General features: G+C 39.6%; 3 protein-coding genes and 1 non-coding gene across 12 annotated transcripts in view; 1 reads left to right on the forward strand and 3 right to left on the reverse strand.

The window, feature by feature from the left end:
- Positions 1–2,391, reverse strand: part of LOC107762976 (protein SCAR3) — a 10,037-nt gene extending 7,646 nt beyond the window's left edge. For 3 of the 9 annotated variants that reach the window (XM_075234966.1, XM_075234964.1, XM_016581386.2), the window contains exons 1-2: positions 2,251–2,391; positions 1,767–1,977 (exon numbers count right to left, since the gene is read on the reverse strand). In XM_075234966.1, coding sequence (XP_075091067.1) covers positions 1,767–1,893 — 127 coding nt within the window. In that variant the 5' untranslated portion in view covers positions 1,894–1,977; positions 2,251–2,391. Of the gene's footprint in view, positions 1–1,766; positions 2,114–2,250 lie in introns of those variants that run through there. The other 6 variants (XM_075234965.1, XM_075234963.1, XM_016581409.2 and 3 more) reach the window with 5 other exon arrangements.
- A 4,776-nt stretch (positions 2,392–7,167) lies between these two features.
- Positions 7,168–7,638, reverse strand: LOC142172081 (uncharacterized). Its single transcript, XM_075235849.1, has one exon. The coding sequence runs from the start codon at positions 7,636–7,638 to the stop codon at positions 7,168–7,170; it is 471 nt and encodes a 156-aa protein (XP_075091950.1).
- Positions 7,639–13,560: 5,922 nt separating this feature from the next.
- On the forward strand, positions 13,561–20,635 carry LOC142172082 (tubby-like protein 8). Its single transcript, XM_075235850.1, has 3 exons — positions 13,561–13,566; positions 14,225–14,619; positions 20,524–20,635. The coding sequence occupies exons 1-3, from the start codon at positions 13,561–13,563 to the stop codon at positions 20,633–20,635; spliced, it is 513 nt and encodes a 170-aa protein (XP_075091951.1).
- A 400-nt stretch (positions 20,636–21,035) lies between these two features.
- Positions 21,036–21,142, reverse strand: LOC142172223 (small nucleolar RNA R71). Its single transcript, XR_012701598.1, has one exon. It is a non-coding gene; the product is annotated as a small nucleolar RNA R71 (small nucleolar RNA).
- Between the last annotated feature and the right edge of the window lie 50,947 nt (positions 21,143–72,089).

The following is a 72,089-nucleotide window of genomic DNA, read 5'->3' on the forward strand; positions in this document are numbered from 1 at the left end:
GCTAAAGGTATTTGCAGTAAAAGATACTAGAACAGTAGAACCAAAACTCAGAAAACAACCCAAAGCAACAATAGGAATTCTGTCCAACAGAATTCAAATGCATAATTAAGCACAGGACTCATTCTTCTTCCTCAAAATGGAAATGAGTCATTAACCTCTGATAAGAAGGTAAGACCATCACATTGAACTCCTCTTCCTTAGTTTAATAAATGGAATAAATGTAGTATCCGGACAAGCTTGCGCACACCTCAACTATTTCCAAGTACTTGTATCCTCCCACCATTACATGTATCAGGTAATTTTACCCAACAAAGCTTAGGCCGATGGGAGTAAATCACCTTAGGTTTATTGCCTCTGCTAGGATTCGAACCTTGGCCTCTCAAGTCTCATGATCTTCATTCCAACTTCATCGACCACTAAGTCACATCCTTGGGTGCTCACATTAAACTACTTTTTTGCAATGCGAGCCCAGTGTTTACCGTTTCCTAGGTGAATTATAACTACTCTGTTAATCTGTATGAGCTGTCATGGTTCAAGACTTCCCGCTAAGTTTTTATTGGCCATACAGGGTATTCCCCAGCCTATGCAATACACAATGGTCGATAAACGTCATCACCATGTTGAAACCAACCATGTCTTCCAATTAGCTGAAGAAAAGCTTGTTTCTAGCACTTACCAGAACAAAACAAAAAAAGAAGGTTCTTCAATAAATGGAGTAAGTTTAAAGATGACATATCCCGCAAAAGGCAATACATTAATGTTGAATGCTAGAAGCTACAGTATTCTCCGCCAAACTCCACCGTAATTATACAAAATGGCTGCTGAAAGCCTTAGTCAAGTTGATAGCCGAATGTACGTGTGAAGAACCATCACTCAAGTGAAGACTACAGTTGTAGTGCTGTCACATTACATTTTCCAAATACAACTTTTTCCCCTTACGGCATTATTGGCTATAGATTAAGCTTCTTTTGCATGCACTTAACGGACGTCCCTTTCGTCCAAGACGTTTTCAATTCACAACTCTCTAGAGTCAACACAAGTAAACTTTGACCACAATTTTCCTTTGTAAATCTCTAATTACTATCTTCAAATGAAAAGTTTATCCTTTTCTCCTTTTACCCTAAAAATCAGTTGACTTGACCCAGGTAAATTTGAAGTAACCAAAATATTGAAAAGCAAGAAGTTACCTATTTTTTTCTAACTTATATCTTTTTTCTCCTAATTTGAATGACATTGTTCCCATTTTGAAATATCCAAAATTGTTTAACGTCACTTGTGTAACAATATAGTTTCAAAATCCAAATCCATTCAGCTAATGAATCTAAACTACACTAGCATTTTCTTCCACTACTTATACAAATCTACAAGTCAAATAAACATATTTGTGTCATCAGCAGTGGACAGAGGGACAACCTAATTTGCATGTAATAAGACTAAGAAAATGATTATGAAAAAAAAACAAAGAAAGATGAAGTCATAAAACTCTGCTAAACAAGAAAATTAATACGAGATTTAGCAAATTTCAGTACGCCTAATTTGAATCTCAGCAATACTTCCGTTTCACCAAAAAAAAAAAAAAAGGTCCGATTTTTTTCTCAGAAATTACTTCAATGTCACCACAGCATAACAAAATAGAACACAACAGAAAACCAAAGTGCAACCTTTTCCGGAAACTTCCACTAAAAATTAAACAATAAGAAAAAAAAATGAGCATTCTTCAGAGTTCGAGAGGGCATAAATGAGAAAAGGAAAGTAAAAAAACGTACTCAGCGAGATCGCCGAGCTGACGCAAGATCCCGACGAGTCCAGCGACAGCAACACCGTCAAGAACGACCTTGGGATCCTCTTTATCGGCGTCCCGGTACAATTCCGGCGTTCCCAATCCGTACACATTCCTTGCCGCAGTTCTCACTAACGGCATCGTTCCGTTTCACACTTCTCTCTACTTTCTCTCTCCACAGTCCACTCTGTCTCACACTAAAATAAAAGTATTCTGAAATTGAATGCGAGAGAGAAGTAAAACAATAAATATAGTAATAAATGAAGGAATGATGAGAGAGAAAGTAAGAGAGGAGTAGTTGAAGGAGTGGAGCAGCTTAACTACTTACTGCTCAGATAGAGATAGTGATGTGTGTGTATATATATATATATATATATATATATATATATATATATATAGAGAGAGAGAGAGAGAGAGAGAGAGAGAGAGAGAGAGAGAGAGAGAGAGAGAGAGAGAGAGAGAGTTTGTACTTGATATATGTAGAGAGAGAAAGCGATGGGTCTGAAGGTCTGTAGTTTTCAGCGGAGAAAGAGAGAGTGAAAATGGTGAATTCGTCCAAAGAGAAACGACATTGCCAACTCTGCAAGCCATGCTTCCCCTGGTGGGTGTATCATTACAGGTTAAGGGAATCTGAAATGACTGTTTTACCCTTTATCTGTACTGAAATTTCAGTTTTCCCTCTTAAGTTCAAGTACCACTATTTTGACCTTTCCCCTTGTAGTTTGAGTTCCAACTGACAGGTTGGAGGGGTAATGAGACAAAATTATAATGAGCAATTTAAATTAGTCAATTAGAAAGAAAAAGGGAAATAAAAGCGTAATTTGTAGATTTACATAAAAATTAGGACTCAAGGAGAATAAATCAACATAACTTGAGCTTTCCTCGTTTTATCTTTCATGAGCGGTTACAAACTTACCATGTCTTTTTTATAAGGATTTATTTTACAAATTTTCACCTTATTAAAAGTGTTACTCATAAGGGTAAAAATTATTGATATCGAAATGCACTTTAAAAAAATCTACAAAAAGTTCTAAAAAGTTTCAAACAAAAAAGAGTGCCAACCACATAAGATACTATTGTTTGGTCGAGTAATATATATACCTACCTCAAAGTATCAAATGTTGTCAAAACTATAGGGATCGAAACAATTGTGAGAAGATATTAGTTTTGGATTAGAACCCGTTGAGAGAAAAGAAAGAGGACATCTTTCTGTGAAGGAATAATGAATCTCAATAGAACTATCCAGAAGTCCACTATGTTTATATACAAACGGGTTGTACCCGACTATGAAGTGACCCAACTAACTAAATTAAAACTATCAGCTATATTGTTACACACATGGACCATTTAATCCGAAAACTAAGATACAAATAAATACATCACAATGTCTTCTAAGTTGGGCCATCAGTGTGAAGCTTAAGAGTTAACTGGGCTGGGTCATTCTGAAGTCCAACACACCCTTGCAAGTTGGAGTGGGACACCACACCCAACTTGAGCAAGAGGGAATGATGAGCAATGCTGGTGAGAGGTTTAGTGAACACATCTGCAAATTGTGAGGAAGTAGGCACATGGTGTAAGGAAATCAACCCATCTGCAAGCTTGGTTCTGATAAAATGAAAATCCACCTCGATGTGTTTGGTTCGTTCATGGAAGACATGGTTCTTGGCGATATGTATAGCAGCTTAGTTGTCACAAAACACATGAACAACAGTAGGAACAACCAATCCAAAGTCTGAAAGAAGCCTGATCACCCAAGTTAACTCAGCTACAACTTTGTTGAGTGCTCTATACTCGGCTTCTGCTGAAGAAAGTGGTACAACAGTCTGCTTCTTAGCCTTCCAGCCAACTAAGCAACCACCCATCAGAATACAAAAGCCAGAAACAGATCTCTTTGTGTCGAGGCATGCAGCCCAATCACTATCACAGTATATAGATAAGGAGAGAGCATGATAGTTACTAAAGAAGACCCCAACTTCAGAAGTACCCTTCAGATATCTAAGAAGATGCAAACCAGCCTTCATATGAGATTCACAAGGCCTCTGAAGAAACTGACTGAGGTGTTGATCAGCAAAACTCAAATCAGGCCTTGTGTAGGTAAAAAAATCCAGCTTACCCACTAAGCTTTTGTAGGATTCAGGAGAAGGAAAAGAAACATCTATGTCAGCTTTAACCTTCATACTGAGGTCCAAAGGGCAGAAAATAGAAGATGTATCCTCACATCCATATTCTCTAAGAAGGTTCCGGATAAACTTCCTTTGGTGTATGAGCAGCCCCGAAGGGAAACAACTCACCTCAATGCCCAAAAAGTAATTGAGGGACCCAAAACTCTTAATTTTAAATTGATTTTCCAGAAATGTCTTTAAGACAGAAATTTCATCCAAATCATCCCCAATAAGGATAATATCATCCACATAAACAATAAGAAGAATAATAGAATTAGGAGATTTTCTAATGAACAAGGAGTAGTCATTCATAGAGTGGGAGTAACCTCTAGAGCACAAGGCCATGGACAACTTAGCATACCACTGTCTTGATGTTTGTCTTAACCCATACAAAGATTTCTAAAGATGACACACCAAGTTGGAAGATTGACCAAAAGAAGATATAGCAGATAACCTCGGAGGAAGTTTCATATAAACCTCCCCATCCAAGTTCCCATGCAAGAATGCATTATTGACATCAAGTTGGAAAAAAGGCTAGTTTTTCTTTACATCTACAACAACAAGGAATTTAAAATTTGAAAATTTAGTAACAGAAGAAAAGGTTTTATTAAAATCAACACCTTCATCCCTAACTACCAACCTAGCTTTATATCTCACAATAGTTCCATCAGCCTTATACTTGATCTTATATACCCAATTGCAACCTATAGGTTTCTTCCCAGCAGGGAGTTCAACAATAGTCCAAGTGTGATTGGCCTCGAGCACCTCAAATTCCTTTCTCAGGGCTTCTTGCCATGCTGGAATAGAAGCTACCCGATGGTAAGTATATGGTTCAAGTTCAGCAGCAACAAGTAAAGGTGGAGAACAAGAGGAACAAGAATTAGAGCCACATAAAGATGAAGAAAGGTCACAAACATAGTTCTGAAGGTGGGCTAGAGGATTATGAGGTCTAGTGGATCTTCTAATGGAAGGGGAAGAAAGACTAGGAACAGGCAAGGATGAACGAGGAGATAGAGAAGAAATGGAAGAAGGAGAAGGAGAAAATGTAGGTGCAACTTCATATGTAGGGGTAGGAGGTAGCGAGGAACTGTCAGGAAAAAGGCTGGAATAGAAGGAAGGGAAGAATGAACAAAGGTAGTAGAGGCAAAAGGAAATACAGATTCATGAAAAACAACATCCCTGAAGACTAAAGTAGTCTTAGTAATCAAATTGTAAATCTTATAACTTTTCTTAGCCAAAGGATAACCCAAAAATACACAAGGTTCAGCCCTAGGCTGGAACTTGTCCCTATGACATTTAGGAACTGTAGAAAAATATAGGCACCCAAAAGTTTTAATGTATAGATAGGAAGGAGATTTTCCAACTAACAGTTCAAATGGTGTTTTGTTTTGAAGCAACACAGAGGGGAACCTGTTTATAAGATATATGGCTGCAAGGACACAATCCCCTCAAAACTTGACATTTAATTTAGACTGAAAAAGTAAAGCGCTTGAAGTTTCTAACAAGTGTATGTATTTTTTTTCTACCACACCATTTTATTGTGGTGTGTGAGGACAAGAGGTTTGACGAATAATACCATTGTCAACAAAGAATTGACTGGCAGAAGTGCTAGAACCAAGTTTAAGTGCATTGTCACTTCTGACAGTTTGGATAGAGGTTTGGAATTGCATTTTAACCATGGCAACAAAAGCTTTCATCAGAGAAAAGGCATTGCTCTTGGATACCATAAGATGAGTCCAAGTAGCTCTCGAGAAATTATCAACAATGGTAAAAAAAAAAATATACAGCCATTATATGTAGGACTATTGTAAGGATCCCAAGTATCCACATGAATTAACTGAAAAGGATGTGAAGCTTTAATAGAACTATCAGGAAAAAATAACTTGGGTTGTCTAGCCAATGGACAAATAGTGTAAGTAAAAGGTTGTTTAGAAGAAAATTGACATGGAATGTGAGGAATATCCCTCATTCTAATGAAAAGCATATGCCCCAATCTAGTACGCCATAAAATCTCTATTTTATTCATATCGGAATGGTATGTACAATGTGAAGAATCATCAACATTGGAAGTTAATGGAGAATGGTATTTACAATAAGACAGGTGGAAAAAACTTTCAGAATTAGAATGTGAAACAGAGGCAAAAACAGGAGATGTGTAGACTGCACAAGCTTGTATAGCCCATGTATCCGCTTACCAATTTTCAGTGGCCTCTTCAGTGAAGGGCCCTATAGAAGACATGAAACTTTGGTAAACAAGACATCACAATCCAACTGCGGGATAAGTTTGTAAACATATATTATGTTATAATGAAAACTAGGAATATAGAGTACATGATGGAGTGTGTATGAAAGAAAATAAAGAGAACCAGTACAAGTTACTTTGACCTTGTATCCATTTGGTAGAGTGACAAGGTAAGGTATTACTAAAGGTTTTATGTCAAAAAGAAGATCTTTATTAGAGGTCATATGGTATGTGGCTCCATAATCTATTATCCAAATGCAATCATTTACCTTAGTTAGCATGCATGCACCATATGACACTTTATCTACACAATTAGAGGGAGAGGTCATACCAGCAAAGTTGGCATAGGCCATTAGATTTGACTGAGGAGATTCTGAAATATGGCTCTATTGCAGGAATAGCAAAAGCTGAGTGCATTGATCCTTTGTTAGGCCGGGAATTAAGGATCCAAAATCACTGGAACTACTGCAACCTTCAGCAACAAAATTAGAACCTTCATAATGAACATCAGGATTCTGCACCTCAACACTTGCAGCGGTCCTCCTTGGTAGCCCCTTAGTAAATTTGAAATTGGATAGGAACCCATGAAGCTTATAATACTTTTCAATCAGATGTCCTTGTTTCTTGCCGTATTTGCAGTACATTGTGGACTTGTTCTGATCAAAGTTTACTTTTTGAAAATAGTGTCTAGCAGGATTGGGCGACTTATTAGAAAAATTAACATTGAAAGAAACTGTGTCAACAACAAGATTAGAAGGAGAGGCTTGTCTTTGCCTCTCATCCTGAAAAAGAATGCTATAAGCAGTGTCGAGGGAAGGAGAAAGTTGCATCATCAACAAGTTACTTCTGAAACCAATATAGGCCTCATTCAAGCCCATAAAGAACCGATGCAGCTTGCTCTCCTCATCTTCCTTCAGAAGATTAGACTCGGCAGCATATGTGTATGGTATCCCTTGAGAATTACGCATGAACCTAAGCTCATCCTAAAGTTTCTTAAGTTTGTTAAAGTAGAAGGCTATGTCTAGGGACCCTTGGTTAGTGGAAGCCAATTCCTTTTTTATTTCGAAAACTTTAGTACCATTAACAGTTTCATATCTTCTGTTTAGTTGAGTCCAAATGCACCCTGCAGTATCTGAGTATTGAACACTTCCGGCTATATCAAGGGACAAGGAATTAGTCAACAAGGATATCACCATATTGTTGCACATATCCCATTGCTTAAATTGGAGAGAATCTATAGTATGTTCAGTACAGGTCCCATCAATAAACCCTATTTTGTTTCTCGCACAAAAGGAAACAATCATACTGCGTCGCGAACCCCAAAAACCAATTCCTGAAAAGGGCACTGTGACAAGAGATACTCCAGGAACATCGGAGGAGAGGAGGAATAAAGGACTAGATGGGTCAGGAATGAATGCAACAGCAGAAGATGTACTAGTACCAATACTTCCCATGGCAAAAATAAAACTGTTCAAAGGAAAACCAACAATTTACACCAATAACCAGAATTAAGAGAAACAACTAAAAGCAACAAAGGAAACCACACGTGCAATACTAACAAAAGGACCGAGATTACCCAAACTTCTTCGCGATCGGAGAAAAGTAACGGCCTTGAGATGTAAACGCAACCCTAGCTGCAGTAGATAACCTCGAAACCGCCAAAAATTGAGAACTTGTAAACGTTAATTCTTCAACAAAAAAAAAATACTAGAAGCCACCAGCAATGAGTCGAACAGTAATTCTATGAGGAGATAATCTTCTGAAAGTGAGAAAATCGCACCAAAAATTCGAAATACCCACAAAGGCCAAAAATTGATTAACAACCGAAATAAGGTCAAAATCTGGATGAAATCGCCCAAGGGTAATACCGCTCGATAGAGGAAATCGAGATCCACCTAGTTCCTACCTCTGATACCATGTCAATACTATATGGATCGAAGCAATTGTGAGAAGATATCAGATTAGGGCTAGAACCCGTTGAGAGAAAAGAAAGAGGACATTTTTCAGTGAATGAATAATGAATCTCAACAGAACTATCGAGAAGCCACTATATTTATATACAAACAGGTTGTACCCGACTATGAACTGACCCAACTAACTAAACTAAAACTATCAGCTATATTATTACACGCATGGGCCATTTAATCCGGAAATTAAGATACAAATAAATACATCATAAGGTCTTCTAAGTTGGGCCATCAGTATGAAACTTAAGAGTGGATTAGGCTGGACCATTCTGAAGTCCAACAAATGCACTCTATGAAAAATTACTGTAACTTAACAAGCTCATATAAAAGTGTCAACTAAATAAGGGGCTAAAATTTGTTTGGAAAAAATAAGTATGTACATAAAAGTATCAAACTACATTTTTGTCCATTAAGTTCTTATTTTATTCTTATAAATTGCCAAATTTATATTGAACGGAGATAGTAAGATACTTCCTCAAAAGAATTTTGAAGGTGAAAAATACTCTTAGGGATAGGGGTATTCACATAAATAAAAAAATTAAATCAAATTGAAAATGAATCAAATCAGTAGTAAAGATCGATTACTTTTTGGTTTGATTTCGTTTTGGTGTTAAATTTTAGAGATCAACAAAATATGATTTGGTTTGGTTTTGGTTTTAAGCAAAAAAAAATATTCGAAAAGTTGAACCAAATCGATGTATGTATCAAAAAGTCAAACCAAATCGAAAATGAATCAAATCAATAGTATAAATCGATTACTTTTTGGTTTGATTTCGTTTTGGTGTTAAATTTTAGAGATCAACTAAATCTAGTTTGGTTTTGGTTTTAAGCAAAAAATATTCAAAAAATTGAACCAAATCGATAAAAATACCTATTTAAAAATTATTATAACACACACACGTGTGTGTAGTTTTATATAATTTTTTTAAAAAATTGCAGTAATATTAGTCGTTTACACTCTTGGCTTGCCGTCTTTATTTTGCTAAGTCCAAGAATTTATAAAATCCGAACCAATAAAAAAAACCATAAAACCGAAAAAATTGATAAACCCGAACCAATAAAAAACTAACTTACTTGGTTTAATTTGATTTTGATATTAATATTTTTTTTAGGGAAAAACAGATTTAAACCAAACCACCCCTATTTAGGGGGGGTAATAGCGGCCCCAATTTTAACTTACTGGGGTAAATTGGAATTTTAATGTTTGGCGCTATGGTTATGAATTCAGATGTTCAGTCCCCGGAATAGGTGGAGATTAGCAGATAGTAAATGACAATATTGCCCTTCATTTTTATGTTTATTTGAACAGTGGGAAACATTTGGGGTTCCCATGAGCGTTTATTTATTCCGCCGTGTATGGTAAGGCCACGGCGCCATTCTAAATAATATATAGTCTAAAAGTGCTACTAATAAAAAAAAAAGGTTTTTTCTCATCCTCTATTTTTTATGCAACATAGGATTTTCGTTTTAAGCCTTTTTCTCTTCACTTCATTCTTTTGTTGTTAATTATTCGTGCACATTCAGTTATTATTGCTCTTTTTTCTAATTTGATTCGGTTTTATATTATGCTCATATCGTTTATTTACTTAATTTTTTTCTATCACATGGGGAAGGAAAAAAGAACAAGAATAACACATATTGCATGGAAGACGCATATTAATATCACTAAATTAATAGTTTTTGTGATTATTTTACGTCGATAACTACGTTCTCAAATTTATTATTCGTACTTGTCGATTCATAAAAGTACTACTAAAGTGCTACTAAATAATTGGTGTAAGTTTTTCTTACTTGACATATTGTATGCAGTAACTTTTTTTATCCAAGACCCTTTTTTAATCTATCAATTGACTTCAATTGATATAGAACCGAAAACTATAACCTGTTATCTAGCATATTATAGCTAAGGTATTAAGAGAACAAACGAAAAATTAAATTTATGACACAGAAAAATAATTAAGCAGAGGAGAAACCCAGATGCTCCGGTACGGAGGTGTGAGCAGCAGGTTACGGAGGGCACGAGGAGAGGTAGAGGGCGGCCTAAGAAGTATTGGGGAGAGGTGATCAGGCAGGATATGGCGAGGCTCCAGATTTCCGAGGACATGACACTTGATAGGAAGATGTGGAGGTCGAGTATTAGGGTTGTAGGTTAGGAAGTAGTTGAGTCGTGCCTTACTTCGTACCATTGTGGGACTAGTCATGTAGGACTTTTTTTCTAAGATAACTAGTGGGAATGTTGTGGCTTACTATTTCTCTTTTCAGTGCAGGTCCTATTTACTAGCTATCGCTTTTGCTTTACATCTTTCTTCTAGATTTCATGAGGTTCCTATTTTTCTTACGACTGTTGTGGTGATACTAATATTTACTAATATTGTCTCCTTTTACTTTGCATCTTTCTTCTGGATTTCATGGTGTTCCTATTTATCCTATGATTGTTGTTGTGATACTAATATTGTCTCCCTTTTTGCCCCTTTTGTCTTTTTATTTTTTTGAGTCGAGGCTCTTTCGGAAACAACCTCTCTACTCCTTCGGGGTAAGGGTAAGGTCTGCGTACACACTCCCCTCCCCAGATCCCATTAGTGGAATTTTACTAGGTTGTTGTTGTTGTTGTTGGAGTAATAAATGCGACAACTTTCAAATTAAAGGTTTAGCTATATCAATTCTCTTCTTTTCCAGTAGATTATGAGTGATGCTTCTCTTGTTCAGTAAGAAGTAAATAGATTATTGACATGCCCTAATAAATGTTCCCTTTTGAAAGAAGCAAAAAAGAAAATAATAATAATAATCAATGATATGTTAAATATCAACAAATGACGGTCAAATAAGTAGAAACTAGAAAGAATGAGGTGATGAGAATGGAATTTTGGAAAGAAGAAAAAGGATGACGAGAAAAAATATTCTCTTATACTAGCTCAAGAATAGGAATACTATTAGCAGCACACCATTAGAAACGTCTTTCTTAAGATTAAGACATCTAGACGACAAAAGTATTTGAAGCATGCTTTTCCTATGTATGCTTACAATTTTTTTTAAAAAAAACAACAGGAGAGGCGTATAATTGATAGACAAGTTTTTATATTCTTTTTCTGAAATATCAATAGGTAGCAGAAATGAGAATGTTGAGATGAATGTGCGGGCACATCAGGTTAGATAGGATTAAGAATGAGGTTACATCAGGTTAGATAGGATTAAGAATGAGGTTATTCGCGACAAGGTGGGTGTGACCCCTATTGAGGATAAGATGCGAGAATCGAGGTTTAAGTGGTTTAATTTGGACATATGAGGAGCAGGAACACAGATGCCCCGGTGAGTAGGTGTGAGAGATTGACATTGGAGGGCCTACAGAGAGGTAGATGTAGGCTGAAGAAGAAGTGGGGAGAGGTGATTAGGCAAGACATGACGCAACTTCAGCTGACCGAGGACATGACCCTTGATAGGAAGGTGTGGAGGTCGAAGATTAGGGTAGTAGGGTAGGTGGTCTAGATTGTTCATACCGGTAGTATTAGTACGCACTCTCGCATTCTGTTGGTAGTAGGTTTCTTTGACTACCCGTCATTTTCTTTCATTTTGATCATCTTATTATCGTGTTATTTTTATGCTACTTTTACATGACTTTTTGGTGTTGTCCCTCTTTGTCTATCTCTTAATTAATGTGGTGCTTATGTTTTTCTGAGCCGATGATCTATTGGAAACAACCTCTCTACCTTCACAAAGATAGGGGTAAGGTCTGCGTGCACACTACCCTCCCCAGACCCCACGGTGTGGGATAATACAGGGTATATTATTGTTCTTATTGTTTTCGAAATATTATCATTTATTTCTTTTTTTAACAATAGGTCTATTAAATTTAACAAAACTTTTTTAATAGAATGCTTTAAGGTTCAAAAATGAAACTTAATTCTCAGAACAAATAACTTAACAATTATCAAAATACCTTCTTAGAAAACATTTTGTCAAAAACTTTTGCAAAAAGTTATCCAGACAGACAATTAACTCATAATCTTCAACTTTCTCATCAAAGAAAGAAACAAGAATTGCAGTCAATCATGTGGATTCCGGTTTCTAGATCTTGTGCTCTTTCTTTTGTCCAAACTCCAAAAGAATAAAATATGTGTAAATCCCCATCTAAACCTTTCCAAAATCCAAGATTTAGTAAAATTACTATTTAGTAAATCTAACAACACAATTTCCTTGACTTAAAAAGAGAAAGAAAAAAAATAGAAACAGCATCTTCATGTCAGTAGACATAGTTGACTTCAACTAATCTATAGACTTCATTTAGCCGTTCGGAATCTTAGCGCTAACTTCAACTAATTAACGCAATTAAATAATTCTTTTATCTTACCCAAAAAGTTAAATAATTTTTTAATAATTATTGAACTTTTATCGTCAGGTCATTTGTATAAGGGTCAATGCCCCCAAAATATTCCAAATCCTACTTGAGACACTTACACGATATCTATCTAAAAGTGAGACAACAGACAAGCCTACAACTAATCAGTTCAAACGAAAAGATCGATCACCAAACTCTTATTTTTCGACATTTATATGTTTTGCAATGTAGACGTTAGTAGTATGTTTGACGTTAAAAAGAAGAAGTGTAACACCTTCATCACATACTTTGACCGTTTGACATTTTTCAGACCCTTGTATGACAATATATTTAAATTTATATTTTCAAAATTGTACTTACTCCATGAAATCTTGAACATGTTACAGTAAGGGATCGTTTATCTACATTTATTTAATGCTACTATTATTTGTTTGTATAATTACTGAGAGTTCAAATTTGGTCCCTACTACCATAAAAAAATCAAAAGAAAGATATGGATGAGTAACTCTAAAATTAAATATAAAAAGAGTGATAACACATGGTATTCAATTTCTTTACAGTTATTTGTAGGTTAAAAGATTAGGATTCATAGGCTAACATTCTTTTATTAATTTACTAAACATTTAAAGTAAACCAAACAATAGTGTACATAATTTCATAAAGATACTATATGATAGCTGTCTGCATGATGAGATCCGAGAAAAAATATAATAAAATGACACTACATTTATTTATCATTACTGTCTTTTCCAATGTTATAAGTACAACTACAATTTCATACTATTACCTCATTTTACTTTATATATCCAATCAAAATGAATTGGTTAAATCTAGATGGCCTATTTCTAGCACCCTTACCCTATGAAGCTAAGTTTATCATTGTACAAAAACAGTTCTTATCTTCTTTAGTCTTAAATTCTATGATTAATATTTCGACCATGAAAACCTTATATATAGTTGCACATTTACTTCTTGTTTGGATGAGAATTCACATTATATAGCTTGATTGTTCGTTGATTTTCAAAATGATCTATCTCAAATAATGTCTAACCCTCTTTTAATGAGTTTACTGTTAGATGAAGGTAATAGTTGTACTTTGTTTCAGATATATATATATATATATATATATATATATATATATATATCTACTCATAGATTTTCTTCTATATTAGCTAGAAATATCACAAAATCCTTAATATAACTTTTCTTTATCGTGATTTTTCTTTTAGAAATTAAACTCTTGATTTCGATTTTTTTTAAAAGTTGGACATTGCACTGCCACAACTCAGAGAGGGATGGTCGTCCTTACCATGGATGTAGAGGTTTCACTATTTTATTTTAATTTTTAATCATAAATATTTACCATAACTTTTTTTTTCTTATCCATAAATTGTTTTAACATTTCCCTTCAGGGACATCGGATAAATAAGTGTATTGGCGACGAATTCGAGACAAATATAACAACACAATTCAAGTAAAGTAAATTTGGAGGGTTTGCAAAAATGCTTCTCAAAATAAATAATTTTTAGAAGTTTAGCCAAACAGGTACTCTCTCCGTATAGGCATATAATTTTGTTACCAATAGGTAAATAAAGGCAGAGTAGTTTGGGACCCTCCTGAACTTAGGGGTAAGCATAATACCGACCGAAAAAATCGATCGAACCGTAAACTTCGGTTTTTTCGGTTTCGATTTTTCGGCTTATTCGGTCAGTTTGCAGTTTATGTTTTCTATAATTTCAGTGTTCAGTTCGGTGCTCGATTTTACAACTTCGGTTTTCGATTAAACCGAAAAACCGAAGTTTTCATAGAGGATATAGTTTTCTCGGCGGGCTACCCACATATTGGGAGGAGCATATAGACAAAGTGAATCAACTGTTTTCAAAGATTCCTCATTATAATAAGGTGTCAAGACAATATAAGTTAGATTTTAGAGATAGAGGAAGAGCAGGACTTAGAATCCAGAGTTCAGTTAAGAACTTTCAGCTGACTATGGAGAAGAATGGAAGGCACACGATTCTACAACTTGGTAGAGTGGGGAAATCTAAGTATGTGATGGATTACAGGTATCCATTGACAGGTTATCAAGCATTTTGCATATGTTTGGCTACTATTGATTCAAAGCTGTGCTGCACATTGTAAATGAAATTTCTGGAGCCTTTTGTTGTTCAACCTCTGAACAACAAGTCATTGAATTGACTAAGTGTGTTCAACAATTTTTTCTTTAAGGCATCACGTGGAGTGGAATAGGAATCATTATTCATTGTTCAAAATCGATCGAACTGAATCGAAAACCGACCGAACCGAAGAAATCGAACTAATTTTGGTTCGGTTATTGGTGCACCAAATAGAAAATCGAAAACCGAACAAACCGAACCGAACTTTATAAAAATCGAACCGAACCGGCCGGCGCCCACCCTTGGCTGAATTTGGCAACTTTTATTTAGTTCCCCCTTAAATTTCATGTGATTTTTAATACCCCTGTACTTGGCAATTTCATAGCTTCGACCAACACATATGCCACATGATTTTTTTTTGTCTATGTGACATTTCTTTTTATAATAAAACATACATTTTTATCTTTTTAAGTACACCAACTATTTAAATTATTTTTTCGTGCCAAAATTTATAAAAATAAACTTGAAACAACGTTATTTTAATTATAATTATTTATTTGGCTAAAGATAATGATAGTTTAATCAAGTTACTTTTACATATTTTGTCAAAAAAGAAGGAATACACAGTTAGAACATATATATTATCTTTGCATCTCAAAAAATAATAAAAAAAAATATGTTGTTGGAACTCCATATATTGGCTAAATAAATATTTTAGCTAAACATAGTAAAATTTCGATCAAATATTTGCGAATTTGACTCGAAAAAGAAAAATGCATAGTTTAAACAAATAGTCATTGCATGAAAATAAAAATAACAATATATAGTATTTTTTTCCTTTTTGTAGAAAATATACCTTTTGAACTTCATTACTTTGGCTAAATCTTCTTTCTATTTGGCTAAAATAAATGGAGTTTCAACTAACTTTTGTAGATTTGGACTGAAAAAAAAAGATAAGAAATATATAATTGAAACATATATTCATTGTATCTAAAAAAATACAATTGAAAAAAAATATACAATGTATATTAAGAAGAAATAACGATAAATATAATTCTAACAAATAAATCATTATATTTGATTATGCGGTAATTAATATTCAAAAAATACCCCACTTGAAAGTTAATTTTTTGATTTTTCTTCCCTCCCGCGCGCCTAAAAAAGATTGTATTCACGCCCTTTGCCACATCAACATCAAGGGGGTCAAGACTATCAAATTTTGAAGTTTAGACCACGTGAAGTTTAAGGGGAATTAAACAAAAGTTATCAAGTTTAGATGGGTCCCGAATATTTCTGCCGGTAAATAAATGTTAATGTTTAATAGGCTTCTCATTTCTAACATGATGATGGACCAATATTCGTTTCGGGTATAGACAGCAACCTAACAAATCCGAGGGGTTGACCCTTCGTAAACGTCACAACCGATGACCTATAGCCTTTATTATAATTATAGATATGACTTCTACCGGTCTAGCCATGAATTCGATATTAATAATTGATAGAATTTGGACCTAGTTGTTTTTTCTTTCACAATAAATGGTTGGTATTTTTTTGTAAGAAACTGAGCTGCACGGGATCATTTATTTCTTGATCTTTGTTTGTGTAAGAGCTTTTGATCTTGTCTTTAGCTCCTCTGTGAGTGGTCGCTTTCGTTTACAACCTTGCAATGACGATTATGTTTGTTAATAATGACAAAGTGATCAGAGTAGTGAAATTCATTTAGTACGTAAGCTAATTCACACTAAGTTCTTACTATACAAAGAACCTGATGCCAAAGACAAGGTTGCTGCCAACAGACCGTCTTCTACTTTGTAGGAATATAAGTCCTTTTCATTGTAAATATAGCGTAGTTTTATTTCATGTATTTCCATTATGTCTCCCTAGTTTAGTTAGGTCAAGTCCTATAACTTTGGTTTATTTTTTTTAAGCACTATTAGGGAGGATCAAGCAATCAAACATTCTAGCAAGCAAACAATTCTCTGTACTGGTGTCTCTGTCCCTCGATACCGTATTGCTTTTCTGTAATAGCTTTCATTAATGCAATCAAACTTTCATTCATTCTCAACATTTCTGTTCTCTCAATTGCTCTTGACATTGATTTTCCCGTACGACGTTGACAATCTCGTCTAGCGTACGGAGGGGACTTCAGTTGGCAGATAGTAACTGCACTGACATCTGTTGCTTAGCCTTACGTCGCCCTTCCAAGGAATCTCAGGAAGGCGCCGCGTAACAGGGTGGAGGTAGAAGCCGAGATACGGGTTCGACCGAATTCAATAACTTTTGCTCGAACAAAGTATTTCATTGAATATGTACAAAAATTAATTTAGAACTCATTCACTAACATTTGAAGTCGTTGTTGTAAAATTCCATAATACAAAAGGTTAAAATCCTGACTCCGCTTCTGGAGTGGCAACACCAGGTGTACATAGCATCATAGGTAAATAAAAGTGGCCAGATTTATCACACTACGTTCATGTAATACGATAGTGATAAAGATTATCACCATAGTACTATATATGGAGCCATTATATATTGCTCTAATTCGCTTCAAGAGTAGAACACTAATGCTTAAAAATGATTCTCATGGAATCTTTACGTAGACAATTGAGAAAAGCATAAATGATGGTTCCTTTTAACACAAAAGTGGAGTAACCTCATTTCTCCAAAACATGTATATATGGTATATACATCATGACTCTCATTTGTAGTGGTCCTTACTATATTACGTTGCAGGTTGAAATAATAATTAGTAAGCATTTACACCTACATGTTCAATGTCTATATGTGTGTATAAATATGTGCAGACAGACTAGCAACTAATTAATATAGTGAAAATGAAACTGTTTGCCTTTGGTCGTCCTTTTCCCCTCCTCTCAAACGGAGTGTTGGAGGGGCAAAACCCAAAAATTCGGCAAAAGAAAAAAAAGAGGTTATATATATTCATATAGTATGACAGTAGAGAGAAATAACTTAAAAATTCCTTTTGATGATTATATAATTTTATCCTTCTTCCTTTTTCCTTTTTTGGGTTTTCAAATCTTATTTTTCAGTTCACAGATAACTTACAAAAATATGTGAGGAGGAGCAGGGGCGTACGTACGATTTTTCATAAGCGGTGTTGACATTTAATCGCTTAAAAACTTTTTCATTATTTGATTTACAAATTGGTTTGGACCAACTTCATCATTGCCAATATAAAGATAGAAAGAAAAAGGCCAAATACATATTAAGCCCATTCAACTTGGTCTTATTTTTTATTTTGGCACTCTATCTCAACCTTGTTCCATTTTGGCCCTCAAACTCTACTTCTTATGTTTCATTTAAACACAAAAGCTGAAACCAGTGCAAAAAAATATAGCGCGTGTATATACACAAATCAGATGTGTAATAAATATCCAATTAAAAGTTGTTCATCCTTGTCAAACGAGTCAATAATAAAATACCCGACCCAGATTTCTTGGTGTCCATGATACTTTCAGTTCAACTTGAAATCCACAAGAACAAATATCCATTCCATTATGAAAAAATAATTTTCTTTGAGACATGGATTCACTTCAAACTTCAAGCTTATATGAAATAAAGGATGAAAAAACCTGGTGGCAACATTTAATTGGATATTTATTACACTTCAGATTTGTGTATAAACATGTGCTATATTTTTTTGCACTGGTTTTAGCTTTTGTGTTAAAATGAAACATAAGAAATAGAGTTGGAGGGCCAAAATGGAATAAGGTTAAGATAGAGTGCCAAAATAAAAAATAAAGTCAAAGTTGAATGAACTGTATATTGGTTTGGCCGAAAGAAAAAAAATAGTGAGATAGCTTACCATAGAACCTACGAAAAATTATTGTTAATGCACCCCAAACCTAGTGTGGTCCACTAGTTTAGTTTGTCCTTTACCAGCTAAGGGGTGAAGGGTTCCACCTTCAATGACACATTCTTAAGCAGAAAACGCACATAAAACATTACTCAATTTTAGCACGGCATGAAGCTATTGAGTTTCAAACCCAAGATCTCTCCAAGAAACGTGAAGCGCTTGACCAGGAGAGCTAGCGAGATATATGTGTAAAGCTGTGTCTATTCTTTTTTATTTAATAACTATTTTTGTACATATTTATAATTTACACATATTTAGTGAACTTTTCCGATGAAGCGGTGTCGGATGATACCACTTATATCAAGGTACATCCACCCTTGAGGAGGAGAAGCACATACGTCCCGGTAAGGAAGTGTGAGAGGTTATATTGGAGGGCCTTAGGAGAGGTAGAGGTAGGCCGAAAAAGAGTTGGGGGTGAGATGATTAGGCATGACATGGCGCAACTACAACTAACCGATGACATGACACTTGATAGGAAGGTGTGGAGGTCGAGAATTAGGGTAGTAAGTTAGGTAGTCTAGATTATTTATACCGGTAGTATTAGTACGTACTCTCGCATTTGGTTGGTATTATGTTTCTTTGACTACCTGTTATTTTTTGCATTTCGATCATCTTAGTATCTTGTTATTTATGTTGCTTTTACATGACTTCTTGGTGTTGTCCTGATGTTAGGATAAAAATCCATATTTTCGCATGTAATTTGCCTTGCATTATACCTCAATCTTGTTAACTTTGGCGTAAATATTTGTGACTCGAGCTTAATAATGGTGTTTATATGTGTAGGAGTCAATTTGAAGTGATTTGAAAAGCTTGCATGCGAAGTGAAGTAAAAACAAAAGAATTTGAAGGGAGTGTGAGTTTGGTGCCCAGGTTGGTGCACCAACCAAAACGCCAAAGGTTGGATAGTGAAAAATTTCGGCGTCTTGATTGGCGCCAGGCGCCAAGCGAGACGGCTAAGGGAGGATTTTGTCCTATTTCGGTTAGGATTTAGTAGTTTCGACCCTACACGCCCCCAACATGTATAAAAGGGGTTCTAAACCTATTTCTTAGGGGGAGACATTATTGGAGAGAAAAAAGGCTATGGAAACACTTAGAAGCAACGAATCACAAGAGTTTTTCTCTTCCATTCTTCCTTAATCTGTATTTTAATGCTTTCAATTATTATCAAGATTGTTAGTATAATTATGAGTAGCTAAACCTTCCCATCTAGGGTTTGATGGAACCTATTGGAGGCTAATTTGGTCACTACATTTAATATAAATTTACCGTTGATCTTTCTCTACTTGTTCAACTATACTTTTGTTGTTGTTAATTGAAGAGGTCTCAATTAATTGTGCCTATTTAGTGTGTATTACTCGAGAGAGAGTACTAATTTAGGTAGTCGTTGAACGACACCATTCCTAACGTATTTGAGAGATCAATACGGAGGGTTTAAATGTGGGATTAGCGATAACGAAACCTTGGTGCGATCGTAGTGAGCGGTAAATTAGTGCCAGCTAGAGTAGTTCGAGAGAATATGTCTAGTAACATATGGTAGTTGCTCGAGAGAGAGAGATACGACACCCAAAGTACTCGCGATCGGTAGAGAATACTTAGGCAAATTTATAGAAAACGTAGCGGGGGAGATTCCGATAATAGGGAAAATCATAACCCTAGACTTTTCCAAATCTTGTCTACAACGTTTGCTCTGCTAGTATAAATTACTGTATTTTAATTACTCTTATCTTAGTTAATAAACACTCAACTCGATATTTAATATTTTTGAAGGTTGATTACTTGAATTCTTGCGAAACTAGTGGTTGTAATTAATAGGTTAATTCCCTATGGGATTCGACTCCGGACTTGTAAACCATATTATATTTGTAACGACCGCTAGACCTCTTAAGAGGCATAGTTGAGCGTGATCAAATTTTGGCACCGTTACCGAGAAATTAACGGTGTTATTAATTACAGCTAGAAGAATTACTAGGATTTTAAGTTTAGTTAATTTTCTTCATTTTAAATTCATTATATTGAAATTCTTACATTTGTAGTCTTGTGTGTTACAGGTGCATGCCTAGAAACTCCTCAAGAACTGGTGAATTATTTGAAGCATTTTCAGATCCTGAGAAAGCTTTCAAGGCACTAAATCGAGCACACAAGAAAGACAAACGACAATAGAACTCAACGGAATGAATCGAACTAGACATGGGTGACATAATAAATAACCAAAACAATGTGAATGACCCGAACAATCAGGGTGTGGAACCTCCTCTTGTACCAGAAGTGGCCTTGTATGATTGGGCACAACCCATCACTGAAAACCTGGCAACCGCAATTGCAGTCCCTCTGATACAAGAGGAATCATTTCAAATTATAAACAACATGTTACATTTGTTGCTTAACAAGGGACTGTTCTCAGGGCCTTATATTGAAGATCTACAATAGCATCTGAAAAATTTCATGTCAATTTGTGTCATGCAAAGGCAACTGAATGTGACACCGGAAGAAATAAGACTGTTGTTTTTTCCATTCTCAGTGATGGGAGAGGCTCAAACTTGGCTCAATTCGCTCCCCATCCAAGCAAGTTGATGAGATATTGAGCTTCAGGTAGAAACCAGCTGAAACATTGCAAGAAATATGGGAGAGGTTCAAAGGGATGCTGGTTAAGTGTCCACATCATGGCATTCCAGATCAGATGTTGGGGCAAAAGTTCTACATGAGATTAGCAGACAACTTGAAGGCCAATGTGGATGCTTCAGCAGGTGGAGCATTTTTGAGCAAATCATTCAGGAAATGTAAGGTTTTACTTGATAAAATGGCTCAAAACTCAGGATGGATGATAAGTGACTCTACAATTATTCCTGTAGTTCACTGAGTAGCTTTAGACCCAAACAACTCTATGGCTGAGAATATGGCTACGATGATGTCGCAATTGAGTATCCTAACCAAAACGATTGATGAGTCAGGCCTGAAGCAGGTGCACATAGTTGACACGACAAATGGAGGATTATGCACACCATGCATTAATCAGCCATATGTGTGCTTGTGGAGCGGTGAGAGTGACAATCGGAACTATCAAGAGAATATGAACTATGTGGGCAACTATGGAGGCCAGAGACAAGGTGGTCAGACTTGGGGACAACAGAATCAACAATATAGGCCAGCACAGCAGCAGTACAACAATAATAATAATCCTGGAGCTGCAAGACCACAGGGTCAGACTGTGCCTTATCAAAGGCAACAAGGGTTTAATCAGCAGAATCAACAACTAGCTTATCAACAACCTCTATAGCAAAGATAGTGCGACAAGGTGATGGGTTGTTTGAAATAAAAGGAATGTTGCAACAACTCATTGGGTCCAGCGGGAAAATGGAAGAAAAGATCAACCAGATGCAAGAAAAGGCACACCAGATGCACGAAAAGGTAGTATCATATGACTCAGCTATCAAGGGCATTGAAATTAAACTAGGGAAAATATCCATGCCCCTTAACAATCGTCCTCAAGGGACATTACCTGCGGACACACATGTTAACCCAAAAGAGCATGGCGCGAAGCAGCTGATGGCTGTGAGTCTGAGAAATAGTAGAGATCTTGATCTAGAGCAAGAAATTGCTCGCGAAAGCTGACCAACTGAGATATTTGTGCCAGTACCAATTGAGGTAGATGAGTTAACTGAGCTAACAGAAGTAAGAATCCAGCCAACCCAGAATGAAATAAACAAGGAAAAAGAGGCGGCACAGGAGACTGAGAAAGTGCAAGGAAAGGCATTAGAAAAAGTGCCTGAGCAGGATCGAACTCAAGTCATAAGAAAGAAGCGACCGCCATCGCACTTCCCGCAGAGGTTGGCCAAATATCTGAAGGACGAGCAGTATAAGAAATTCATGGAAATGTTGAAGCATATTCAGGTGAACATTCCACTGATTGATGCCTTGAGAGAGATGCCTGGTTATGCAAAAATGATGAAGGACTTGATGTCTCGTAAGTTCGACTTTCAAGACTTGGCAACTATTACACTAACTCAGACATGTAGTGCTGTCGTGACGAGACCCATAACTGAGAATCTATCTGACCCAGGAAGTTTCACAATCCCATGCACAATTGGCAGCTATGCTTTTGCGAAGGCATTGTGTGATTTGGGGGCGAGCATAAACTTGATGCCCTTGTCTATCAATAATTGGTTAGGCATTGGAAGAGCAAGGCCCATATCCATGTTACTACAGCTAGCCAACCGAGCAGTAAAGAAGCCATCAGGTATACTTGATGATGTACTTGTATAGGTGGGAAAGTTTATGTTTCCAGCAAATTTTGTCATTCTAGATTGCCAGGTTGACGAGGAGATTCCCATAATTTTGGGAAGGCCATTCTTGGCTACTAGGAGAGCTCTGATTGATTGTGAAATTGGGGAGCCAAAGATGAGAATTAACGATGAAGAGATAACATTCAATGTGCAGAAGTCTATGCGGCGACCCAGTGAGTTTGCAAACTGCTCTCTGATAGAAGCTGTGGATGTGATTTTGGAGGAGGAAGATGAGGCACTGAATGCAAAAGACCCCCTAGCAGTCTGCTTGATGAATCTAGAAGAGATAGATGGTGAGGACTTAGCGGAGTGGGTTTTGGCCCTTGAAGGCCAAGGGTACTGGAAAAGAGAGCTCGAATTCGAGCCTTTACACTTAGAAGAAAGAAAAACCCCTCCAGCTAAGTCATCAATCCAAGAGCCACCACAGTTGGAGCTAAAACCGTTGCCGTCCCACCTCAGGTATGCGTTCTTGGGACCTAGTTCGACATTGCCTGTTATTATCTCATCTGGTTTGTTAGATGTACAAGTAGAACAACTTTTGCAGGTTCTAACGGAGTGCAAGACTGCAATTGGGTGGACCATTGCAGACATAAAGGGTATTAGCCCAACATTTTGTATGCATAAGATTCTACTAGAAGATGGGCACAAACCTTCCAGAGAACATCAAAGAAGGCTAAACCCCAACATGAAAGAAGTGGTGAAGAAAGAAGTGATCAAGTGGTTAGATACGAAAATCATCTTCCCCATCTATGACAGCAACTGGGTCTGACTAGTTCAATGTGTGCCAAAGAAGGGTGGAATGACTGTAGAGCAAAATGAGAACAATGAGTTGATCTCAACAAGAACAGTCACAAGATGGCGAATCTGTATGGATTACAGAAGATTAAACAAGGCCACCCGAAAAGTATAGATTACAGAAGATAGAACAAGGCCACCCGAAAAGACCATTTTCCGTTGTCATTCATTGATCAGATGCTAGATAGATTGGCGGGGAGGTCCCACTTTTGATTCCTGGATGGATACTCGGGGGATAACCAGATCTCTATTTCCCTAGAGAATAGAGAGAAAACATCATTCACCTATCTGTATGGCATCTGTGCCTTTCGGAGAATGCCGTTTGGCCTATGCAACGCACCCGCCACATTCCAAAGGTGCATGATGGCCATCTTCACAGATATGGTGGAGGAAATAATCGAGGTGTTCATGGATGATTTTTCAGTGTGGGGAACTCCTTCGATGATTGCCTGATGAACTTGAAAAGAGTATTAAAGAGGTGTATGGAGACTAATCTGGTACCAAATTGGGAAAAGTGCCATTTCATGGTACAAGAAGGTATAGTCTTGGGACACCTAGTGTCAAGTAAGGGCATTGAAGTGGACCGTGCTAAGGTTGATATAATTGAGAAGTTTCCTCCATCCACTTCCGTCAAGGCCATAAGAAGTTTCCTTGGTCACGCCGGTTTTTATAGGCGGTTTATAAAAGATTTTTCCAAAATTGCTAACCCTTTGTGTAAATTGCTTGGAAAAGATCACCCCTTTGTATTTTTTGATGACTCCAGGGTAGCATTTGAGGAGTTGAAGAAGAGACTGGTGACTGCACCAATCATAGTGGAACCCGACTGGGGACAACCTTTTGATATGATGTGTGATGTAAGTGACTATGCTGTGGGAGCAGTTCTTGGGCAGAGAAATATAAAGTCATGCATCCAATATACTATGCAAGTAGAACCTTGAGTGGTGCCCAACTGAATTACACGGTGACAGAGAAAGAGATGCTAGCAATGGTGTTTGCATTTGACAAATTCAGGTCATACCTGATAGGCTCGAAGGTAATTATTTATATTGACCATGCTGCTCTCAGGTACCTAATTGAGAAGAAAGAGTGAAACCCGTGCCTGATCCGAGGGTGCTACTATTGCAAGAGTTCGACTTGGAAATTCGTGATCGAAAGGGAACGAAAAAACCAAGTTGCTGATCATTTGTCCAGGCTTGAAGGAGCTGAAAAGAGGGTTGAGGTGGAAGAGGTCGTGGAGACTTTCCCAGATGAACAACTTTTAGCCACGAGCCTTGAGGTAGTGCCATGGTTTGCAGATATTGCAAATTACCTGGTGAGCGGTATTGTTCCCTATGACTTGTCTTTTGTGCAAAAGAAAAAGTTTTTGTGATTGTCGCATGTATTTCTGGGATGAACCATATTTGTTTAGGATTTGTATTGATAACATGATCCGGAGATGTATTCCCGAGATTGACCAAGCTTCTGTTTTGTAGGCATGTCATGCTTCACCATATGGAAGCCATTTAGGAGGAGTGAGGAAAGTTTCTAAGGTGTTGGAGTTGGTCTTTTATTGGCCAATGATTTTTAAGGAGGCACACTTTTGGGTGAAGGTCTGTGATGAGTGCCAACGGACGAAGAATATTTCTCGTCGACATGAGATGCCCAGGAACCCAATTGAAGAGGTGAAAGTATTCGATATATGGGAAATCGATTTTATGGGACCATTTGTCAGCTCATATGGAAACAAGTACATATTGGTAGTTGTGGACTATGTCTCGAAATGGGTAGAAGTTGTGGCACTCCCAACAAATGATACAAAGGGAGTTATTGGTTTTCTAAGAAAAAATATCTTCACCCGATTTGGCACGCCAAGAGCGATCATCAGTGATGGAGGCACCCGCTTCTGCAATCGAGCCTTTGCAAAGTTGTTGGAGAAATATGGCGTTCGCCATAAGGTGGCCACTCCGTATTACCCCCAAACAAGTGGGTAAGTAGAGGTGTCGAACAGAGAAATCAAGAGTGTTTTGACCAAAACTGTAAATGCTACTCGGACTGATTGGGCGAGGAAATTAGATGATGCACTATGGGCCTACCACACTGCATTCAAAACTCTGATTGGTATGTCACCATACAAATTGATGTTTGGAAAAATGTGTCACTTACCGGTGGAGTTAGAGCATAGAACTTTTTGGGCGTTAAGGCAACTAAATCTTGACTTGGAGGCTGCTGGTATGAGTAGAGTCATAGAGCTACATGAACTTGATTAGTTCCCTTACCATGCTTTTGAAAGCACTAGGCTGTACAAAGAAAGGATGAAGATGATGCATGATAAAGATATTCAAGAAAGAATTTTCAAATCCGGAGATATCATGTTATTGTACAACTCAAGATTGAAATTATTTCCGAGTAAGATGAAGTCTAGATGGTCAGGACTATTTAGAGTTGTGCAAGTGTTCTCAAGTAGAGCTATAGAAATTGAATCTGAGGATGGAACGAACAGGTTCAAAGTCAATGGGCAAAGGTTGAAACATTACTTGGGCATGGATGAGGAAAAAGTTGTATCGGTGATTCATTTGAAGAAGCCTCAAGTGTTGAGTGAACCGTGAGTCAGATTGACTGCGTCGTGCCGCGATGTTAAATCAAGCGCTTATTGGGAGACAACCTAATTTTCTTGTTTTCGTTTAGTTGTCATTTAGTTTAAAAATAAATAAATAAAATTCAGAAGCAGTTCAGCGCCCAGCTAGGCGCTAAGCACTAATGAGAACAGCAAAAGTAGAATAAAAAATGCACAACTGCCTTCTTCAGTGCCAAGCACGGATGAAAAAGCCCAGGTAAGTCCCCTACCCATTTACCCCAAAACACGACCCAAACCCTTCACCCCCACCTAAAAATAATAAAACATTACCCCCAACCCAACCTATCTCACCCAAAATCCCTAACACCTTGATAAGTGGGGATTTTGACTACTTATTAGCGCCTTTTAGCTTTCGTTTTAGTCCAAAAGCTCTTAATTGTGTTCCCAAAAACTGATAAAATATGCTTAATTGCAGAAATATTGGAAGATGAGCTCCCAAGATGAAATCCAACTCAAGAAGGAGTAATTTGAACTCAAGGACAAAAACAGCACAAAAGCTCAAAGTGCGGACCGCAAAATACCATCTGCGGCCACAGGTCATGAAGCAATTCCATCAGAGAATGTTGCAAGATGCGGACCGCACATGAAATTGTGCGGCCGTAGAAACTAGGTCAGAGTAGAAGTTCACAGAACCTACACCTCCAGTCCAATTCAAGTGCGGAACGCACAATTATTGTGCGGCCGCAAAAGAAGAGCTGTGCGGCTACAAACATTATTGTGCGGACCGCAGAAGTACAAGGTGCGGCCGCAGACATTATTGTACGGACCGCATAAAGAGGGAAGTGCGGTCGCACTTCATTATTATGCGGCCGCAGATTTCCAACCTTTTCAAGCTGAAGCAAAGTGCGAACCGCACATGAAATTGTGTGACCGCAGAATCTCCGAAAGGGCATTTTTGTCCGAAAATTCTAGCTCTGTATAAATAGAAGAGTTTCATTTTTTAGGTCAACTTTTGACATCAGCAACCACTCTAGACGTTTGCTTTTGCTCTTTTTAGTAGTTTTTGCTATTTTGAGTTTTTTTGAATATTGATTTTATCATTTTAATTATTAATATGGGTTTAATTATCACTTCTTCTTCTTTTTCTTCTAATTTAAGTATGAGTAGCTAGATTTTTACTAGGGTTGTTACCCAACCCTAGTGTGTAAACTTAATGAGTGTTTGATTTATTGCTTGCTTATGGTTGGGTATTGATTATCTAGTCTTGTTCTTGCTTTTATTTGAAGAATTAATGGTTGAAAAAATTATTTCATGCCTTTTTGACTTGGTCTCTACTTGAGAAAGAGAGACTTAGTCTAGGAAAACTTGGCTAGCAAGAAATTGGGTCAATCGAGAGATTAATAAGCCCAATTAAAGGGTTGAACCTAGAGATAGTTAAACCCGACTTGAGTTTATTATCAACTTCTTCTTTCAAATACCCATTTGGACTTGAGAAAGCCAAATTGGGTAAAATCACTCTCTGAACGAGTGGTATTGAGTGGGTACTTGAGTGTTGATAGCTATAATACACCCCGACCAATAAAACAAGCTTTAAAGTTTACAACCCATTAAGCGAACACCTAGGTGAAGGTTATAGCCCTAGGTCATTTTATCATTTGAAAAACAACCAAAAACAATTTCCAAGTTTCATTCTTTAAATCACAACTGTAGTCTAACTTAGATTTCCAAACAAAACCCAATATTGCGGAAGTGCAAATTAAGATATACAAACTCAAACGTTAAGATATATACTACTAACACCCATTCACATAGCTCCATGTGGAATTCGACCCCGACTCTGTTGGGTATTATTATTGCATCGATCGTTTTCATATCCTTAAATAGAGGAGTAAAATAGGACGAGATCAATTTTTGGCACCGTTGCCGGGGAGCTAAAAGACGGTGTTAGCTATATATTTAGGTATATTTTTAGAATATCTTCCTTTCCTTCATTGTTACTAATGTGTGAGTATTGTAGGTGCAATCATGGAAAATAATGAGCTCGGAAACATAGCCGTGAGGGATGTGGATGTTGATGATGATGCAAAGGATGAGGTCCCTCTTGAATCTCAAGCCAATAGACGAGGCCGACGACCTCAAGACAATGTTCCCGTTCCACCCCCACCTCCACCACGAGCGGCTCCACACTGGGTGTTACCGAATGAAGGGTATGCAAGTGCTATAGTCCCACCCCGTATTAGGGCGGTCAACTTTCAAATAACCAACGTGATGCTTACTTTACTCGAGCAACGAGGGTTCTTCACTGGTGCACTGGGTCAAAATGCATATAAATATTTGAAGGGGTTCGTTGATACGTGTTGGGGAAGCAAGCAAACAAATGTCTCTGAGGATGCTTTGAGGCTAAGCCTTTTTCCCTTCTCTCTATGGGGGAAAGCCTTATATTGGTTAAAATGTTTGCAAAATCATTCCATTCATAGTTGGGATGAACTAGCGGAGAAATGTATTTCAAAGTACTTCTCTCCCGGGCACATGGCCATTTTTCGGGATAAAATTCTAGCATTCAAGCAAGAGCCTAATGAACCACTACACGAGATATGGGAAAGATATAGGACAATGGTGAAACAGTGCCCCAACAATGATATGATGGAGAACATGATTCAACAAACTTTCTATCGGGGGATCAATACCACCAACCAATGTGTACTGAATAAACTTGCCGATGAGAACTTCATGACTACGCCTTATGCGAAGGAGTGTGATATTTTGGATGAAATGGCAGATACTTCATTGGTGTGTCAATCTAGATCCAATGTTCCATAAGGTGATCCAAATATGATTCTTTTTCATAAAGAGTTACATGACTATGGGCAAGCAATAGCCGAGTTGACAACCATCATGAACCAATTGGCAAAGGCTCAACTTCAACAAGTGCAAAACTCGAGGCAAGTCAATGCTATGGAGGGAGTCAATATGATGGTAAACAAGAGAAGAGCAAGAAGTCCACAAGTGCAACAAAGAGTGGACAGTTTTGTGCAAGATGATAGTGGGTTTGATGAAGAAGATTCTTACAATGATCAAGATGAAGAGGTCCAATATGTGAACAACTTTCAAGGGAAAAAAATAACTACCAAGGCCCTAGTCAACAACAATGGAGACCTTTGAATAATCAAGGCAATTGGAATTCTAGTAACCAAGGTAATTGGAATAGTGGAAACAATCAAGGCAATTGGAGTGGAAGCAATAACCAAGGGAATTGGCAAAACAATAATAGTCAAGGCAATTGGGTAGGCAACAACCAAGGCGGGTGGAACAACATCTAAGGAAATCGGGGGTCAGGTTTTCAAAGTCCCCCAATGTACCAACAACCGAGCAACCCACCTCCTTATCCTTCTCATGGTCCTAGTTCCTCCAACAATGAAATGGGTCGCATTGAGAACATGTTTAAGCTAATGATGGAGAATAATGTCAATTCCGATGTCCAACTTGCTTCACACAACACATCAATTCGTTACTTAGAAGTGCAAATGGGTCAAATCTCTCAAGCTTTAAATTCTCGTCCTAAGGGGGCACTACCAAGTGATACGGTAGTGAATCCGAAGGGTGGGAACACTACGGGGCATACCATGGCCGTTACTACAAGAAGTGAAAGAGGTGGGAATGCACCTACCTCAAGTCAAAGGCAACTTGTGGATGATGAGCAAGTGGTAGAAGAAGAGGAGATCCCGAACAATGTTGTGCAAGCAAAGGATGAAGTGCAGATTGATATTGATGACACGATGGAAGAGACTCAAGAGGATGTGAACCCGTCTAGGGATCATGTAACCGGTAGTGCAAAAAGCTAAGGCACCATTGCCTAATCCACATCCTCCCTCTCCTCAACAACTTGCCAAAAAAAAATGGCGAGAATCAATTCAAGAAGTTCATTGATATGATGAAGAGTCTCTCAATAAATGTGCCATTAGTTGAAGATTTGGAGAAAATGCCCGGATATGTAAAGTTTATGAAGGTCTTGGTGACAAAGAAGAGATTGATAAATTTTGAAATTATCAAAGTCACTCACCAAGTGAGTGCAATTGTGCATTCGATGACTCTAAAGTTGGAAGATTCCGGTGCTTTTACAATTTCTTGTACCATTGGAAGTGCCAAGTTTGCAAAAGCTATTTGTGACCTTGGAGCGAGTATCAACTTGATGCCCTATTCGATTTTCAAGACATTGGGAATTGGGCAACCAAGACCCACATCTATGAGATTATAGATGGCCGATCGTACAATGAAGAGACCGTTGGGGGTGATTGAGGATGTATTGGATCTAGTTGACAAGTTCATTCTCCCGGCGGATTTTGTAATTCTTGATTGTGAAGTGAACTATGAGGTGCCGATTATTCTTGGTAGACCTTTCCTTGTTACGAGAAAAGCTCTTGTTGATGTGGAAGCCAGTGAACTCACTTTCCGGGTGGATGATGAAAAGGTGGTATTCCACGTGTGCAAATCTATGAGGTAACCGAATAGCAATGAAGTGTGTTCGTTCGCGAACATGGTGACCGATGTGATTATTGATGATACAAGTGCCACGATTAATGTGGGTGACATGTTAGAGGTCGTTTTGCTCAATTTTGATGATGATGAAATGGATGGCTTCATGGAATGTGTTAATTCTTTGCAAGGGATGGGGTCATACAATTATGTACCTCGGAAACTTTCCTTGGATCTTGAGAATAGGAAAACTTCTCCTACAAAGTATTCAATTGAAGAGCCTCTTATCTTGGAGTTGAAGCCATTACCTCCACATCCCAGGTATGAATTCCTTGGCCCTTGCTCTACTTTACCGGTTATTCTTTCCTCTTGTTTGACTAACATGCAGGTTGACTCTACAATGGCAGTGCTCCATAAGAGGAAGAAAACTATTGGGTGGACTTTGGCGGATATTCGGGGAATAAGCCCCACATTTTGCATGTACAAGATTAATTTGGAGGAAGATGCCAAACCCTTCATTGAACATCAAAGGAGACTCAATGAAGCCATGAAAGAGGTGGTCAAAAAGGAGATCATAAAGTGGTTAGATGTCGGGGTTGTCTACCCCATTTTTGATAGTTCGTGGACTTCTCCGGTGCAATGTGTTCCGAAGAAGGGGGCATAACTGTGGTCACCAATGATATGAACGAGTTGATTCCAACAAGAACGGTGACTGAATGGAGAGTGTGTATGGACTATCGGAAGCTAAATAAAGTCACAAGGAAAGACCATTTCCCACTACCCTTTCTTGACCAAATGCTTGATAGGTTGGCCGGTCGGGCGTTCTATTACTTTTTAGATGGATATTCAGGCTACAATCAAATCCTTATTGCCCCAGAAGATCAAGAGAAAACAACTTTCACTTGTCCCTATGGCACTTTTGCTTTCAAGCGGATGCCATTTGGCTTATGCAATGCACCGATAACTTTTTAACAGTGTATGATGGCGATCTTTATGGATATGGTAGAGGACTACCTTGAAGTCTTCATGGATGACTTTTCGGTAGTCGGGAATTCCTTTAATGATTACTTGGCAAATTTGGACAAGGTATTGGCAAGGTGTGAAGAAACGAACTTGGTATTTAACTGGGAGAAATGCCATTTCATGGTCGAGGAGGGTATTATCCTTGGCCACAAGATTTCAAAGAAGGTAATAGAGGTCGACAAAGCAAAAATAAAGGTGATTTCTAAACTTTCACCTCCAACATCCGTGAAAGGCGTGAGAAGTTTCTTGAGTTATGCGGGGTTCTACAGGCGTTTCATAAAGGATTTTTCCAAAGTGGTGAACTCTTTGTGCAAGCGTTTGGAGAAAGATGCTAAATTTCACTTCAATGATAATTGCATGAGAGCATTTGAGTTGCTCAAGTTCAAGTTGACAACTACTCCCATTATCACTGCTCCTAATTGGAGCATTCCTTTTGAGCTCATGTGTGATGCTAGTGATGTGGCGGTTGGAGCAGTTTTGGGACAACGTATCAACAAGATCTTTCATCCGGTCTACTATGCTTAGTAAGACCATGAATGATGCCCAAGTCAATTACACCGTTACCGAAAAAGAGCTCCTTGCCATTGTGTTTGCTATTGAGAAGTTCCGCCCGTACTTGATGGGTGCAAAAGTGATTGTCCACACGGATCATGCGGTACTTCGTTATCTGATGAGCAAGAAAAATTCCAAATCCCGGTTGATGAGATGGGTGCTTTTGTTGCAAGATTTTGATATAGACATCCAAGACCGAAAAGGAAGTTAAACCAAGTGGCGAACCACTTGTCTCGTTTGGAGGAGGAGGGGAGGCCGCATGATGGACTTGAAATCAATGACTCCTTCCCCGATGAGCAAATCTTCTCCATTTCAATAAAAGAGGCGCCATGGTTCGCGGATCTAGAAAAATTTCTTATAAGTGGTATCACCCCGGATGAGTTCTCTTCAAACCAAAGGAAGAAGCTCAAACGGGATTGTCAAGACTATTATTGGGATGAACCGTACATTTTTCGGATTTGTACGGATGGAGTGATTAGAAGATGTGTACCAAAGGAGGAACAAGTTGAAATTCTCGAGGCTTGTCATTCTTCGCCGTATGGTGGTCACCATGGTGGAGCAAGAATGACGGCTAAAGTGCTAAGTTGCCGTTTCTATTGTCCCACTCCTAACAAGGATGATCTAGTCAAGCATTATGATGAATGTCGAAGGGCCGGTGGAATCTCAAAGAAAAATGCAATGCCCCTCACCACCATTTTAGAGATTGATATTTTCGATGTGTGGGAAATTGAGTTTATAGGACCTTTTGTGAGTTCTTGTGGAAACACCTACATCTTGGTCACGGTTGATTATGTATCTAAATGGGTTGAGGCCGTTGCTCTACCCAACAATGAAGCAAGAAGTGTGATGGCATTTTTGAAGAAGAACATCTTCACAAGAGTTGGTACTCCGCGGGCTATCATAAGCGAATGGGGGTCAAACTTTTGCAACAAAGCTTTTGACACCTTGCTTAGCAAGTATGGTATCACTCATAAAGTTATAACTCCCTATCACCCTCAAGCTAGTGGTCAAGTGGAAGTCTCCAACCGGGAGATAAAGAGTATTTTGTCCAAAACAATGAATGCTAACCGGACGGATTAGTCAAAGAAGCTTGATGATGCACTATAGGCTTATTGGACTGCCTTCAAAACTCTTATCGGGATGTCTCCATACTGGTTGGTATTTGGCAAAGCTTGTCATCTTCCGATGGAACTCGAGCACGAGGCCATGTGGGCTTTAAAGAAGTTAAAACTTGATTGGGATGCAGCTGCTAACTTGCGAGTTGCACATTGAATGAATTAGATGAATTCCGGTATCATGCATATGCAAGTTCGTCCTTGTACAAAGAAAGAATGAAGTACCTTCATGACAAATACATCCGAAATAGGGAGTTCAAGGTGGGTGATCTTGTTTTGTTGTTCAACTCACGATTGGTTATGTTTCCCGGAAAGCTGAAATCCAAATGGAGTGGTCCCTTTGAAATTGTGGGTGTGACACCTTTTGGTGCACTGGACTTGAAGAACAAAAATGATGAGGTATTTCGAGTCAATGGTCACCGAGTGAAGCATTATTTGGGACAAGTTTATGATGGCCACATGGTGGCAGAGTTTCATTTGAAGTGATGGTAATCTACGTCGTGCCGCGATGTTAAATGAGGCGCTTCTTGGGATGCAACCCATGTTTCTTTTTCTTCTTCTTTAGATAGGTCTTATTTTTTGCTAACTAGATTTGAAGTGTGTTGAAGGAATGAGTGTGCTTTACAGGAATTGTGCTCAGTAAAGGTAGCTAAGTATGGAAAAAGTGCGGACCGCACAATTTTGAATGCTACAGCAGAAGGCAATTGCGGCCGCACAATTCTTGTGCAGACCGCACAAATTGAGATGGAAAAATGCAAACTCTTTGAAGTTTGGTCTATCAGAGAATTGGCCATTCTGCGGCCGCACATCAAATTGTGCGGTCCGCAGCCAAAATCTGGGGCTACACCCTAAATTGTGCGGACCACAGATCATCACGGGCACTTGCGCCCCCAGGTAATAAAGTACGGACCACAGAAGGAATTTAGCGGCCACACTTCTCCTTTGTTCCTCAAGCCTGCCCATAGGTATGAATAGTAGCCTTGGGCTACTGTACAAGTTTTCCATCTCTGAGCACTCTAAACTCTAAAATTTGGAACTCATCTGTTCAAACATCTGCCACACTCTATCCACATCTGTGATTACCTAGTTGCACTCCTTCTTATCTGGTATGCTTAAATCACTTTTAGGATTCTTCAATTTTCTTAATTTAATTTATAATTTGTTAGTTATTTTAGGTCATTTGTCACTAGAGGTCAATTTTATGTCTATGAGGGGGTTTAAATTATGTTGGGTCAACTCCTAATTGCTATTTGGGGAATGGGTATATTGAATATCATATTTTATTGCAATTACCATGTCGAATTTGTGCAAAAAATTGAAACCCTTAGAAAATCTGCCCGATTTAATTTTGAAATCTGCGGCCGCACAAGAAATTGTGTGGTCCGCAGAAGTGGAGATTAGGGTAGTTGGTGAAGCATGATTTTGCGGACCGCACTTAAAATTGTGCGGACCGCAGAAATTTCACCGCGGCCGCATATCAGCCCATTCTCTGTCTTCAGAGAGTTGTTATTTAGAGGCATCTAATGTGCGGCCGCAATAAAAATTGTGCGGACCGCACTCTAGATGTGTGGTCGCACTCAAAATTGTGTGGACCACAGTTTCATCACTGCATCCGCACTTCCAAATTGTGCGGTCCGCACAACCCAATCTACGGCCGCACTTGCAATTGTGCGGACCGCACTTCCCTACCCTGCACTCATGTTCTGCATTGTGATATACTGTCCATGTTCAACTGAATTACAACTGACTTCTGCTGTTGCTTGTTACAGAAAATGGTCAGATCTCGAGGTCGTGGTGATACTTTAAAGGGGAGGGGTGAGCCTTTCAGAGGCAGAGGCAAAAGTAATTTACCCCTCACCCTCCAAAGGGTAATCAGCAAGAAATCTACAATAGGCCGATGCCGATAGCCTGGGCCCTACGAATCTAGTTCATATGCCCCATCTCGGGAAGCATCGGAGGGTGACTCAGTGCAAGAGCAGCCTGTTGTTCAATCACAGCCACAACAACCACATGGAAGGTATCAACTTAGAGACGAACCTTCTTTCTCACATAGCACTTCCGAGGGTTCAGAGAGTGCAAGTCAGGATTCAGAGCCCTCTTCTACACCTTTCCCTGAAGCACCAGCAGCTGCTGTAGATGATATTCCGGATGATGGTAGAGGAGGTGATACCACAGTTGCCGGCTTTGAGAGGTCTAGAAGGACCGGTTTGTGAGTCTGGCTGCCTTCACTAGTTTTCGTTAGTGGTGGCCGGTGAGATCGCTCACTCTTGAGCGACAATTCCAACTCAGATATCTTGACAAGCACAATCCAAAAGTGTTGAGGTAGTTCTGAGAGAGAAAATGGTGGATGTGGTTCACCCAGTTAGTTGTGGATGCAAAGGAATACTTGGTCCGGGAGTTCTATGCCAATGTGGCACATATCAAGAAAGGGACCAAAGTTACAAAAGTGAGAAATCTTAAGGTGCAGTTCGACCAGATCACACTGAACTCCTACTTGAGGTTTGAGGATGTGGAGCCAGTGCATTACTTAGAGAAGTTGGCGATAGGTGATGCAGCTCGCCCTTGGCTAGCTGAGCTTCTTGCAGCCCCGGGGCCACCACCACCATGGATCACTACAGGGGTTCCTTTTCAGCGGAACACCCTAAATTTTGAGGCGAAGGGATGACAGACCTTTGTATGTTGCAGACTAGACCCGTGCCAGAACGAGACAAACTTACCTACTTCACGGGCAATTCTAGTCGCCTCTATTATGGCCAGGTACCCGATTAATGTGGGTGCCATGATGTCGGCCAACATGTCAGTGGTAGGCAAGCAGGGTGATACTTCCTACCCGTATCCCAACACCATCACTGAGTACCTTACAGTTGCACAGGTAGAGCCTAGAGACTATGACACGAAGGTTAGGGCAAAGAAGCCCTTCTCTTGGTACTCTCTGATGGATGCACACAACCCCAAGAGAAAGGGTCAGCCGACTACTACCGTAGGCCAGTCTGATGAACCTTCGGTGGTAGCTGCAGAGTCCGCAGATGTGCCTTCTATTTTAGCAGTGTCATCTTCTAGTACAGCTTTCATTCCTCCACCTTCAGCCACAATACTTCCCTCCTCGGCTTTGAAGCCGGTGCCTATGCCTTCTGCTCCACTATATGCGTTGCGAGTCTCCCAGATACTGGCGAGCCTCAACAACTGGATGCAGACAATGACTACAAATCTGACTAACATATCCAGTCAGGTTACAGCACAATCATCCTCTCCGACACCCCAGATTCCTCCCACAGTCGAAGAAACATTGAAGAAGATCCTGGACAACCAGAACACTATCATGGCTACTCTGGTACAACATGGGTTTGTGATTGAAAATTGGGCAAAGAAGTAAAAAAGATGAGAAAGTCACAGGCTTTGAAGAAATCAGTGGATAAGCTCCGGCGATAGGTCACCAAGCTTGCAACAGCCGGAGACATTCCATTCGACATGTTGATAGACCCGCACCACCCTGGCCTATTTCCTACAGAGCACACCACAACAGCTGGCCAGTCTGAGGAACCAGACCTTGCTGCTGACACTGTTGAGGCAGTCCGTCAGATTTTCACCAACCCAGCTACTCCCGGACTTGAGGATGATGAGATCCAACTGGAGACTAAGGTTGGTGCCATTACTGGAGACACAGATATGGCCACAAATCCATAGGGAGTTTTCTTCACTCTCACCCTTCTTATACTCTTATTTTGTTAAGCATTGGGGACAATGCTTATTTTTATTCAGGGGGTAGAGTTTCTTTGACATTTTGATGATTCTAATGATGTATTTTGATAACTATGAGACAAATTAGCCTGTAATTAACTTAGTACTATTTTCTCCTTACTTCTTGTTATGTATATATATTCTCTCTTATCCCTCTTTATGTATATTCGTTTAGCTTTCAATAGCTTTTTGCTTTATTAGCTTCTTTATCTTTATGTTTGTCTTCTTTTTGACTTGGTTGCTTCTTTTTTATTTGCATTTTTGAAGTAGTAGTTCTTTTTGCTTTAATAGCTTCTTTTTATGTTTTAGTGGATAATAAGCCTTTGATTTTCTTAATGTCATGGCTCTTTCCAAAGGTGAATTTTTGTGTGAACCGGGTGACTCTTCCCAACGATGGATGGCGTGACAACCTTCTTAAGGGATTGAGTCCGTTGTTGGTAGTTAGGTAATAATAGTATTAATAATGAGTAAAAAGACCTAATTGAGTCATGCTCGAATAGTCAAACATGCTTCACTTGGTACCTATACACTTAACTACGTTCTTATAGTTAAAAATAAGGTTTTTAGAAAGAAATAGCTCTAGTTAGTGACCTTGTGACTCTTGTGTTGATTTAGGCAATCATCAAGTGGTTTAGTCGAACCATAGTGATCCTCAATCTTGAATATATCGTTGTGGGCCCTCGACTCTATATCCTCTTTAACAATCCAGCTGCGTGAGAGGTAAGATATTGTCATTGCAAGTCTAAGTACCCGTGCGAATGGTCTAGAACTTGCCCCGAATGTGTTTCTAGGTGAAATTTTAAGTTTTGCTTGGCTTGAAAAGTGATTGTAGTCTCTCCTTGGCCCGCTTGAAATATTCCATTGCCCACCAATGTTGTTATCCCTAGTCAACCCATTTGAGCCTAAAACCTTTCTCATTTGACAACCATGTTACAAGCCTTTACCCGTTTTGTCGTGACCCTTTCTTGGCACCCAAGCTTTCATTGACACTCTTGTGAAATAATTGGCTAAAAATGTAAGTTTGGGGGAGAGATGAGGAGTTTATCAAGGCACAAAAGAGAAAAGAAATGAGTAAAAGGAAAGGCAAGAAAAAGAAAGAACAAAAAGAAAAATGCAAAAAGAAAAAGTTGAAGGGATTCAAAGAAAAGTAATGACGCGAAGCATGGAAAAAGCAAAGAAGGAGAAAATGAATATCATGACCAAGAAAGAGTGATGTTAAGTCTCTCTAGTTCCCCTAAGGAAAAGAAAATTCCTCAAAGAGTTGGCAAAAGCATGAGTCGTTAAAAGAACATGGAGTGCTTAAGGAAAGATGAACCTGTTCTATCATAGCTTATCCAACCTTAGTCCAAAAGCTTTCATTGCATCCCGAAAAAGCCCTACGTGATTTGAAGCCGAGTAAGCTTACATTAGTGGTGATTTACATGAGGGGCAAACCTATGGTACTTAAAGCCGTACTTGTGATATTCTTTTGAGAGAGATGAGCGAACTTTTCATAAATCTTTGAATTAAGTGCTATATTCTTAAGTGAAATAGGCAAACAGAGAGTAGAGGAGGAGGAGTTTGGGATCCACAATGACCTACATAAAAGAGAGAACTTCCTTGATGAATAAAGTTAACTCTTGATGCTCAAGTGTCACATTAGAACTATTCGTGCTTAAAAGTTAAACTTGTTGCCTTGTTGATAATTCATAAGCGTCGTGGGTAATTGTTAGTCCTAATTGTTGTGTGAATGATTCACCTTTGATTAGTTGGAATGGATTTTAACATGTGGAGGTGGGAACTACTTTATTTGCTTGAGGACAAGCAAAAGCTTAAGTTTGGGGGAGTTGATAAGTGGGAATTTTGATTACTTATTAGCGCCTTTTAGCTTTCGTTTTAGTCCAAAAGCGCTTAATTGTGTTCCCGAAAGCTGATAAAATATGCTTAATTGAAGGAATATTGGAAGATGATCTCCCAAGATGAAATCCAATCCAAGAAGGAGTAATCTGAACTCAAGGACAAAAACAGCTCAAAGCTAAAAGAGCGGCGCAGAATACCACTGCGGCCGCAAGTCATGAAGCAATTCCATCAGAGAAGGTTGCAAGATGCGGACCGCACATGAAATTGTGCGGCCGCAGAAGCTGGGTCAGAGTAGAAGTTCAGAGAACCTGCACCTCCAGTCCAATTCAAGTGTGGATTGTTCGGCCGCAAAAGAAGAGCTGTGTGGCCGCAAACATTATTGTGCGGACCGCAGAAGAACAAGGTGCGGCCGCAGACATTAATGTGCGGACCGCAGAAAGAGGGCAGTATGGCCGCACTTCATTTTTATGCGACCGCAGATTTCCAACATTTTCAAGCTAAAGCAAAGTGCGGATCACACATGGAATTGTGTGACCGCAAAATCTCCGAAAGGGCATTTTTGTCTGAAAATTCCAGCTCTGTATAAATAGAAGAGTTTGACTTTTCAGGTCAACTTTTGACATCAATAACCACTCTAGACGTTTTCTTTTGCTCTTTTTAGTAGTTTTTGCTATTTTGAGTTTTTTTGAATATTGATTTTATCATTTTAATTATTAATATGGGTTTAATTATCACTTCTTCTTTTTCTTCTAATTTAAGCATGAGTAGCTAGATTTTTATTAGGGTTGTTACCCAACCCTAGTGTGTAAACTTAATGGGTATTTGATTTATTGCTTGTTTACGGTTGGGTGTTGAATATCTAGCCTTGTTCTTACTTTATTTAAAGAATTAATGGTTGCAAATATTATTTCATGCCTTTTTGACTTGGTCTCTACTTGAGAAAGAGAGACTTAGTCTAGGAAATTTTGCTAGCAAGAAATTGGGTCAATCGAGAGATTGATAAGCCCAATTAAAGGGTTGAACCTAGAGATAGTAAAACCCGACTTGAGCTTATTATCAACTGCTTTGTTCAAATACCTATTTGGGCTTGAGAAAGCCAAATTGGTCAAAATAACTCTCTGACCGAGAGGTATTGAGTGGGTACTTGAGTGTTGATAGCTATAATACATCCCGACCAATAAAATAAGCTTTAAAGTTTACAACCCATTAAGCGAACACCTAGGTGAAGGTTATATCCCTAGGTCTTTTATCATTTGAAAAACAACCAAAAACAATTTCCTAGTTTCATTCTTTAAATCACAACTGTAGTCTAACTTAGATTTCCAAACAAAACCCAATATTGCGGAAGTGCAAATTAAGATATACAAACTCACGCGTTAAGATATATACTACTAATACCCATTCACATAGCTCCATGTGGAATTCGACCTCGACTCTGTTGGGTATTATTATTGCATCGACCGTTTTCATATCCTCAAATAGAGGAGTGAAATTGGACGGGATCACCCCTACCTGCCTAGTTCTCTCTCTCTCTCTCTCTCTCTCTCTTCAAAATTCCTTTCCCCCGCTTGCTGCTTCTTCTTTTCTCAAGCACAAGGTGAGTAATTCTTCTTTTTTTTTTTTTTTTTTCTTGTTGTCTTTTCTTCTCTTTATGTTTTAATTACTTTTGGATTTTGTATTCTTATGTGTTTTATCATCTCTCCCTCTGCTTTCCCCCCAAACTTCCCATAGAGTAGAATGTTGGCAATTGTGTATTGAATTCCAATTGAGTTGTTTTTTTTGGCGTTGTTGATTGACTACGGGGTGGAAAACTAGAAGTCCCACCACCTCGTTGAATTTGGGAGGGTATGGCATTTGTCCAATCGTTTGAAAAACTTGAATGAAAGTGTTGCGCACCAAGTGTTTGATGATTCTTGAACGAAAATGGTTGATTGCCGGCAAAGTCTGAGTAACCACACATTGTTTGTTGCACTACGGTGAGACTATGGGGTATTAGGGAGTGATGTCGTGCACGAAGGTCGTTTGTGTGGGCCTATCTGTGTGCACTAGTCGTGTATTGTATCCCCCCTTTAGATGTTTCATTGAATTGTAGAGTATCGTAATTGCATGGGTAGCGACTTGGGGCAAAGAATGCTATGATCACTCTACTTTAAAGGCCCGAGTGTAGTGCGATGCATTGTAATGTATGTGCTGCCATTATAAGCTACATGTGGATGTTGTTGGTTGCTAAGGGGAAGTCTTGAGTACCCGAAGCATTGCTTGAATCTTAAGTGTGGGGTCGAGGATTTTTGAAGTTTTCACTAACGTGATATTCGTTGTTCACAGGTGTCGGTACTAATGGTTCGTGAAGGTCCGCAAAAGGCAAAGGCAAAGGAAACATTAAAGCCTTCTACGGCTGACCCATCCACAAAGAAGTGAAAACAAAGTGAGGTTGCTTCATGCAAATCGGGAAAAGGAAAGAAAGTGGCGGAGCCTTCAACAAGGCAGCCTCGTGTGCCTCGTCCAGCCCTACAGGTATATAGAGAGGATGCAATAAGTTGGTACCACTCCTTTGTACCATACGAGCGGTATATATCAGAGATGGGCATCAACACCACAGCTTTGGAGCAGTATTTTCCTACCGTTCTGGACCGGATAAAAGAGTTAAAGCTGGACCGTTTGTTAGAAAGCTGGACCATTTGTTAGAATACCCCTGGCGAGGCTGGTGAAGAGGTTGATGGGCTTTTAGCCGTTGTGAGTGATCTCGTCCAATTTCACACCTCAATTCAAGGTCATGAAACGGTCGAATGCAATGATAGTACCCAACAAGAGTCGGGGTCGATTTTCACAGGGATCTATATATGAGAGTTAGGAGTATATATTGTAGTATGTGAATTTGACTATCTCAATTTACACTTCCACAAATTGGAGTTGTTTTAAGTCTAATTTAAAACTAGGAGTGCAAGTTGAGAAATAAAACTAAGAAATTATTTTTGTTGTTTTTCAAGTTTTCTAAAATGCCTAGGGCTATGACCATTTGCCTAGGTGTTTGCCTAATAGGATATAAACCTTAATGCTTATTTTATTGATTGGGGTGTATTATAGCTATCAACACTCAATTACCACTCAATATCTCTCGATCATAGAGTGATTTTTGCCCAATTTGGCTTTCTCAAGTCCAAATGGATATTGCACAAAACGGTTGATCAAAGCTCAAGTCGGGTTATTACTATCTCTAGGTTGAACCCTTTAATTAGGATTATCAATCTCTCGATTGACCCAATTTCTTGTTAGACAAGTTTTCCTAGACTAAGTCTCTCTTTCTCAAGTAGAGACCAAGTCAAATAGGCATGAACCAATGTTTGTAACATTAATTCCACAAATTAAAATATGAACAAGGCTAAATTAATAAATACCCAACCATAAACAAGCATTAAATTAAATATCCATAAGGTTTACACACTAGGGTTGGGTCACAACCCTAGCGAAAATCTAGCTACTCATGCTTGAAATTGAAGAAAAAGAAGAAGAAATGATAATTAAACTCATATTGCAAGATTAAAAATGATAAAATCTATGTTAAAATATCTCAAAATATGAAAAGCTACTAAAAGAAGTAAAGAGAAACGACTACGGTAGCTGCTGATGTCAAAGGTTGACCTAAAATTGTGAAACTTGTCTATTTATAGAGGGCTGGAAATTTCGGACAAAAATGCCCTTTGGGAGGTTCTGCGGCCGCATAATTCCATGTGTGGTCCTCACTTGTTCTTTAACTTGTCAGGACTGGAAGTCTGCGGCCACATAATTCTGATCTGCGGCCGCATGGCACTCTTTCTGCGGTTAGCACTTTTATATGTGCGGCCGCACTTGATCTTCTGCGGTCCGCGCTTTTAACATCTGCGGCCGTATAGCACTTCTTCTGCGGCCGCACAATTCTTGTGCGATCCGCACTTTTGATGGACTTGGAATGCACATTCTCTGAACTTTGCTCATGGTCCAGCTTTTGCGGCCGCATAATTCATGCGTGGACCGCACTTTGCACCAAATTCTGGTGACTTTTCCTTCATATTCTGCGGCCGCAGAGGATATTCTGCGGTCCGCACTTCTGAGCTTCTGTGCATTTTATTTCCTTGAGTTCAGATTACTCCTTTTTGAGTTGGATTTCATCTCAAGAGTTCATCTTCCAATATTCCTTCAATTAAGCTTATTTCATTAGTTTTCGGGAACATAATTAAACGCTTTTGAACTAAAATAAAAGCTAAAAAGTGCTAATAAGTAGTCAAAATCCTTACTTATCAACTCCCCCAAACTTAAGTTTTTGCTTGTCCTCAAGCAAATAAATTAGTTCTCAACTCCACAAGTTAAGGGCTATTCTAGCTAATCAAAAGTTAGTCATTCACACATTAATTGGGACCAACAATTACCCATACCACTTATGAATTATCAAGAAGGCAACAAGTTAAACTTTTATGCACAAATAGTTCTAATGTGACACTTGAGCATCAAGAGTTGACTTTACTTATCGAGGAAGCTCGCTCTTTTATGTAGGTCATTATGGATCCCAAACTTCTCCTCCTCTACTCTCCGTTTGCCTATCTCGCTTAAGAATTTTAGCACTCAATCTAAAGATTTGCGAAAGGTTCACTCATCTCTCTTAAAAGAATGTCGCAAGTACGACTTTAAGTACCATAGGCCTACCTCTCATATAGGTCACCACTAATGTAAGCTCACTCGTCTTGAAATCACGTAGGGCATTTTCGGAATGCAATGAAGGCTTTTGGACTAAGGTTAGATATGCTATGATAGAACAAATTCATCTTTCCTTAAGTACTCCATTTTCTGTTCTTGGCTCGTGCTTTGTTAATTCTTTGAGGCATTTACTTTTCCTTGGGGGAACTAGAGAGACTTAGCATCACTCTTTCTTGATCATGACATTCATTTTCTCCTTCTTTGATTTCTCTATGCTTTGCATCATTACTTTTCTTTGAATCCCTTCAACTCTTCAACTTATTCACTATTTTTTTGCATTTTTCTTGTGTTCTTTCCTTTTCTTGCCCTCCCTTCTCTTCATTTCTTTTCTATTTTTGTGCCTTGATACCTCTTTCAAGTTCCTCGTCTCTCCCCCAAACTTATGTTTTTAGCCAATTGTTTCACAAGAGTGTTAAGGAAAGCTCGGGTGCCAAGAAAGGGTCTGAGCAAAACGGGTAAAGGCTTGTAACATGGTTATCAAATGAGAAAGGTTCGAGGCTCAAATGGGTTGAATAGGGATAACATCATTGGTGGGCAATGGATGAATATAAGAGGGTCAAGGAGAGTCTACAATCACTTCTCAAGCCAAGCAAAACTTAAGATTTCGCCTTGAAACACATTCGGGGCAAGTTCTAGACCATTCGCACGGGTACTTGGACTTTCAACAAATATATCTCACCTCTCACGCAGCTGGATTGTTAAAGAGGATAGAGTTGAGGGCCCACAACGACTATATTCAAGATTGAAAATCACTATGGTTCGATTAAACCACCCGATAATTGCCTAAGTCAACACAAGATTCACAAGGTCACTAACTAGGGCTATTTATTTTCAAAAACCTTATTTTTAACAATAAGCACATAGTTAAGTGTGTTGGTACCAAGTGAAGCATGTTTGACTCTTCGAGCATGACTTGGTTAGGTCTTTTTATTCATTACTACTACTATTGTTACCTAAATACCAAAAACGGACTCAATCCCTTAAGAAGGTTGTCACGCCATCCATTGTTGGGAAGAGTCACCCGGTTCACACAAAAACTACCTTTGGAAAGAATCATGGCATTAAGAAAACCAAAAGCTTATTAACCACTAAAACATAAAAAGAAGCTACTAATTCAAAAAGAAAACAAACATAAAGATAAAGAAGCTATAAAGAAAAAAACTCCAATTGCCTTGGCTGTTATTATTATTCCAATTGCTTTGATTGTTTCCATCACTCCAATTACCTTGGTTGTGAGAATTCCAATTGCCTTGATTATTTTGAGGTATCCATTGTTGTTGGATAGGGCCTTGGTAGTTGTTTCTTTGCCCTTGAAAGTTGTTCACATATTGGACCTCACCTTCTTGGTCATTGTAAGATTCATCTTGATCAAATCCACTATTATCTTGCATAAAATTGTCCACTCTTTGTTGCACTTATGGACTTCTTGTTCTTCGCTTGTTCACCATCATACCCACTCCCTCAATTGCATTGACTTGCCTCGGGTTTTGCACTTGTTGAAGTTGAGCCTTTGCCAATTGGTTCATGGTGGCAGTCAACTCGGCTATGCCTTGTCGATGATCATGCAACTCTTTGTGAAGGTGAATCATATTGGGGTCACCTTGTGGAACATTAGCCCGAGATTTCCACATTGATGAAGTATCCGCCACCTCATCCAGGATATCACATGCCTTCGCATAAGATGTAGTCATGAAGTTCCCACTGGCAAGTTGATTCACTACACATTGGTTGGTTGTATTGATCCCCCGATAGAAAGTTTGTTGAATCATGTTCTCCGCCATATCATTTTTGGGGCATTCTTTCACCATTGTTCTATACCTTTCCCATATCTCGTGTAGTGGTTCATTGGGTTGTTGCTTGAATGCTAGAATTTCATCCCGAAGAATAGCCATGTGCCCGGGAGAGAAGTACTTAGAAATAAATTTCTCTGCTAATTCATCCGAAGTATGAATGGAATGATTTGGCAAATGTTCTGTCACGACCCAAACTCCCTTCGTATAACGTCGTGACGACACCTAGTCTCTACAACTAGGTAAGCCTAACAAATTACGGAAAATAACAAAACGAAAGTAAAACTTGGCAACTAAGAGAAGTTGATAACTGAATAACTAGTAACAAAGCCGCTCGGCATGTACAATAACCAATATTCTATAAATACACAGTCTTCCCAAAACCCGAAATATCGTAAGTCACAAGCTACAGAAGGAAAATAGCATCTCTATACACCAGAGTCTAATTAAAGGAATACAGGAAGTGTTTGACATAGAGGAGGATAGAGGGGGACTCCTAGGTTTGCGGACGCGAGCAGATGTACCTTGATGTTTCCGAAACAGCAACAAATGCACAACTAATAGCGAGGCTGGTATGATGAACCTGGATCTGCACACGAAAACATGTGCAGAAGAGTAGCATGAGTACACCACAATGGTACCCAGTAAGTGCCAAGCCTAACCTCAGTCGAGTAGTGACGAGGTCAGGTCAGGCCCACTGGTAAATAATAAATAAGGCAGGAGAATATACAGTATAATAAGAGACTAGAATTTAACAAAAGGAAATGTAGCAAGGCAAAAGTACAACACACATGGGTAAACAACAGGGAATCTCCCGAGATACCGTCTCATAGTCCCAAAATAAATATACAGGGAGAACTCCCGAGGTGCCGCCTCGTAGTCTCAAAAGTAAATATATAGGGAGAACTCCCGAGGTACCGCCTCTTAGTCTCAAAAGTAAATGTGCATGGAGAACTCCCGAGGTACCGCCTCGTAGTCTCAAAAGTAAATGTACAGGGAGGACTCCTGAGGAACCGCCTCGTAGTCTCAGGGAGGACTCCTGAGGAACCGCCTCGTAGTCTCAAAAGTAAATGTACATGGAGAACTTTCGAGGAACCGCCTCGTAGTCTCAAAAGTAAACACACAGCTCAAACCGATAAATACAACAGTTAACAGCAAGATTTCTACAGCTATACTGATAAAGAACAAGGAAAAGCAGAAAATCAACTAGGCATGCTTCACAGAGTTCAAATAAGAAGTTAAAGCACGTAGACATGCGATATTAGACTAAACAGGATAACTACACATATTGGAATAGCTCAATTAAGAATGAAAATAGACTAATACTCATTTAAACGGTATAACTAAAATTAAAGGAGAAACAAGTTACTACTCAGTAAAATAAATCGGGTTTTAGAACAAATAGCCCGTGTACGTACTCGTCACCTCACGTACACGGTGCTCACATATCACAACAGTACCAAATCCTAAGGGAATTTCCCCCACATAAGGTTAGGCAAGCCACTTACCTCGAACAAAGCTCAATCAATCGGTAACAATGCCTTTTCCACGAATATCCGACTTTGAATAGCCCAAATCTAGTCAGAATCGATTACATACCATAAATACAACTATAAGAAACTAATCTAATTAATGAAATCAAAGCTAAAGCAAGAAATCAAAAAATCACCCCAAAAAGCCTCCCCAGGCCCACGTCTCGGAATCGGGTAAAAGTTACAAAATATAAACACCCATTCACTCACGAGCCCGGTTATGTAATTTGATTTGGAATCCGACCTCAATTTGAGGTCTAAATCCCCATTTTACAAAAATCCCTAATTCTACCTAAAACCCCCAATCTCCACCATGAAAACACAAGATTTTTGGTTGAAATCTTAGGAAATATAGTGAAAGATTGAAAGAAACTAGTTTAGAATCACTTACCAATGATTTGGGGAAGAAAGGTTCTTTGAAAAATTGCCTCTAGGGTTTCTTGTTTTGAAAATTTGAGAGAATGAACCAAAATCCCATCTAAGTCCCATTTTGATCAATTGCTGATGTCGCATTTGAGAACTGGGAGTTCGTATTTACGAACTGGGGGTTCGCAAATGTGAACTCCGCAAATGCGAAGAATCAATCGCAAACGCGAAGATCTTCACATCTCTGCTTCCATTGCTAATGCGATAAATTGTTCGCAAATGCGAACTGGCCTGATCGCAAATGCGACCCATTGATCGCAAATGCGAAGTAGCTCTCCCCCTCCTAGTCCCCATTGCAAAAGCGAAGACTTGGTCGCAATTGCGCAACTGGGTCTCTTGGCAAATGCGAAGCTTATGTTCGCAAATGCAAAACTGACAGGTTTGCTGCCATATCGCAAATGCGAGGCCTGACCTCGCAAATGTGAGATCAGAGGCTTGCACCAGAACTGGGACACACCAGCAATACTTTCTAAGTCCAATCCACTCCGTAGCCTATCCGAAACTCGCCCGAGCCTTCAGGGCTCTAAACCAATTATGCACACATGTCTAAAAATATCATATGAACTTGCTCGCATGATCAAATCACCAAAATAATACCTAGAAATACGAATTTAGCATCAAATCAAAGGAAATTTTCAAAAAAACTTTGAAACTTCTATTTTCACAACAGGACGTCCGAATCACGTCAAACCAACTTTGCTTCTCGCCAAATTTGACAGACAAGTCATAAATAATTGGACCTATACCGGGCTCCGGAACCAAAATACGAACCCGATATCCAAAAAGTCAAACATTGGTCAAACATTTCAATGTCATTAAGCCTTTAACTTTCAAATTTCAACAAAGTGCAATAACGCAAGCTAGGGACTTCCGAATTTGATTTCGGGAATACGCCAAAGTTTCAAATCACGATACGGACCCACCGGGACCGTCAAAACATGAATCAGAGTCCGTTTGCTCAAAAAGTTGACCAAAGTCATCTCAAATAGATTTTAAGGCAAAAATTTCATATTTTCTCAGTTTTTAACATAAAAGCTTTTTGAAAAAAATACCCGGACTGCGCACGCAAATCGAGAAAAGCTAAAATGAGGTATTTAAGGTTTCAAAGAGCAGAATTAGGTTCTAAAATATAATATGACCTATCGGGTCATCACATTCTCCACCTCTAAAACAACTGTTCGTCCTCGAACGAACATAGAAAAGTACCTAGGCTGGTGAAAAAGTGGGGATTTCTACTCCGCATGTCCGACTCAGACTCCCAAGTAGCTGCCTCGATGGGCTGCCCTCTCAACTGCACTCAGACTGAAGGATAACTCTTCGACCTTAACTGACGAACCTGCCGGGCTAGAATAGCCATCGGCTCCTCCTCGTAAGTCAAATCCTTGTCCAACTGGACAGAGCTGAAATCTAACACGTGAGACGGATCTCCGTGATACTTTCGGAGCATCGAAACATGGAATACTGGATGAACTCTTGCTAGGCTGGGAGGCAAGGCAAGCTCATAAGCAACCTCCCCAACACGTCGCAACACCTTAAATGGGCCGATAAACCTTGGGCTCAATTTTCCCTTCTTTCCGAACCTCATAACACCCATCATAGGTGACACCCAGAGCTAGATGCATTCCCCAACCATGAATGCAACATTGCGAACCTTCCGATCCGCATAACTCTTCTGTCTGGACTGGCTGTGCGAAGTCGATCCTGAATCACCTTAACCTTTCCAATGCATCCTGAACCAAGTCTGTACCCAATAATCTAGCCTTGCCCGGCTCGAACCAACCCACTAGAGACCGACACCGCCTACCATACAGAGCCTCATGCGGTGCCATCTGGATGCTTGACTGATAACTGTTGTTGTAGGCAAACTCCGCAAGTGGTAATAACTGATCCCAAGAACCTCCAAAATCTATCACACACACACGGAGCATATCCTCTAATATCTAAATAGTGCGCTCGGACTGTCCGTCTATCTGACGGTGAAATGTTGTGCTCAGCTCCACTCGAGTACCCAACTCATGTTGTATGGCCTTCCAGAACCATGATGTAAACTGCGTACTCTAGTCAGAGATGATAGATACCGGTACGCCATGAAGCCTGACAATCTCGCGGATATAAATTCGAGCCAACTGCTCGGATGGATAGGTAGTCATCACAGGAAGAAAATGAGCTGACTTGATCAGCCTATCCACAATTATCCAAACTGCATCAAACTTCTGCTGGGTCCGTGGAAGTCCAACCACGAAATCCATAGTGATTCGTTCCTATTTCCACTCTGGAATCTCTAACTTCTGAAGCAATCCGCCTGGCCGCTGATGCTCATACTTTACCTGTTGGCAATTCAGATACCGAGCTACATATTCCACTATGTCCTTCTTCATTCTTCTCCACCAGTAATGCTGCCTCAAGTTCTGGTACATCTTCACGGCACCCGGATGAATGGAGTACCGCGAGTTATGAGCCTCATGGAGAATCAACTCACACAACCCATCTATATTGGCCACACGCAGCCTGCCCTACATCCTCAATGCACCATCATCCCCAATAGTGACCTCCTTAGCATCACTGTGCTGAACCGTGTCCCTAAGGACAAGCAAACTGGGGTTATCATACTGACGCTTCCTGATACGATCATAAAGAGAAGACCTTAAGACCACACAAGCCAATACTCGACTCGGCTCAGAAATATCCAATCTCACCAATTGGCTGGCTAAGGCCTGAACATCCAACGCCAATGGCCTCTCGCTGTTGGTACATATGCAAAACTTCCCAAACTCTCTGCCCGGTGACTCAAAGCATCGTCCACCACATTGTCTTTCCCCGGATGGTACAAAATGATAATATTATAGTCCTTAAGTAGCTCTAACCACCTCCGCTGATGCAAGTTAATATCCTTTTGCTTGAACAAATGCTGCAAACTTCGATGATGGGTGTAAATCTCACAAGTGACACCGTACAAATAGTGCCGCCAAATCTTCAAGGCATGAACAATAGCTGCTAACTCCAAGTCATGGACATGATAGTTCTTTTCATGGACCTTCAGTTATCTGGACGCGTAGGCGATCACCCTACCGTTATGCATTAACACCGCGCTGAGACCAATCCGCGACGCATCATAATATATAGTATAAGATCCTGAACATGTAGGCAATACCAATACCGGGGCTGTAGTCAAAGCTGTCTTGAGCTTCTGAAAGCTCTACTCACACTCCTATGTCCATCTGAACGGAGCACCCCTCTGGGTTAGCCTGGTCATAGGTGCTGCAATAGATGAGAATCCCTCTACAAAATGATGGTAATACCCCGCCAAACCAAGAAAACTCCGGATCTCCGTAGCTGATAACGGTCTAGGCCAACTCTGCACTGCTTCCACCTTCTTCGGATCTACCTTGATCCCATCACTCGATACTACATGACCCAAGAATGCTATTGAGTCTAGCCAAAACTCACACTTTGAAAATTTTGCATATAACTTCTTTTCTCTCAAGGTCTGAAGCACAGTCCTTAGGTGCTACTCATGATCCTCCAGAGTCCGGGAGTACACCAGAATGTCGTCAATAAACACAATGACGAAAGAGTCAAGATAAGGCCAGAACACACTGTGCATCAAGTGCATAAAAGTTGATGGGGCATTGGTCAGCCCAAATGACATCACAAAGAACTCGTAGTGACCATACCTAGTCCTAAAAGCAGTCTTAGGGATATCTGCCTCCCGAATCTTCAACTGATAATAGCCGAAACGTAAATAAATCTTGGAAAACACTCTAGCACCCTGTAGCTGATCAAATAAATCATCAATACGAGGCAATGGATACCTGTTATTCACTGTAACATTATTCAGTTGGTGATAATCAATGCACATACATATAGAACCATCTTTTTTCTTGATAAACAAGATAGAAGCACCCCAAGGTGACACACTGGGCCGAATGAACCCTTATCAAGCAACTCATGTAACTGCTCTTTCAATTCCTTCAACTCAGGAAGAGCCATACGATACGGAGGAATAGAGATGGGCTGAGTACTTGGCAACAAATCAATGCCAAAATCAATATCTCTGTCGGGCGGCATGCCCGAAAGATCAGCTGGAAACACATCTGGAAAGTCCTTCACTACTGGGACTGACTCAACTGTAGGGGAATCAATACTGACATCTCTCACATAAGCTAGATATGTGTCACACCCCTTCTCGACCATTCATTGAGCTTTAAGAAATGAAATAACTCTGCTGGGAGTATACTCTAAGGTACATCTCCACTCTAAAAGCAGTAATCCTGGCATAGCCAGTGTCACGGTCTTAGCGTGACAATCAAGAATAGCATAATGGGGCGACAACCGGTCCATGCCCAAGATAACATCAAAGTATACCATACTGAGCAATAATAAACCGGCTCTGGTCTCAAAACCACTAAGAGCAATCAAACACGACCGATACACGCGGTCCACAATAAGAGAATCTCCCACAGGAGTAGACACATAAACATGGGAACTCAAAGAATCACGAGATACGCCCAAAAAAGTGGAGCCTGGATCAAATAAAACCGACACATCTCTATGACAGACCGGAACAATACCTGTAATGACAGAGTCTGAAGTAGCAGCCTATGTACGAGCCAGAAGAGCATAATATCTGGCCTGGCCTCCCTCTCTAGGGAGACCTAGACTCCCCGACCTCCACCTCGAGCTGTCTGAGCAGGTGGGGAGGTAGCTGGTACTGGAATCATAGCCTGAGGACCCGGTGGAGCACGCGGTGGCTGAGAAGTCTTTGGAGGTGCACCCCTCCTAAGTCTGGGGCAATCCCTCACCATATGGCGGGTGTCGCCACACTCAAAACAAGATCTCAGAGAGCGTGGCAGTTGTGACAGGCTCGGGCCAAGTCTGCTGGACTGACCGCTAAAAGCACCCCGTGCAGGAGGTACACTAGACACTGGCGGTACATAATAAGGCTCATGGGGCCTAGAAGGGGCTGAAATACCATTGGCGGCTGGAAGAGCTGAATGAACGACGCGACTCACATAACCCCTACCATGTCGAACTCTAGTTGGGGCACGAGTACCACTGTAAGTGCCAGACTCTCGAGACCTCTTGGCTTGCCCCTTCTCTCTATCCTGCATGCCCTCCAATCTTCTAGCAATACTCACAACCCGCTGGTAAGGAATATCCATCTCTAGCTCCCTGACCATACTAATCCTGATACTTGGGTGAAGTCCCTCAATAAACCGACGAACCCTCTCTCGAACTATAGCAACCAAGGTCGGTGCATGTCGGGCTAAATCACTGAAGCGAACTGCATACTCTGACACAGTCATAGCACCCTAACGCAACTGCTCAAACTCCACGCGCCATACGTCTTTGAGACTCTGGGGAACATACTCCCTCAAGAACATGTCCGAGAACTGAGTCCATGTAAGTGAAGCTGCCTCAGCCGGACTACTCAACTCATAAGCACGCCACCACTGATAGGTTGTTCCTCTAAGCTGGAATACAGTAAAAGAAACCCCACTCGACTATGCTACACCCATAGTGCAGAGAATATGGTGACACTCCTCCAGAAAACCCTGGGCATCCTCTGACGCCAATCTACTAAAGGTAGGAGGGTGGTACTTCTTGTACCTCTCAAGTCTGAGCTGCTCCGCCTCAGAAACTGCTACCCTAACCTCGGGCTGAGCTGGAGCTACTGGCTGCATTGGTAAAATCTTCGAAACCTGGTCGACCTGAACCCGCTGCTCTGGAGTACCCTGTGCTCCTCTCCCGGCCTGAGATGTGGCATGTGCAAGTGGAATCAATCCAGCCTGAGCTAAGGTGCTGAACATGCTCATGAACTGGGCTAGAGTCTTCTGGAGGGCTAGTGCAGCAACAGGAACTTTAGGTGCCTGCCTTCTAGCTGGAGCTACTGGGGGATGCTCTGTCGCAGCTCATGTGTGTGCTCTGGCTGCACCGCATGGACGTCCTCGGCCTCTACCCCGGCCGCGGCCCCAGCCCCGGCCTCTCGCGACTCTAGCAGGGGGTGCCGGTGCCTGGTCATCAGATCTGCCTGTACGTGTCCTCACCATCTGTGAGAGAATAGAATACAGAAGTTTAGAATTTTGAAGTCAACAATTTTCACACAACAAGGAATCAAGGAGCGTAATTTTTCCTAACAGTTCCATAGCCTCCCGAAGATAAGTACAAACATCTCCATACCGATCTGCAAGACTCTAATAAACCGGCTTGTGAATCACGATAGCTATGAACCTAGATCTCTGATGCCAACTTATCACGACCCAAACTCCCTCCGTATAACGTCGTAACGGCACCTAGTCTCTACGACTAGGTAAGCTTAACAAATTGCTAAAAATAACAAAACGAAAGTAAAACTTGGCAACTAACAGGAGTGGATAACTGAATAACTAGTAACAATGCCTCTTGGCATGTACAATAACCAATATTCTATAAATACACAGTCTTCCCAAAACCCGAAATATCGTAAGTCACAAGCTACAGAAGCCAGGACCGTCAAAATACGAATCCGGGTCTGTTTGCTCAAAACGTTGACCGAAGTCAACTCAAATGAATTTTAAGGCAAAAATTTCATATTTTCTCAGTTTTTAACATAGAATCTTTCCGAAAAAATACCCGAACTGTGCACGCAAATCGAGGAAAGCTAAAATGAGGTATTTAAGGCTTCAAAGCACAGAATTAGGTTCTAAAACATAAGATGATCTATCGGGTCATCACACGTTCCAACCAATCTAAAGTTTTCCCCCGTAGAGAGAAGGGGAAAATCCTTAGCCTCAAAGCATCCTCGGAGATTTGTTTGTTTACTCCCCCGACACGTATCTACCAACCCCTTCAAGTGTTTGTATGTATTTTGACCCGGTGCACCCGTGAAGAACCCTCATTGCTCGATAAAAGTGAGCATCATGTTGGTTATTTGAAAGTTGCCCGCCCTAATATGGGGAGGGACCACAACACTTGCATACCCTTCATTCGGCAATACCCGGTGTGGAGTCGCTCGTGGTAGAAGTGGGGGTGGAACGGGTACATTGTCATGAGGCGGTCGGCCTCGTCTATTGGCTTGAGGTTCAAGAGGGACCTCATCCATTTGATCATCCTCAATGTCAACATCCCCCAAAGGTAAGTTTTCGAGCTCATTGTTTGCCATGATTGCACCTATGATTTCTCAACACGTTAGGAAAAGAAGATATTTCCTAAAACATACCTAAATATATAGCTAACACCATTTTTAGCTCCCCGGCAACGATGCCAAAATTGATCTCGTCCAATTTTACACCTCAATTCAAGGTCATGAAATGGTCGAATGCAATGATAGTACCCAACAAGAGTCGCGGTCGATTTTCACAGGGAGCTATATATGGGAGTTAGGAGTATATATTGTAGTATATGAATTTGACTATATCAATTTACACTTCCACAAATTGGAGTTATTTTTAAGTCTAATTTAAAACTAAGAGTGCAAGTTGAGAAATAAAACTAAGAAATTATTTTTGTTGTTTTTCAAGTTTTGTAAAAAGCCCAGGGCTATGACCATCGCCTAGGTGTTTGCCTAATGGGATATAAACCTTAATGCTTATTTTATTGATCGGGGTGTATTATAGCTATCAACACCCAATTACCACTCAATATCTCTCGATCAGAGAGTGATTTTTGCCCAATTTGGCTTTCTCAAGTCCAAATGGGTATTGCACAAAACGGTTGATAAAAGCTCAAGTCGGGTTATTATTATCTCTAGGCTGAGCCCTTTAATTGGGATTATCAATCTCTCTATTGACCCAATTTCTTGCTAACCAAGTTTTACTAGACTAAGTCTCCCTTTCTCAAGTAGAGACTATGTCAAATAGGCAAACCATAATATCAATCTCTCGATTGAACTAATATTTACAATCATTAATTCTACAAATTAAAACATGAACAAGGCTAAATAATAAATACTCAACCATAAATAAGCATTAAATTAAACACCCATAAGGTTTACACACTAGTGTTGGGTCACAACCCTAGTGAAAATCTAGCTACTCATGCTTGAAATTGAAGAAAAAAAAAGAAGAAACGATAATTAAACTCGTATTGCAAGATTAAAATGATAAAATCTATGTTAAAATAGCTCAAAATATGATAAACTACTAAAAGAAGTAAAGAGAAACGGCTATTGTAGCTGCTGATGTCAAAAGTTAACCTAATATTGTTAAGCTCGTCTATTTATACAGGGTTGGAAATTTCGGACAAAAATGCCCTTCGGGAGGTTCTGCGGCTGCACAATTCCATGTGTGGTCCGCACTTTTTCTTCGACTTGTCAGGACTGGAAGTCTACGGCCGCATAATTCTGATCTGCGGCCGCATGGCACTCTTTCTGCAGTCTGCACTTTTACATGTGCGGCCGCACTTGATCTTCTGCGTTCCGCGCTTTTAACATCTGCGACCGCATTCCAAGTCCGCACTTTTGATGGACTTGGAATGAACATTCTCTGAACTTTGCTCCCTGCCCAGCTATTGCGACCGCACAATTCATGTGCGAACCGCACTTTGCACCAAACTCTGCTAACTTTTCCTTCATAATCTGCGGACGCAGAGGATATTCTGCAGTCCGCACTTCTGAGCTTCTGTGCCTTTTATGTCCTTAAGTTTAGATTACTCCTTTTTGAGTTGGATTTCATCTCGGGAGTTTATATTCCAATATTCCTGTGATTAAGCACATTTTATTATTTTTCGAGAACACAATTAAACGCTTTTGGACTAAAACAAAAGCTAAAAAGCGCTAATAGGTAGTCAAAATCCCCACTTATCAATGAGCGCTATGGAGGATAGCACAACAGGTGGTTCGCAGTCTAGTAGATCGGGGCAGGTGCATAGATTGGTAGATGAGGACTCAAACGGAGAGGGCTCCAACTACGACCCGAATGGGTCCGCTTAGCCAGGGAGTTCCTTCTATCCACCCCACTGCTTTATATTTTTGTTGTAGGTGCATTGGGGACACTGCATTTCTTTTTAAGTGTGGGGGTGAGGAATTTCCTTTGATGAGTAGTAGTATTATGTCGGTACCTAGTTGTAACTTCTTCTTTTTTTAGATTCTAGTTTCTTTTTAAATTCTAGCTTATTGATTTTAATTGCGTAGTTAATAGAAGCAGTAATGTAGTATAGTAGAATTAGTTTGGTAGTTTAATTCAAAAACAAAAATTTGGACTTTTTCCGACGATGGATCTCTTGGACAGCTTTCTTGAGGGATTAAGGTTCAATAAAAAAAATTTAAAAATATTTTTTTAATTTATTTTTAGTTGGTCGTAGGTAGATAATAATCCCCCTTGATTTTTCTTGTGGTATCGGTTCTTTTTCAAGGGATGTAACTTGAACCGGGTTGTTTTGTATTTTTTATTTTTTAGGAAACTGAGGGAAGAAAACTTGAGTGTCCTATAGGACTTTTGACCGGTTTGATGCTAACATAGTTAGGCCGTAGCATTCAAATTACCTTCCTAACATATCTGTGACGCTTTCTCTCAGTTACTTGACTCATTGTTCATGTAGTGCTTTATATCTTAATACTTTTTGACCTTGTGATTAATTGCCTAAACTTGAGAGTTGGAATAGAACCGTACCGATTGGTGTCATGTGCATTGTGTGATGTGAGATGTGATTATATTCTGTGCTATCATGTGTTTGTATAGTACTTGCCTTGTGTGTTAGACGAAGCGAAATAAGTAAGCTTTGTGAGTCTAAGAGATGATGTAGCCGTTTCTTTGATTGTCCATTGAGCTATTATGCCACCATAAATAAAATTATCCTTAGATAGCCCATTTGAGCCTATAAGCTTTTTCTTTGGCACCCATATTACAAGCCGATTCCCATTTTGTTCTTAATTAAATCTTTCCGGACCTTTACCTCCGAAAACGCTTAAGTCGCTAGAAGAGTAAGGTGAGAGTTGGGGTAACTTTTGAGTGGAACCATAGAAAAAGCCAAAAGGTACATGTATGTTTTAGAAGATCATTAGCCGGACATACTAATCTTATGGAGAGTGTCAGAAAAAAAAAAGTGAAGAAAAAGAAAAGCAAAGAACATACAAAATGACCAAAAAGAGAAAATGCACCTCCTAGTCCTCTCAATCCGGGCTAGTTTTGCTTAAAGAAGAAGGGCCAAGTGTATATGGTTTCGTGGCATTGCTTGAATTGGTCATGAAGAGTGTGTATTTAAAAGTAAAGTATAGTGTATTAAAGTGCTTAGGAGGGTTAGTTACTACACCCAAAATATATCCTACCCGTCCCTTAGTCTACATTATAACCCGTAAAGACCTAATTGATCTTAGATTTTGCGAGCTTAGATTACTGGATATATACACTACGGGCAAGCATATGGTACAACCACGGAGTGCACATGAATTTCTTTGTGAGAGTGAGTAGTTCGTTGTTCATATATGTGATGTCCTTAAATTATATTCGAATGCATATTTGAATGTGTGGACAAAATACCCTCTTATTCTTTGGTGCGGCACATGATTCCATGACGGATATGTGACGTTATTAAATATCTTTTGTTGGGTGAATGCACAAGTTGAGAGTTCTTATTGGCGACGAGTCGGTCTTTGAGGTTGGGTGGTTATGGCAGGTTGTTTGAGTGTTTTTAATTGGTCACTAATCTTCCGGCATGTGAAAGTTAGGAAAGATATGAATGCGTATGCAAGAGCTCAATTGTTGATATCATCCATGGTCATAGGTGTAGTGTGTTGACTTGTCAATTGTTCCTCCATTGTATGATGTCTTGCGTGCATTGTTTGAATAGCAAGGTTTTAGGTTGCTCGAGGACGAGCAAGAGCTTAAGTGTGGGGTGGTGACGTTAGGCTAAAAATCCATATTTTCGCATGTAATTTTTCTTGCATTATACTTCCATCTTATTAACTTTAGCGTAAATATTTGTGACTTGAGCTTAATAATGGTGTTTATATGTGTAAGAGTCAATCTGAAGTGATTTGGCAAGCTTGCATGCGAAGTGAAGTAAAATAGAAGAATTTGGAGGGGGTATGACTTTGGTGCCCAGGTTGGTGCCAAGCACCAACCAAAATGCCAAAGGCAGAATAGTGAAAGATTTCAGCGTCCTGATTGGCGCCAGGCGCCAAGCGAGACGGCTAAGGACGGATTTCATCCTATTTCGGCTAGGACTTGGTAGTTTCGACCCTACACGCCCCCAACATGTATAAAATGGGTTCTAAACCTATTTCTTAGGGGGGAGACATTATTAGAGAGGAAAAAGGCTACTGGAACACTTAGAAGCAACGAATCACAAGAGTTTCTCTTCCATTTTTCCTTAATCTGTATTTTAATGCTTTCAATTATTATCATGATTGTTAGTATGATTATGAGTAGCTAAACCTTCCCATCTAGGGTTTGATGGAACCTATTGGAGGATGATTTGTTCACTACGTTTAATATAAATTTGCCGTTGATCTTTCTCTACTTGTTCAGCTATACTTTTGTTGTTATTAATTGAAGAACTCTCAATTAACTGTGCATATTTACTGTGTATTACTCGAGAGAGAGTACTCATTTAGGTAGTCGTTGAATAACACCACTTCTAACGTATTTGAGAGATCAATATGGAGGGTTTAAAGGCGGGACTAGAGATAACGAAACCTTGGTGCGATTGTAGTGAGCGGTGAATTAGTGCCAACTAGCGTAGTTCGAGAGAATATGTCTAGTAAATTGTGGTAGTTGCTCTCTCTCTCTCTCTCTCTCTCGAGAGAGCTACGACACCCAAAGTACTCACGATCGATAGAGAATACTTAGGCGAATTTATAGAAAACGTAGCGGGGGAGATTTCGACAATAGGGAAAATCATAACCCTAGACTTTTCCAAATCATGTCCACAACGTTTGCTCTACTAGTATAAATTACTGTATTTTAATTACTCTTATCTTAGTTAATAAACACTCAACTCGATATTTAGTATTTTTGAAGGTTGATTACTTGAATTCTTGCGAAATTAGTGGTTGTGATTAATAGGTTAATTCCCTATGCGATTCGACTCCGGACTTGTAAACCTGATTATATTTGCAACGACCGTTAGACCTCTTAGGAGGCATAGTTGGGCGTGATCATGTCCCGTCTTGTTTTTCTTTTTATTATTGTGGTGCTTATGATTTCCTGAGCCGGGGGTTTATTGGAAATAGTTTCTCTACCTTCACAAGATAGGGGTAATGTTGCGTACTGACTACTCTTCCCAAATCTCACTATGTGAGATTATATTGGGTATGTTGTTATTGTTGTTGTTGTTAAGGATAATAAATATACAGTGCTAAGTTCTATTTTTCTTGTTTCTAAAAAAAGCCAGCATCTTTAATGAATTGAGAAAAAATTGAATGTTTATTGTAAAGCAATTAATGAGACCAAAAATTCGACAGCACGAGTCACTATAGTTATCTCTATTGTCTTAAAATAGCGTGCCAAAAACTTCATTTTTAAATTGAATGTTGTCAGTCGACTAATAACAATTATTTTTATCCCGCTACGACGTAATGCACACAGCCATCACTAGTATATTTAAATTGGTTTTGCATATAATAAAAATAGCAGATTTATTTGGCAAAGTTTTGATCACCCAACTGATTCACTTTCTGGGTCAAGCTTTAACAGCTAAAAGCGTATCTAGGCTAGTTAGCAGAAAGCCCAATAAAGAACCTGTTGACGGGCCTTATAGTTTTGTCCTGGAAGGGAGACATTGGGCCATCTTCTTTCATATTTGGGTCCAAGAGGTGCACAAAATATTTCAGACGAAGAAGGCCAGGAAATTTTCACAAGAAAAACAGATATTTTATTTGCCACAAGATTGGATATTTCGCGAGAAATTGTTCCCAATCGATAAGATCTGTCAAACTCCTTGAAGAATTGAACATTAACTAGCATACATCTCGGAAAAGAGGAGTCCACCCTGAAGAAAGACCCAAAACGGGATTTTGCATCCCCGATCATCACTTCCAATGGAAAATCACGCCCTTCGGATTAAAAATTGCACCCTCCTTGTTCCAAAAAGCCATGATAAAAGTATTCCACCCCATCATCCATACGTGAAGGACAGAGCAACTAAAAAGCTCCTAAAAACATGTGAAAGAGGTGAAATATACATGGGTGAAAGTTTGTGGGAGCATGTGAAAGGAATCTTTACACAAATAGGCAGTTGGATCACAAATAGTCTATCTTCACCCTATAGACATGTAATTTTTGACCCGTCTATTGTTCAAGCTACTCCAGTATTTTATACATATCTATTTGATTTCATATCTATTGTTCAAGCTACTCCAATATTTTATACATATCTATTTTATTAAATATTATTTTCTAGGATTTATATATATATAAAGTATTTTATTTTTTTGTTTTAGTATTTTAAAAATTAAAAACATAAAAATAGTTTCACTTTTGATAGTTGATTTTATTTTAGTAGTTTACCTGGTTAATTAAGAGTAATTTTGCATTTTATAAAAGTATTTTATATTTATATTATACTAGAAGGGAAAATTAGTATTTTTTATGGCCAATTTATAAGCAATTTCGAGCCCAATATCCCCATCTGCCAGGCCCAAATCGGCAGCCCCACCCTTAAGCCCAATCCCACTAACCCATCAGCCCTTTAAAATAAGGATTTAATCTCAGCCTTTGATCCAATTAAATCCAACGATCCCTATTCCTTCCCTACTCCATATAAAACTCTAATTATAACACCCCCATCCTAACCCTAATCCCTCTCCAAACGGCGCCCGTCCCTCTACACGCCTCTGCCGCCGTTTCCCCACCCCAAACCCGCCGGAAATCATCCAAAATCCGGCAGTCCACGTAAGCCATGCCCCCCATCTCTCCTCTCTTTTCTTCCACGTGGTCTGACACATAACAAACTCGGAATATTCACCAAATTTTCCTCACCCTAATGGAACATTCAAGAATACTCTCACATGCTCACACTCTTATGGATGGATTTTGATTAATGGGAGCCGTAAGATTGAGAGAAAAGGACTCAATCTTAGCCTTCCATTTTTCATAGACCAACCTATTTAAGAGGAGTTATTTTTTTAGATTGGGAGGATTTTTTTTTCCCTGAAATTTTTCGGATAGAGAGGAGGAGACATAAAAGGTTCTAGGGTTCTTGAGCTTATATTCTGATTTTCATCATCTCTATTTTATTGAGAATCCTAGAAAAATATACAAATCCAAAAAATAGTTTGAGCTTAATTCGTTATAAGTTTTATTTCCATTTCGAAATCAGAAAACAAAAAAAAATACAAAAGATTTCCAGCTTCTTCGTCTAAATTTTTATTTCTAAGCTATGGAATTCGATAGAGTTTGAAGCTATTTTGAGTTTGTCACAGTTGATTGTTGCCGCTCGAGTTCGAGTTCAAAATTTCCGGTCGCGGTTCCGATCTTACGAATTTCAACAGTGGCTCTTTGTCTTTGAAATTCACTGTCACGCTTTCCTTCTGCTTGTATTCATTTCGAGAATTAATCAAAGCTTCACATAATCAGGTCCAATCTCCTCCTCTTTTCTTATATCTGTTTGGGAGTCAATTGAAAATATAATAAGAGTCGCAGTAGTCGGGTTGGGATTTATTAGCATCTCTAATAGGGTACGAATATGTAGGTTCTTGACAGTTAGTTTTAAAAGGGATTGTGTTTGAATGCTTTCTCAAATTTTGTTTTACACTCGACCAAGCTTTCGTGTTTTGCTCCTGTCGTTTTCACTGTTCAAGTAGGAAATTTGACATTTATATCATAGCTGCCTCTGTTTAACGCTGAAATTCAGATTCAGACCTCTGTTCTGGTTCTGTTTACTTTAAACTTTTGTGTGGATCGATGTACGTTTGTTGTATTGAGTAAGCGTAGGGTATCCATGCTAGAATGCTAAATGGCTGTTATGTTGAAATTTTCTTAAGCATTCTGCCTCCATTTTGTTGTTACCTGTTGGGGTTTGAGCTAATGCCTTTGGGTCAGTATGTTATCGCAAAGTCGTATTTCAAGTATTTCAAGTATATGAAGTTTGAAGTTGTTTGTTCACTCGCCCTGTTCTGTTTGAAAACATACAACATCTTGCGCTTTGTTCCTTCTATTGATTAAAAGATCAACCATGGCTAAGGTTTAAAGCAACTGATTTCTTGCTTTCGATTTTGTGAGCTCGTCTTGCTGGCATAATTGAACCTGAACATGAGTAATTGATAAAATTGGGATGTCTACGATTGTGACTTAATGTCGAGTTGAATTGCATTCAGGTGGCTAGTATTTAGATCTATTTTTCTCTGTTGATTTCTTTTGAGCGGGTGACTTGATGTGCATTTAGTTTCAGTGCAGTTATTGTTCATATTTACAAAGATCATGTTTTAAAATTGAAGAATTGCAAGTTCTGTTGGACTACTCTAGTAGCTAAATCACATTCTCATGTTCTGTTGTTGAGTTCATACCATGTGAGGTGTTGAAAGTTTTTCTTTAATTGATTTTTGAAAAAGGATTTTCATTTAAAGAGTGGTAGTTCTTCGGCTTTGGGAGATGTCGTGAATAAGACTGATTGGGCTAGCTGAGTAATAGGAGGCTCTTATCATATTTTGAATCCACCCTTTTTCTTTATTTGGTTTCTTTATTGTCCTTATTTTATTTCTCGTATGTTTGATTTACTTTCGGATGTTTGCTTATTTGGAATATTACGCTGATGGCACCTCAAATGCTTGTTGGGTCGTGGGAGTGGGGAACGACCAAAGTCCATTAGTAATTAATCGTTCTCATGCTTTAGGATCGGGCTTGGTCGAATGCATGAAATAAGAAGTTTCAAGGAAATAAGCATGAAATTAATTTTTATTTCTTTTAGTTTTATTTATTTTACTTTTATTACATTGTTCGCTATGAGCATGCTTATGCCGACAACATTTGGGTAGGCAAACCTTTAGGTCGTTCGTGTTTTAGTTTCTTTTGAGGTGAGAGATCATCCCCTTAGTTAAATTGATCCGGGGAATGCCCCGAAGAACTTTGTAAATATTTTGGAGGCCTTGAAGAGTATCATGGAGAAGTCATAGCATAGGTTAGTTTAGGATTTTTCTTTTCTTTTTCTTTTCATTTTCTCTTATTAGGTGGGGACGGCCTCGAGGCTCTTTTGTGTTTATTTTTCTTTTATATTTTTTTTACCTCAATTTGAATATTTTAAAAGCCAACTTGATCATGTACGCAATCGTGACCTTCACGGGACTCGGGGAATGCCTAACAACTTCTCCCCGAGTCAAATGAACCACATTATCTAGAATCTCTGGTGCAAACTGGTTTAGAGTCAAATATGTTTTTAAGGAAAAATTACTTTTAAATGGTGACTTGGCACGTCGAGGTTATATGCCAAGTGGCAACTCTGAGAAAATCCCTTTTAAATAATTAATTTTGTCACTTTCAAAATGAAAACCCTTTTGAGCTTTTAAACCACTTTTATCTATTTTAAAGAGGGTTAGTGAGGTGAAAAAAATGGGTGTGATAGCTCTGGCGACTCTGCTGGGGAGTTGTAGGTTCGAGTTGATACTTGACCTTGTTGGCTTTTTAGAATATTCGGTTGAGATTTTTATGCTTTTTATTTGCTTTATTTGATTTTTATTTTTGTTTATGTCGTTTTATTATTTGCTAGTTGTTTATATGTTTGCAGTTTTTTCTTTATGTATTGCTGCTTTATAACGGTCATCATATGCATTACCCGGTCAATTCTTTCTGCAATAAGTCTCGTAGTACGCATCGCGTACACGAACTCTCTGTTAAGTCACCCTTATTTTCGGAGGGGGGCCGTCGGACGTATGGAGTGGGTGGAAAGCTTGAGCAGCCACCATCGACCATACGCCCCCCGAATTGCCTTGTTAGTGAACCGCAAACGTAGGTCAGCCTTTAGGTCATTTTTATCTGCATCATATCATTATGACCTAGCAGGGCCCGGTCCTAGGTATCGTGACCTTTGTAGGAAACCTGTCCAAATTGTGTCAAATGGGTCCACGCGGCCCAAAAGACATTCAATCATTCTACGTGCTAAATGTTGCATCTTTGAGGGTAAAAAGGTCATTTGGCAGACTGATGTTTGGAAATAAGGGTGAAAAGTGAAGCAAGAAAGAATATTGAGGGTTTTGTCACTTTTAGTTTCTTGCCCCATTTTCTAAAAGAAAAAAATAACAAAAAGATTTTACACTTTCTTATTATTTTCAAAAAGACAAAATGGTTTTTCCAAATTAGTTGCATTTTTCAAAGCTTTCTCCCATATCCAATCTTCCCGAACTACGCATACCTGATTCTCGTCTTTCGGGGTGAGATACGTAGGCAGCCCACATAAGGTCCTGTCTTCCTAGTGAGTCTCAAATTCTTGGCTTCGGAGGTCGTAGCCAAATCTTGCATGTCTAGCCAATTTTGGCCACGTCGGCCATCTTTACAAAATGGGGTCATTTTCGCAAAAGTAATTCAGTGATCCGCATCTTAGATCCTTGAAGCCACAATCATGTGTATCTTTACTTTAAGGTTGGTCTCTATTGAATTTGCATTTCTAGCCACTTCTGGCCACACCGACCATTTTACAAAATGGGATCATTTTCGCAAAAGTGATTTAGTAACCCATGTCTTAAAATCTTGAGTACACAAATAAGTGCCCCACTACCTTAGGTTCCGTCCTTTTGAGTTTGCACATTTAGCCACTTCTGGCCATATAGGCCGTTTTCGCAAAATGGGTCATTTCTGCAAAGTAATTTTGGACCATGATTTTTGGGAGTTTTGAAGCCGTATAAGTCTTAGTGGGGTATTTCCATGTCTTAGAGGTCACCTTTGTGGAGCTTGCACTAATAGTCACCCTTGGCCACGTAGGCCATTTTGCAGAAATAGCCCAATCATGTCTTGCATGTATCTAATAAGAAGTGTTGTGGTGTCACATAGTGTCTTGAGTCGCTAACCGTGTTCTATCCATTCAGGTATGGACCCGCTAATTCGATCCAAAGTGTTGATGGTAGTAAAGATTCCTAGGAAGTTGGTCAAGTGGTGGAAAATATTTTCACTGTTAGAGCAGCATGAGCTAATGGAGAAGTTAGGCACCCTCACTTCGCTTCTTGATATCACACCCCGCCCAGACTTAGTGGAGGAGATGTTGACCTACTGGGACCCGCAAAATATGGTTTTCAGATTTGGAGAGTGTGAAATGACTCCTACCTTGTCAGAAATGTCCGGTCTCACTCGTCTAAGTTACATAGGCAAAAACATGATAATTTCCCGAGATCACTCTAGGACGAGATTCCTTAGCGACCTGTGTCTGAAAGACAATAAGCATTTAGGATGCCTCAAGCAGTCTTGGATATCTTTGGATTATTTGTTTGCTAGATTTGGACCCCATGATAGTTTTGATGTCTTTTGGGATGAGTTTTGCACAACCAAGGCAAAATGGCAAAGATGCCGCCTTGAAACCTTCAACCTTGCTTTGCTGGGAATATTGGTATTTCCTTTAGATGAGAGGCACATTTGCATCCGTCTGCAATCAGTGGTAATGGCGCTATTTCATGAGAAGCAACGCAAAGTCGTTACCATTGTACCGATGATCTTGATAGAGTTGTTTCGATCCCTAAGTGAGGTTAGGGGAGGTGTTAGATTTTTGAAGGGAGCAACCTTTTGCTACAATTGTGGATGGAGCACTTACACACCGTTTCCTGACTTTGCCCCATCGACTCTGCCTTGCGGGATCGAGTGGTATGCATTGAGCGTAGGATGAAGTCTCCTAAGTTTACATACCCAGTAGGCGCCATGGCTTGGATTGAGTTCCTAGGTTTGAGGACAAATGGGAATATTTTGTGGGCCTACCTTTGGCTACTTTTAGATGAGATCTTGGTAGGATGTCGCATGCAGCCTTTCTTGATGTTGATAGGGTGATGCGACAGTTGGGCAGGAGGCAGGAAGATCCGCCAATTTTGAATCTTCGGAGGCACATCATGAATTTTAGCAAAAAGGCGGCTGATGAGATCAAGTACTTGCAATACTGGAACAATGCAAAGAGGATGAAGAAGAATACATTAGTAGAGGACATTGGCAGGCCCGAGTGTACTCAAGAGTACTTGATTTGGTTGCAGTCTATTCCACCATGGGTCAGCACCCCATTACCAGCACAACTTAGGGGTCGGGCAGTTCAGACAGATGATTTTGAGGAGGCTTTGGATCCAGATCCTTGGGGTAAGCTTGAGTTGATAAGGTCTCAGTTAACAGGATTGATAACAAATGTGGAGCAACATGGTCAATATTTGTTAAGGGTCGGCCTTCAGGAGGCGGGGCACACGCCAAGACCTTTTTTTCCAGCATTGGTGCATCTCTACGAGGCATGTTACAGAGCTTGAGCATGACAGATGCCCCAGGACCATCCCAGTTGGGAGCACCGCACTCAGGAGCAGGTTGAGGAGGCTTTTTTATTTATATGTTTTGAGTCTGTTTTATTTTGTCATTTACTTTCTAGTCTTGTCCAGTAGTATTGAGTCCGTTAGGTGGTATCAGAGTCTGTCATAGTATAGTTGAGTTTGTTGAGTCTTTCGTTATCATATTCCCTGTTTTGTATTTGAAAGAATTTTTTTTTATTATAAATGAAAAATCCAAACGATTTTTATTTTCCACCATTTTTTCAGAACTACTCTTGGCCTGATTCCTTTTAAGGATACGTAGGCAACCTACATCGGGTTCGATCGAATCTTTTTAAAAAAAATTAAAGAAAAAAAATGGAATTGTGGGGTATGAGAAATGAGAGAAAAAGAAAGAGTGATAAGCAAAGATAAAAAGAGTGGAAAGAAAATGATGTAAGCCAAGAAGTGCTAGAAAAGAAAGAAAGGAGAAGATTGAAATGAGCAAATTGGGATGATGCCATATGACCATGCAACCCTCAAAGTCATTTTAGAACCGTTGATTGTTGCTAGGTGCATTGCACGTAATGTGATATTATTATCTGATAAATGCCCTAACGCTAACATGTCGGCTTTGTTTTGTTCTTCTCTGTTATCTTTATTATAATATTATCAGGAAAGTGGTTAGTTTGTTGGCATTCTGGCGAGTCATCCATACAACACTAGATCAAAGCGTAAGGTAGTCATGGCTAGCAAAGAATTGGACACAGGAGTTGTTGACCCATCGAGGGAGATTGTGGAGTCGGAATCTGAATTGAAAGAGGAGGTCCAAAGGTTGAAACAACAAATGGAAGAAATGTATCAGACTTGGATCAGGGGGCATCCTCCTCCCTCACTCCCCACTAACTATACAGAAAACCCTGCTTCCATCCCACCACTATCACAAGCCCATGTTCCCACTACAATCGATCTTTCCCCTCAACATGCACCGGGCTTTACCCCTTACCACAACTACCCTGGCACCTCGTCCCAAACTTTCCATGCACCACTAGCCAAAACAACCTCATATCCCGCTCCAACATCCACTCCTGTTTTTGTAGCCTTTCCGTAAGCTACCCTCCACCGATCTTCTAGTGAACCTGCATTCAAGGTTCCAGATGCCCAGTACTATGCTCCAGAACCAACTTTCAAGGTCCCGGATCCTTATTATTACCCCCCTCACTTTGAGCTTCCTGTTGAAACCAAGAAGCCACCTAAGAACGTGGAGCAAGATGAGATATTCAGGAAAGTGAAAAGTTTGGAACAATCTTTGAGGAACATGCAAGGGATAGGAAGTCAAGTAAGTGTGGCTTACAAGGACTTGTGCTTATTTCCTGACATCCAATTGCCCGCCGGGCTTAAGATGCCAAAGTTTGATCTATACGACGGACATGGTGATCTCGTAGCCCACTTGAGAGGTTATTGCAGTAAGATGAGAGGCGGCGGTGGGAAAGATGAATTATTGATGGCCTATTTCAGTCAGAGTCTATCTGGGGCAGCTCTAGAATGGTACACCCGCCAAGTTGCTAGCAGGTGGTACACATGGGACAATATGGATCAGGCCTTTGCCCGGCACTTTCAGTACAATATAGATATTGTCCCAGATCGCCTATCCCTGACAAAGGTAGAAAAGAAGCCCAGTGAAAGCTTTAGGGAATACGGGTTCAGATGGAGAGAGCAAGCTGCACGGGTCAATCCTCCGATGGAAGAAGACGGGATGGTCGATTACTTTCTTCAAGCCCTGGAGCCTACTTACTTTGGCCATTTGATCTCAGTCATAGGTAAACCCATTAACGATGTGGTAAAGATTGGAGAAATGGTGGAAGATGGACTCAAGTCAAGCAAGATCATGAACTACTCCACCATAAAAGCAACCACACAGGCAATCCAGAGAGGCACATGAAGTTTGTTAGGCAAAAAGAAGAAGGATGATGTCACCATGGTTGTATCTGGACCATGGCGTGGCCCAAGGGGTTTACCTCACCAGTACACTCACCCTCGACCCTAACCCCAAGCCTACACCCAAGCTCCATCTAATCCACCCCAACATTATTTCCCATCACAAGACCCTCAATACTCAGTTAGACCACCCCAATACCATGTTCACCACGCACAGTCATATGCTCAACCCCCTCCTTACCCACAATGGCGTGCTCCAGCTCCACAAAATACTTATCCACCCCCACAACCCTACCGAAACCCTACTGGTCCAATAAAAGAAATAGCGGAAAGAAACCTTCACCCCTCTTAGAGAGTCCTATGCTAGTTTGTTTCAAAGGTTGAGGCAAGTGGACGTGTTGAGGCCGATTGAGGCGAAGATACCAAATCCACCCCTAAAAACCTTGATTATTCTCTGAGGTGCGCATGTTGTTCTGATGCCCCAGGGCACGACACAGAGAAGTGTTGGCATTTGAAGAGGGCAATCCAAGAGCTTATTGATACAAATCAGATTGTATTCCAGAGCTCAGATGCACCAAACATCAACCAAAATCCTTTTCCATCCCATGCAGAGACACATATGATTGAAATAGTTCATAAGGATGTGGAGTTCAGGAATCCTTCCAAGTCCGTCATGATGATTCGTGCCGTGAAGATAGTTCTATTAAGGTTTTAGACTCTACCAAAGTAATTCCCTTGATAGTTGAAGGGGTGACAAAGAAACCAAGCATGCTCGACGTAAAGCCACCTGTGTTGGTCGTGAAAGGGCCATCGAAGGATATGGGGACAAGTCAGGAAAAGTCGAAAGTAGTCATGCCAGGGATCTCAAACAAGCCTGTCGTAGTCATGGAAGGAGCTCGTATTACCCCTGTTATTATTATTAATTCAGTGACTCAGTTGCCGATGGTTGATACAAAGGCTGTTTCGTGGAATTACAAACGAGTGATAGTGACATACAAAGGGAAAGAAGTGGAGGAGGAAGTAAATGAAACTGGAGGACTGACTCGTTCTGGGAGATGTTTTACCCCAGAAGAATTGAGGAAGGACAAGATATTCAAGGATAGCCAAATGCCAGTAAATAAGCCAGTCACCAAAGAAGAGGCTGAAGAGTTCCTGAAAAAGATGAAAGTGCAAGACTATTCCATTGTGGAACATTAAGAAAAACACCAGCTCAGATCTCTCTTTTATCTTTGCTGATACATTCAGATGACCACCGCAGAGCCTTGATGAAGATTTTGAATGAGGCACATATTCCTGATAAGATCACGGCGAATCACTTGGAGAAGATTGCCAACAAGATCTTCGAAGAAAACATGATCACTTTCTCAAATGATGAACTTCCTGTGGAGGGTACAGAACACAATCGAGCTCTTTACCTCACGGCGAAGTGCGAAGATTCTGTTGTCTCAAGGGTACTTGTTGACAACGGCTCTAGTGCAAATATTTGCCCTCTGTCCACTTTGCAAAAGTTGAAGATCGGCACTGAAAAAATCCACATGAACAGTGTATGTGTTCGAGGCTTTGATGGGAGAGGTAAAGATTTTGTTGGTGATATAATGCTCGAATTGTCGATAGGGCCAGTTGAGTTCACTATGGAATTTCTGTCTCCTGCAATCTGTTATTGGGAAGGCCTTGGATACATGCAGCTAAGGCAGTCCCGTCTTCTCTACACCAAATGGTAAACTTCGAATGGGACAGGCAGAAAATAGTTGTGCACGGTGATGAGGACATATCTGCTTATAATGACCCGTCAGTTCCATTTATTGAAGCTGGAGATGATAAAGGGCCTTGGGTCTACCAAACTTTTGAAATTGTGTTTGTTGAGAAGATTTCTGAGGGAGAATGCATTCCAGGACCGAAGCTATCCTCTGCGTCCGTCATGGTAGCAAATAAAATGTTGAAGAATGGTTTTGTGCCGGGTAAAAGTCTGGGTTCATCTCTACAGGGTATTGTGCATCCTGTGTGCCCACGTGAAAATCTTGGTACATTTGGTTTGGGATTCATGCCCATAGAGAAGGACGTGAAAAAGGCTAAAAATTTAAGACAGAAGGTATGGTCACTCCCCAAGCCTATTCCACACATTTCCAAGTCTTTTGTCAAGCCAGGCGCAGCAAAACGGTCAATATCATCAGTCCCGAAACCTGTGGTCGATGTTGATGAAGAGCTAATCAAGAGGTTCCAGAGTATGTTTGATGAGGTTAACATGGTGGAAGTTGGGGAAAGTTCTAGTAACGCAGATGTGCAGCTCGTTGGGCCAAATGTGAAGCTTAGGAATTGGGAAGCTACTCCTCTCCCCACCCGAAGGAGTTTTGGTAGTTTGCTTTGTTTTCCTTTCTGTTATCTAGGTTGTTCGAAGGTTGTAATCCAGATTTTTATTTTTGCTTGTTTTGATATTCAAACCCTTCTATCCTTTTATTTTCAATGAAATGAAATTTCCCGTTTTCTCTTATTCCTAATAGTGTTTCATTTTGTTTTTCTTTTGTACAGTTATTTTTATGCTGGTTCTAATGACATGACATGCATGAAGAATTTTCAGCCAAGCCTTAAAAGTCAGTCTAATCCTAAAATAATGATCCAAGAAGTAGAATATGATGAAGAAGCAGCATTTGAGGAAATAAGTAAAGAACTAAAGCACTTTGAAGAAAAACCAAAGCCTAATTTGAATGAAACTGAAGCAATCAATTTAGACGATCAGGATAATGTCAGGGAAACCAAGATAAGTGTGCATCTGGAGCCGTAAGTCAGGGAAGAAATAATCAAAGCACTGTTTGAGTACAAAGATGTCTTTGCATGGTCATATGACAATAGGTCGGGCTTAAGCACTGATTTGGTAGTTCATAAATTGCCAACTGATCCTACATTCTCTCATGTCAAGCAAAAGTTAAGAAAGTTCAAGACTGACATGAGTGTGAATATCAAAGAAGAAATCACAAAGCAGCTCGATGCAAAGGTCATTCGAGTCACTCGATATCCCACTCGGTTAGCTAGTGTTGTGCCAGTACCAAAGAAGGATGGTAAGACTAGGGTATGTGTTGATTATAGTGATCTTAACAAAGCTATCCCAAAGGATGATTTTCCATTGCCGAACATCCACATTCTGATTGATAATTGTGCCAAGCATGATATTGGGTCTTTTGTGGATTGCTACGCGGGATATCACCAGATCCTGATGGATGAGGAAGATGCAGACTTATATGAGGGCGATGACTACCATATTTCATGACATGATACACAGGGAAATTGAGGTTTATGTAGATGATGTGATCATAAAGTCAAAGAAGCAGTCCGACCATGTCAGGGATTTGAGAAAGTTTTTCCAAAGGCTCTGCAGGTATAAACTCAAGCTCAATCCAGCAAAATGTGCATTTGGTGTCCCGTCGGGAAACTGTTAGGATTCGTGGTTAGTCGATGCGGTATATAGCTAGATCCATCGAAGATCAAAGCCATCCAAGAGTTACCACCGCC

This window comes from Nicotiana tabacum, chromosome 17 (assembly GCF_000715075.1).
Source record: "Nicotiana tabacum cultivar K326 chromosome 17, ASM71507v2, whole genome shotgun sequence".
NCBI lineage: Eukaryota > Viridiplantae > Streptophyta > Magnoliopsida > Solanales > Solanaceae > Nicotiana > Nicotiana tabacum.

What these genes read in the sequence shown, in the direction of transcription:
- LOC142172081 (XM_075235849.1), bottom strand. Translation starts at nt 7,638, where the DNA reads ATGGGAAGTATTGGTACTAGTACATCTTCTGCTGTTGCATTCATTCCT.
- LOC142172082 (XM_075235850.1), top strand. An exon ending in TCAAAGCTGTGCTGCACATT is followed by an intron (nt 14,620 to 20,523) that starts GTAAATGAAATT and finishes TGTGTGTTACAG; the next exon opens with GTGCATGCCTAGAAACTCCT.